Source organism: Lagopus muta, chromosome 26 (genome assembly GCF_023343835.1).
Source record: "Lagopus muta isolate bLagMut1 chromosome 26, bLagMut1 primary, whole genome shotgun sequence".
Taxonomy (NCBI): Eukaryota; Metazoa; Chordata; class Aves; order Galliformes; family Phasianidae; genus Lagopus; species Lagopus muta.
The window spans coordinates 2555437-2622758 of record NC_064458.1 but is presented as its reverse complement, the minus strand read 5'-3'; the positions used below and the strand labels follow the sequence as shown (position 1 = coordinate 2622758).

The window sequence follows — 67322 nt, the reverse complement described above, 5'->3', positions numbered from 1 at the left end:
TGCATGTACGTCCGCTGTGTGCCAGGAGCCAGGTGAGTGCTGGGCGCGGGGCTCCTGCTGGCTGCCCCCTCCCTGCCCTGCCCGACCCGGCGCCGCGCTGTGGGGCTCGGAGGTGCCCTGCAGTGCGGGTGAGCTCAGCTCCTGGAACCTGTTTGGCTTGTGGCTGGAACTGGGAATGGGACTGAACAGGTTGAGGGAGGGAGTTGGGGCGCAGCCGCAGGCTATGGGGACCTCGGCGTCCCCTCCTGGCTTGCTGTCCTCGAGGTGCCCTTCTGATGTCACACTGGTGATGTCACGCTCCGGTTGCGTGCCCAGCGTCTGTGCAAAGCTTCTGTAGAGCCCAGGCGAGCCCCTGGCCCTACGGAGACCACGGGGATGGTCTGCAGACCTCAGCCAGGAACACCCGCAGCCCTGAGGCAAGCTGTGTTTGCGTGGTTCTCTCACTTACTGGGCAAGGTTGATTTTTGCAAAGAGAAGAGCAATAGGATTGGAAGCCAGAAGGGATTTAGGTACAGCTTGCCACAAAGCACCATAGGTCTGTAAGGGAGGAAGAGCTCGATTTGGAATCATTCTGTTGGGAAGGGAGGATGCGGAGTCTGAGGGGCTGTGGGAATGTGTCTGCCCATGGAAAGCAGAGTGAGATGCTTTGCTTGGAGCCTCCAGGAATCCATGGCAGCTTGCTGGGATCTGCTGGGACAGCTGGCGAGGGGCAGTGCGGGGTGTGGGCCGGAGACCCCTGGGTTGGGTGGGTGCTGGGGGGAGCACAGCAGCTGCTCCCTGCGTCAACAGCACGCATGGAGCTGCAGAGCTGCACGTGCACGGACTGTCGGTGCTGTGACGGCGCTGTGCCACCGCTGCCTGCAGGAGGCCCAGATGTGGAGTGGGGCAGAGCAAAGTTTGGGCTTTGCAAAGCCTGCGTCACCCTGCGTGGCCCCACGCAAAGCAGAGCGCTGCGCCTGCAGGTGTACCTGGCACGTCCAGGCTGCCTGGTGGGGATGTCTGCTCCCGTCCTGTCCTGCTGCGTGTCTCCAGAGAGAGGAAACAGCCACAGGATTGCTCTGCCTGCACATCCGCTGCTGGCCTGCTCCCCATCTGCCTGCGGAAGTGGTGAATGACACACAGGCCCAGGAAGGTCCTGTCTCCATCCTGCTGCTGCCTTCCTGCCAGGGACCACTTGATCCCCACGGTGGGGTGGTCCGGTAGCATCCAGCTGCTGGGGCTGAGCTGTGGGCCTGCTTTCCAGGCTCCCTCAGCCTGCTGTCCTCGTGCTTCAGCTCTGCTGAACGTTTCTTGCGCTGTAAAGCCTCGTGTTTTCCCTCTCTGCTCCTGGATGGAGGGGCTGAGTTCCCCCTCACCCCGCTGTAGCACTGTGTTGTCCTCTCTGCTCTCTGATCACCAGGCATTGGGAGCTGAAAGGTGCCGAATCAGAGGCGTCTCCCCCCTTGTGAGGGGTTCAGGGAGGAGTGGGCCGTGCTGCCTCCCCCAGCAGAGGAGAGCTGAGCTTCCATCAGCACGCCGTTCGTGTTAATTTTGATGATGAACATTGTTTTTCCCCTTATGGTGGAAATTTCTTGTGCCTTGTCACTCCCACAATTCACTTCTCTCCCAAGGTCTGGTGTCTTGCCAGACTCAGGAGAGAAAAAAAATCTGCTGTCAGAATTATTACTTAAAATCCCCATCGGGCAAACGGCCCCAAATCGCCAGCTTTTATATTTTATTTTTAACCAAAAATAGACTCAAAAACTCCAACCGAGGCATCGTGCCTCTGGTTTCTGCTGGTAGCAAAGCCCCAGCAGTGAGGAAAGTCAGGGCATCCCCAGGGCTGGGACCATCCCAAGGCCGTTCCTCCGTCCCTTTACGCGCTGCGGTTTCAGCCCCTAAATTAACCCTCCGCACCCATCCGGCGCTGCAGGTACACGGTGCTCTTCTCCCACGGCAACGCAGTGGACCTGGGCCAGATGAGCAGCTTCTACATCGGGCTGGGCACGCGCATCAACTGCAACATCTTCTCCTATGACTACTCGGGCTACGGCGCCAGCACGGGGAAACCCTCCGAGAGGAACCTCTACTCCGACATCGACGCGGCGTGGCAGGCGCTGCGGACGCGGTGAGCTGGGCAGGATGGGGGCTGAGCGCTGTGCTGCTGCTCCTGTGCTGATGGTGGTCTGTCGTCCCCCTCCAGTGGGTGTGGGAGGTGGGATGCTGGCTGTCGTTGCCATACTGCAGTGATGAGCACGGAGGTGGCTGTGGTGTGGGGCTGGGGGGGCTGGGCTGCAGGAAGAACCCGTCAGGACGGAGCTCTGGAAAACAGGAAATGCCCTGAGAGGGGCCTGGGATGCTGGTAATGGGAAGGGGGGGCCGGAAGGCTGTTGTGGGGGGCGGGCCTGGATGCTACGGGGTCTGACCTTGCTCAGTGGTGCTCAGTGTCACGGAGGTGTGGTGCTCCCCACCGCTGGCACCGTGTTCCATCTCACCCGCTGCAGCCCTGTGCCTCACAGAATCACAGCATTGTAAGGGTTGGAAGGGACCTGCAGAGATCATCGAGTCCAACCCCCCTGCCAAAGCAGGTTCCCTACACCTTACCCCTCCTTACCCCTGCAGGCACTCCTGGCTCACACAGGAGCTGTGTGCTGCCCTGCAGGGCTGTGTGTGTCCCCCTCCTCCCCCATAGCCCTGCTCCCGTTGAGGCAGAGCCCTGACGCCCCACGGCTCTTCTGGGAGCCCAGGCTGCTCCCAGAGGCCACGGTGGGGACGGCCCCTCTGTCTCCTAGACGTGCATTCCCCGAGGTCAGCACCGTGTCTGGGAAAACAATGTGCAACTCTTAATTAACGCTAATTGCTACAGTGTTTGCAAGCAGCTGCGGGAGCAGAGCAGCTGCTTCGTGCCCAGCGTGGAAGAGCTGAGGGAAGGCAGAGGGGACGGAGCCCCGTTTGCACTCTGCAGCGTGCTGTGACCAGCGCAGGGTGAGGCCTGGGCTGCAGCTCCTGGCGATGGCAGCGTTGCTGATGCTCGGGCCCTGCCCTGTCCTCCTCCAGGTATGGGATCAGCCCGGAGAACATCATTTTGTATGGACAGAGCATTGGCACAGTGCCCACCGTTGACCTGGCGTCCCGCTATGAGTGCGCTGCCATCGTGCTCCACTCCCCGCTCACCTCCGGCATGAGAGTCGCCTTCCCTGAGACCAAGAAGACCTACTGGTTTGATGCCTTCCCCAAGTGAGTGCCTGAGGAGGAGGGACTGGGGTCAGTCCTGGGTGCCAGCCCTGTCTGTGCAGAGGGGTTATGGGGAAAATCAGTGATGGCCTTCAATTGCCCCCCAGGACCCTCCTGCGTTACACGTGGTCCCCATGCTGGGATGCTGGGACCTGTAACCCCTCCTGAGGGCTCCTGGCATTCCCTGGTGGTGTCACCTCCCAGCCACACTGTGCTTTCATTCCTTCCCACCAGCTACCTCCCTGCCCCCCTGGGTGCCTCCTACCAGTATTTGGGGCATTTTTCCCCCCACCCTGAGGAGGGCAGAGGTGGTGCCTGCAGGCAGGGGTGCAGCGAGCTCTTGCTTTGCCTCTCTCCCCTGCAGCCGGGCCAGCAGGACGGTCCCTGAGCTGCACAGTGTGGCCGGGAGCCGCCAGCCCACGCACTGCATCCCGATGGCCTCACTTGGCCTTTGGGCCCTGGGGACTGGGATGGGAAGGGCCTCGTTGCCAGGTTGATCCCCACACAGGGTCGCAGTGTCCAGGGGCCGTTTCCCTCGGCCCTGCCTGGGTCCCATGGGGCTGCTGTCATTGCTCTCTTGTCCTCAGCTGTTGCTCTGGCGGCGATCTCAGCGCTGGCAGAAGCTCCACGTCCCCGTGCTCGGCTGCAATCAAAGAGCATTTCCTGCTGCCTTTCCCCGGGGGGCTGTGCTTTAGGGCTGCCTCGATCCCTGCACTCACCCCCTTTTGTCATCTCTCCCCTTCCACTTTCTTGGCAGCATTGAGAAGATCTCCAAAATCACCTCTCCTGTCCTCATCATCCATGGCACCGAGGATGAAGTCATCGACTTCTCCCACGGCCTGGCTCTCTTTGAACGCTGTCCCAAAGCCGTGGAGCCACTGTGGGTGGATGGGGCCGGGCACAATGACATTGAACTCTACAGCCAGTACCTCGAGCGCCTTCGGAAATTCATCTCCCAGGAGCTGGCCAGCCAACGCAATTAGCTGGAGGATGGGGCAGGGTGGGGGGCTGTCGCGTGTTCGTCCAGCTCTCCCAGCACTCCCAGTCCCTGCTGCTGGAGGCACGGTGGGTTTCTACAGCCCCAGCCTCGGGAGCCTTGAGCGGACAGTGCGTTTCCTCTGGGGTGCAGCACAGCTCTCCTCCCTCCCTGCGTCACCCGGTGCTGCTGGCATCACAGCTGGGCAGGTTGGAGAGGGCAGCTCGCTCCTCCTTCCCCGCTGGGCAGAGCGGAGCCCCTCCTGATGGTGAATCTTCAGCTTCGGACACGTCCTCATCCCCTCTTCTGAAACAGTGAACTGTTGAATTCCTCCCGGCTGCTCTGCTGCTCCTACTGTAGCAATAAGGCGAGTTGGGCTGGGAGCAGCCGCAGGGTGAGCCTGTCCCTGGTGTCACTGCGTGGCGGAGGAGGGCGCAGCTCCTTCTGTGCTGGTTGCAGCAGATGCCTGCTGCTGCTCCCTGCCTGGGGCAGAGCTGTGGCCCCATAGGGGGGGATTGGGGATGCGTGGAGGAGGTGCCCCCCCACCTCACAGCCCTCTGCTCAGCCCCGCTCTGCCTTCTTGGAACACTCCCCGTGTTCAGGTCCTTTCTGTGACACTCCTTCCCTCTCCGTCCCCTCAGAGCGGGGTGAGGAAACCAGGCACCAAATAAAGAGCTGAGGTTTAGAGTTTTACCCGTGTTGCCCTTCTGCTGGGGGCTGGGGCTCTGATCCCCTGCTCTTGCGGCTGAGCTGTGTGTCTGCTGGGCCCTGAACTCATCCCCAGCTCCAGCCCTGCGGCACCAGCAGGTGATGAAAGGAGCATGTAGGAACAGCCCTAAAATCATCCTGCACCAGCATATGGGGCAGCAAATCCTCGTGTGGGGCTCCCAAGCCATTTCCCCATCCCCTCCTCCCTGCTGTGGGGCTGCGGGCTCATGTGAGGAGCAATAATCTCACTAAGCTGCCCTGGGCCTCACGCTCAGAGCACTGCCGTGTGCCTTTTGTTTAGGGCTCAGGTGGGACCACAGGGGTCCCTGCTCCCACAAACCCCTCTTTTCCCCCCCCCAGAGCCCCCTGTGCCACCCACAAGTGCCAGGCAGTCATTAAGCCACGGTTTCACATGTGCTGGAAGCGCTGTGGTCACTCAGCCCTGCTCCCCATTCCCTGACCCCGAGGAGTGGGGCTGGAGCAGCGCCCTAATCCCCACACAGAGGCGTTGTTGTGTGCCGGGTGTATTTTTATCCTCTTAGTGCTGCCTGTTGAGCTGTGGGTGCTTTGGAGCAGCCCCACATCGCCAGCAGGATGCCTTGGGGGGGTTGGGTTCCTGGGGGGGGGGGAACCTCAGGGCAAATTGTGGCTGTGTTTGTGGTGTCTGGAGTTCAAAAAAGAAGAGGAAAAAAGTTCAGCCCTGCCCCTAAAGTCCAGAGCCAAGTGGGAGGTGTGGGCTGTGTGGAGTCCCATCAGTGGGCTGTGGGGCTGGGCCCGATGCTGCTCACAGTGATGGAAGGAGGGAGGTGTGGGGTCCCCACAATGCAGGAGCCAGACCCACCTGCACAGCATCCCCACAAACAGGGCAATGGGACGCATCCCCAGGTGTGGGGGGGGGGGATGCAGCTCAGGCTGGGCTTGGGGAGCCTGGGGGTCTCAGCCAAGAGGGGTTTAAGTCTTTGGGGCATAAAGGAGCCTTTTGATGGCCAGGGCCTGCGTGCTGTGGTCATGGGACCCTGCTCACAGTCCGAGCTCAGTCATGGGATCCAGGAAACCGAATTAAAGCGTCTTAAGGAGCTTTTTTTCCGAGCTCTGCTCTGTTTTTTTTCCACGTGCTTGTCATATGAACAAAGATGGTATAAAAGGATGGCGGGGACGGGGCCCATAGAGCTCAGGTTGGGAGTGGGGAGGAGGACAGAGGAGGGAGAGCAGGGCGAGGGGCTCAGCACAGCGCCGGATGGGATGGAGATGGAAGGGGAAAGGAGAGGACAAGGATGCTCTGCAGCAGCACCCGGCTCGGCCCCACCAGGTGAGTGAGGCAGCGATGGGGCTGGCAGGGCTGGTTGGGGTGGGGACAGCATCGTGAGCATCCCCGTGCCCATGGCTGCACCCAGAGAGAGGCCTTGGTGGGACGGGGGCACAGCATGGGGATGGGGGTGGCTTTGGGGAGCCCTGTGGGGTCTGCAGGCATGGGGCACCACTCGTGTGCACGCAGGCACGCACCACTGCAGGACGGGCCGGTGAGCTCAGCTGCACAGACTGCACCCACATGGCTGCAGATGCACACATTCCCCCGCGCTGCCCTTCACTGCCCCACTCCCTCTGCTTTGCTTTGCAAACCCAACGCCCGACCCCTCGGAACCCAGCACTGCCCACCCCCACGTCCCAAACCAACCCCTGGGCTGCGGGGTGGCCCTGAGCTCACCTCCTATGGAAGCAGAGCGCTTTGGGGGATCCCCACAGCCCCGCTCCCCTCCCGGCTCACTTCTCTCCTCCCTCTGCAGGAGCGCTCGCTATCCGCGGAGCAGTGCAGCCCCTCGCTCCCGTGAGCTTCCCTTTGTCATCCTATGCCTGAGCGATGCCTGGAGGCTGGGACGGTGAAGGGAGGCTCACGGGCTGCCACGGCCCTGCAGCGATACGTCCGGACAAGGCGCCTGTGGGGCTGGGGGTGCCGGGAGCATCCCTGGGGGCTGGGGGCATCCAAAGGGTTGCAGGGATGCTCGCTGGGGGGACCGGGGCTGGGGAATGGGACACGCAGCCCTGTGCTGAACAGCTCATCCCTGGCCCTGCAGGACGATGTTTTGGCAGCTCTGAGAAATCACCTTTTCCCCAAGCACCGCTCCTCTTCCTTTTTCCCTTTCCCCTTTCACTTTTCTTTTTGTTCCCTCTCCTTTTTCCCTTTCCGTATCCCCCTTTTCTCTTTTCCATTTTTCTTTCCCCCCCCCTTTTCCCTTTCCTCTTCTATTTTCCCTTTCCTTTTTCTTTCCCTCTTCTTTTTCCACTTTCCCTCTTCCATTTCCCTTTTCTCCTTCTTTTCCCTTTTCCTTCTTCCCTTCCCCTTTTCCCTTTCCCTTTCCCCTTTCCTATTCCCTTTTCCCATTCCCATTCTCCTTTTCCCTTTCCCCATTCGCCCTTTCCCTTTTCCTACTTCCATTTCCATTTTCCCTTTCCCTTTTCCCTCTTCCTATTCCCTTTTCCCATTTCCATTTTCCTTTTCCCTTTTCCTTTTTCCCTTTCCAGTTCCATTTTTCCATTTCCATTTTCCCTTTTCTTTCCCCTTTCCCATTTCCCCTTTTCTTTCCCCCTTCCTCTTCCTCCTTTTTCTCTCCTCTCTCCCACTTCCCACCCATTTCCCCCTCTCTTCACAGCCTTACAAACTCTGCTGACACCATTCCTGCGCCCTGGGGTTGTGCTGAGACCACAGGAACATCAAGCAGAGATTTGCAACATGAAAACCTCCCAGTGACCCAAAGACGAGGATTTCCCCTCAATTCTTTATATTTATACACATCTGTGTGCATGGCTTTACTTTATATTCCCTCATCTTCCCCTGAGCTGAGCACGATGGAGGTGGGGATCATAGAGGCACAGAAGCGGCGTTGCTCAGATTGCTGTGTGAGCTGAAGTTGCACTCAATAAACGTTTCTCTCTGACGTAAAAATGGAAATGCTGTCTTTTTTTGGGGGGCTGTGGGCTGCACACATGGAGCAGCCCTGGAGGTGGCTTAGGAAGGATGGGGATGGATGTCGTGTTCTGATGGCAGCTCTTTTTGGGGCTGTTGTTGAGGTGGCATCATTAATAGAGATACGGGGTTCCGTCAGGGTTGTGGTTTAGGATCAGGAGTTCATTTTAGGGGCTATAGTAGTCAGGTTAGGGTTACATCAGGGATATGAGGGCTCTTGATAGGGTCAGGGTTGTTAGGCTGTGGTTAATTGTAGGGGTTCAGTCCGGATTAGGGGCTATGGGGAGGGTTTAGGATGAAGAGATGGGGGGTCAGGGTTAGTGTTTTAGGGTTAGGATTAGGGTTATTGGGTTTCTGGTTATGGTCAGGGTTAGCGTTAGGATTAGGGGTCAGGTTTGGGGAGGTGTTGGGTTTAGAGTTATTGGTTTTGTTAGGGTTAGGGTATGGCTACAGTTAGGGTTAAGCTGTCAGGGTTTGGGGCAGAGTTAGGAATACAGTTATGTGACTCTGTTAGGATCAGGGCTGGGGCTTGGATTTGGGTTACTGCATTAAGGTCAGGGTTATGGCTGGATGTGGGGCTGGGTTAGGATTAGTGTTATAATGGCTTTGGTTTTGGGCAGGGGTTATGGTTTAGGATCATGGTTATGGTTGAGGTTGGTTATGGTTTGGGTTTAGGATCACAGTTATGGTTGAGGTTGGTCATGGTTTGGGTTTAGGATCACAGTTATGCTTGAGGTTGGTCATGGTTAAGGTTTAGGATCATGGTTATGGTTGAGGTTGGTTATGGTTTGGGTTGGTTACAGTTATGCTCCCTGAGCTCCTCCTGAGCAGACCACAACCGCCAGGCTCCATTCTACAAGCTGCTCCCAGCTTCCCATCCCTCACTCTGCACGCATAACTCAACCCCCGTCTGCACGTGGAGCTACACGAGGGCTCAGTGAGACGACGGCCGCCATTTTGCTGCCGTTCCCGCCCTTTTCCCCACCCCGTTCCCGCCCTTTTCCCCACCCCGTTCCCGCCCTTTTCCCCGCTCAGGCAGCGCCGCGGACAGCTCTGTGCGGGCAGCGGCGTCTCCAGGGGTCCTTCCCGCCGCCGGGCCCGGCGCCTCCAAGATGGCGGCGGTGTGAGGCGGAGGCGCCGTCTCCGCTCCCCGCCCCGCGGCCGGCGGGATGCTGCGGTCCACCGGTTACTTCCGCGGTATCGACTGCCCTTTCCTCACCGCTGCGGAGGGTCCGCCGTGCCGTCGGCCCTACTGCCATTTCCGGCATCCTCCGGTCGCGGCGGCGCGGTGCGGAGCTCACGGGGCGGGCGGCGCGCTGGGCCTCGGCGCAGGTACGGGCCGGGCCTCAGGAACCGAACCTTGCCGCCTTCCTTTTCCACGGAGCGGCCCCGTGAGGGGAGGCTGCGGCTCCGGGCGGTTCTCGTTGCGGCGTTTTGGTGTCGTTCGGGTTTCTTGCCGAGGCCTGGAGCGGTGGGGTGAGGGGCGGCGGCTCGGTGCTGGGTAAAGCCATGGGGAAGGAGGGGTGTTTACGTGCTCGGAGCGGTGAGGTTCCGTGCACGGAGGTGGGTGCCCCACAGCGCTGGGAGTGCGTGGGTTCACGGCTTTGGGCTCCTGATCTCTGCCCACTGCACGGGGCTGGGGGGATCTGGGTCCTTCCCGACCCTGGGCATCCTATGGCTGCAGCCATTTTCCTCCTGACACCAAGGAGCAGCTTTGTGAAATAACTGCCGCCTGAGGACAGCCTGTCTGTGTCACAGCTCTGTTCCCGTGCCTTTTCCTGGCCCTCCAGGCGCACAGCTCACACGGCAACTGTCACAGCCCTTCTGCAGTACTGTGGGGCTGCAGCTCTGTCTGGCCTGGTCTGGTGGCTGACAGCCGGTCCTGCCCTGTGACGACCTGTGGGGAGCCCCAAAAGGGCCTCAGTGAGGTGTAGAGCACTGCCAGCTTTCTCAGATGGAGCTTGGCTACAGAACAGATAGCTGTTGTTCTGCTCAGTCCTTCCAGCATCTCTCATTTTCCTTAGTCATTATTCTCTGATCTGCTTGTTTTCTTGCAGAGAGAAGCCTGTGTTCTTCTCCCCAGAGGAATGCTGTTTGCTTTCTTACCTTAAGGCTAGCATGTATGGCCTTAAAGACTTTAAGCCCAAGTTGTCGAAGTTTGGGGTTTTTCATATACTTGGAAGATTAACAATTGCTCTTATCTCCCCATTACTGAATCATCTCACCCTGGCAGTGGTTTAATGTGAAATAAAGCAGCACATCCAGAGCTGTCACAGTCAGACACACACAGTACGATAAAAACGATCTGCAAAGCTCCATTAGAGCTCCTCGGGGGAGGTGCTCCGTGTGCTTGATGCTGTCATTACCTGTTGGCATATTATTTTGGTGCCTTTAAATATCTGCAGACTGTCACTTCTGGAACGAGGTTTTGCTCATTTTGCTCTGCCACCTGGAACAGATGCTGCTGCTGCACTAAATAAATCCAGTGCTGTGGGTTTGGGGATTTTTTTGGTGGATTTTTTTTTTATTATTTTTAATAGTTTCAGGGTTTTTTGCTTATGAAATGGGGAAGCGAAGGTTGGTCTTTAGTTAAAAACCTCCTTGGTGCATCTGGGAAGTTTGCACAGCTTCTTATAGCGAGTAAAAAGCGAATCATAGAATTGCTCAGGATGGAAAAGACCTTAAAGATCATCGAGTCCAACCACAACCTAACTATGCTCCCCTGATAACCCACAGCTAAATCATGGCCTTGAGCACCACATGAGTGGCAATGGGAGAAGTCCTGCTTGTGTTAATACAGGCTTGCATGCATTAGTACCCCAGAAATCAGTGTTTTTGGGGTGGTAGAGAGGTTTATTTGGCGTTTGCAACCACAGCTCTGCAAATTCTGCCTCTGCTCGGGTTGGGTTTCAGCCCTTTTTTTCTGTGCTCATTTAAGCCGAGAGATGGGAAAGAAATGGTGACACTGCTGCCAAGTGTTGGCCTTCTGAAGGGATGTGGGGTGCTGTGGAAGGTGCCTGGTGTCTGTAGAATGTTTGTGGGGTGCTCTTGGTGTGGCTGAGCATCATTTGATGGCTTCAGATGCAGAGATGCTGTCCTTCCCTCCATCTGAAGCCGTGCAGACTGGGAGATGTGTTTAAAATCTACACTAGGGGGTGTTGGAGTTTCACTGGCAACCAGGCAACCATCTTGTGGAGAGCAGGTTGCTCCCAGCCAGCAAAGCTGCTTCTCTTGTTCTGAAGTAGCCCTGCTGCAGTGCATTTTTGACCTATTTAATTACATTGCTCGATGCTTTAAAACCTTTTTCTTTTTGTTAACCAAAGCAGGTGGTTCCTACACCAAGAGCTGCAGTGCAGATCTGTGGGTTGTTTTTTTTTGGGGGGGGGGGAGGGGGGAGAGCCTAGAAAAAAGGATAACATCTAAAGAACCAGCCTGTGAAGCGTATTGATTCCGTGCTGGTGTTTGCTTTGATGTTTGAGGATCACCTTAGGACTGGCAATAACCCCAAAACTCTTGGTAGATCTTGTGTAGCTTTGAAGTAGCTTTTGAAAACGGGAGAAGCGGAGGTGTGATGGAGGCTGGGGATGTGTGCCAGGCAGAGCACAGAGGGCTGGGGAAGGGGGACGTGGGCAGTGCAGTGCTGTCCCCACACCTCCTTGTCACCATTCCGCACTCCTCGAGGTGCGCAGCGCTGTAACAGATGATCTGTGATTCTTCAGCAGGGCTGGGAGGTGGGACCTGAGCCTGTAAAGGGCTGCGAATCCGCAGGCTGAAAGTTCTCATCCTGACTGGGGCTGAAGTGCTTTTTCCAGCTCTGAAGTGACTGAAATCCACCTGCTTCAGAGCAGGATGAAAAGCTTATCGAACGTGTGTGAAGCGCTTTGAAAGCGGGCCGTGTAAGTGGGAGGGAAGGGCTGCCTCCTGTCCTAAAAGCGTCTCTTCAAGCTGCAGAGGAGAAAAATAGGTCTGGCTTTAAAGTCTAGGTCCTGAGTATGCTGAAAGGCATAAAAGAAGCATAATGCAGCACTTCGCAAATACCGTAAGGAAACCCAGCTCTCGGGCACAGCAGATTTGGAAGGAGCTGCCAGGAGATGCTTGAGAAGTGGATGGGATCTGAGCCCGGAGCAGAAAGCTGCAGCCAGGCCTGCAGAGCTGAGCTGCTCTGTGTGCTGATCCCGGTGCTGCTGGGAGGAGCGAGGCCTTTGGCCTTGGAGTGCTGGGCTGGGGGCAGTGCTGGGCTGGGGGCAGTGCTGGGCTGGGGGCAGTGCTGGGCTGGGGGCAGTGCTGGGCTGGGGGCAGTGCTGGGCTGGGGGCAGTGCTGGGCTGGGGGCAGTGCTGGGCTGGGGGCAGTGCTGGGCTGGGGGCAGTGCTGGGCTGGGGGCAGTGCTGGGCTGGGGGCAGCGTGCTGGGCTGGGGGCAGTGCTGGGCTGGGGGCAGCATGCTGGGCTGGGGGCAGTGCTGGGCAGGCTGCTCCTCCGGTCTGAAGCTTTCTTGCAGCACACATTTTCTGTTTGGATGGGCAAAGCTTTACCGATCAGATCTGTTTGAAAGGTGTCTCTGTGTGCTGTCTGGTGACACTCCTTCATCTCACAGCCATTTCTGGTGCCAGGCCCACAGCTCAGCAGCCTTAATGCTGTGTGGCTGCTGTTTGCTTGAGTCAATTGCAGAGTTCTTGGGCTCATCTGCTCCATTCTATTGCTGCCATCACCAGGGCAGCAAGGGCTTGGCAGTGTTCATCTTGGCTGCCTTCAGCCTAAAACCAGTGGCTTGGGGTGGTGCTGGGTGTGAAGCACTACATAAAATGACACTTGTTGAAACCTGAGGTGGCTGTTTAAAACCTGACTTTAATCATGCTCAGCTCGTGCGTCACTGCAGGGCCAGGGATGCTGTTTGCTGTTCATGCCATGTTCCTCCTTAGTTATTGAGGGGCTGCTTGGTAAATCCCAGCTCTATGGGAGCAGCCTCTGAACAGTGGCTGGCCTTCCCTCTGTGTGACATACAGTGCTGGTTTGCACTGTGTAAAGAATGAAAGAGGTCTTTAACAGATGTTATCTCTCCTGTAGCTGCTGTTTGAGGTCAGCTTCTTGTTGGGAAGAGCTGTTACTCTTGCCTTTGCTGCAGGGAGATGAAGGAGCAGAAGTGGGACCTGTGAGCTTGGTGTATCTTCCCGAGTCCCCTCCATGAGCTGTGTGTGGGGCATTGCTGGGGCTGAGATGGTTTTTTTTCTTAATTTGTAGGACAGTAATTACCAAAATGCTGCTGGTGGGTGTTTTTAACGGCGAGTTTTGAAATGAGAAATAGAAAATAGACTTAATGGTGAGATCAGGATCTGTCTTCTCATGTAAATCAGTGTAACATCCTGCCAGCAGTTGGGGGTTTCTTGTCGTGGAACTGGCGGTTGGCTACAGGAGGGCACACAGCTGCTCCTCGTGTCGGGGTTCTGCTGGGGGCTGTGGGGCAGAGTGCTGCCTTGAGGTGTTTCTGCACTGATCTCTCTCCCCATCCCAGGGGAGCAGCAGCATACCAGGAAATGGAGCAGCAGGGAGGATTTGGGATGCTCGAGGCGCTGTGGTCTCCCCGTATCCTTGAGGCGCTGGCTGTGCAGGCTCCCTACGTTCCCTCTGCATGTTGCAGGGATTCCTTTGCTGCTGAAGGATTTCTTGATCCACGTGGAGCATCTTCCCTGACATTGAAACGCTTCCTCTGTAGACAGGGATCTCTTGGAAAGAGTCCAGCGGAGGGCCGTGAAGATGGTGAAGGGCCTGGAGCATCTCTGCTATGAGGAAAGGCTGAGTGAACTGGGTCTGTTCAGCCTTGAGAAAAGGAGACTGAGAGGGGACCTGATCCAGGTCTATCAGTACCTAAGGTGTGGGGGGCAGAATGGCGAGGCCGGACTCTTTTCAGTGGTGAATGGAGACAGGACAAGGGGAAACGGCAGGAAACTGCAGCATAGGAAGTTCTGCACCAGTGTGTGAAGGAATGGCTGTACAGTGAGGTGATGGAGCACTGGAACAGGCTGCAGGGAGGTGGGGGAGTCTCCTGCTCTGGAGATGTTCAAGACCTGCCTGGATGCCGACCTGGTGTAGGAACTGCTTTGGCAGGGGGTTGGACTCGATGATCTCTGGAGCTCCCTTCCAACCCCTACAATTCTGTGATTCTGGTTTTATCCTCGAGCCGGGCGCTGCAGTGCCGCCTTTGTGCCGGAGAAGCAGAAAACAGAATTCACTGATCCAGAGATTCCCAAAGCCTGGGTGCAGGAGCCCCGTGGTGCTCCATCAGCAGCACTGGGAGCAGCCCGCCTGCCCTGAGGAGCCGTGCCATGCCAGCCCCTGCCCTGCAGCCCCGTGTCCTCCTGCTGGGAGGCCTTGGGTGGCCCTGTGGGGCTGCTGCACCACCCAGATTGGGAAACCACCCTGCTGATAAGAGGCGATATGTGCAATGTGCATCGCGGGGACAAGAAGTCCCCCAGGGTGATAGCAGCTAAAAAAGGGAAGAAAGAGTCAGAAAGCCCCCGTGGAAACCAGAGCACGAACCAATCTGACTCTGGAGGAGATGAGGGTGAAGGAAGGCGGGACTTGGGGTTGGGAAGTCCTGCCCTAATGATCACCGCAGCCCAGAGGTGCTGTGTCAGCACACGGTCAGTGCGCTGTGCCCGAAGCCTGTGGAGTGCCAAGCAGATGGTGAGAGCCTCGAGTGCAGCATGAACAAATACCTGCAGTGTTTGTTAACCACGGGGAGCTCAGGTAAATCTTGGAAGTTCTTGAATGCGAAGTGAGCTCGTGGTGTTGTGCGGGCTGCAGGCCGTGGGGAGGCGTGTCCTCCTTCACATGGGCATCATTCATTTAACCTGGGACCTCTCTCCTCTGAGCTGTGCCCGCCTTTAAAATCCTCAGGCTGTGCAAATGATCTGGGGGGGTTGAGCTGCAGAAGGGTTTTCGTGTCTTGGTGTTTTAGGAGAGGAGCCCTGCTGGGCAGCAGGCAGTGCTGGCTGGAGCTGCAGGTGTGTGAGTTGTTTTAATTTAGGCTTCTGCGTGAGCTGAAGCTGGACAGGTTGGAAAACCAGTTTGGATTTTGGCGTTGGTCCTTTGTAGGTCATGGCTGAAGCTTTTCAATGTAATACAGCCAAAAAGGTGCTTTTCTTTTCATCTGTTTGTGCGGCTGGGACTGCGTTCAGGTAGTATTGTTTTGTTATCTTGCTTCTTAAATGGGAGATCTTCACTCCAAGTGGTTCCGGAGATGGGACAGGTGCTGTGAAGATAACTTATCTCAAGCAAGCAGGAGAAAAGCTGCAGAACTGAGGGAGTGAGGGGTCAGGGCTAGGATTACTTGTGGCCACACTGCTCCAGTGCCTTTTTAAGCCAGAACTGAGCAGGGAGAAAGGAAGACGCCCGAGCACTTCAAGCATTCATTTCTTTTTTCCTTCGTCTCTGAAACTCGGCCATGCTGAGGTATTTACACTTTGAAGTCTGCCTTATTTTCATCCAGCGAGGTGGGGATGCTTTCTGCTCCATCTTTTCCCTCAGAAACAGAGCAGTGTGTGCCCTGCAGGGCTGAGCTCCGGTCCCTTCAATGCCCCCAGCCTGCCGTGCTGCCTGCACTGCATCCTGCTTTATCACTGCGACAGATGCTGCTCAGCCTTCAGTTTGCCTTGCTAATAGCAGATTTTTTCTCATTTTTGCTTCTTTTTTTGTTGCCTTTTTTTTTTTTTCTGCTCAAGAAATGATGCTGTTGGTTCAGAACTTTGAAGCCCTGATACCTCAAAGGGAGTGAGACTGCGAGGGGCACAGGGAGCAGCATCTACCCCTCAGTAATACCTCCAGCCCTTGCCCTGCTGGTGCCCCTCCACCAGTACAGAGTTATCTGTGCTCCTATCATTTAACTTTAATCATTACAGTTAGTAATTACGGTGGGCTGTGGTTTCAATGAAGGGAAAGGAGTGTTTCCTTTAGCTCCTCTCACCTGCCCTCCTGGCCTGTTCAATATTTGCAACGTCTCCATGTGAATTATTTCCTAGGGGTTGGATGTTGTGTTAATAGTTGGAGTTTTGCTTTGGCTCCTCACCAATGAGCCCCAAACTGCCCCTGCTTTTGCACTGCTCAGTGCTGAGGGGCAGCAGCAGCTCAACCCACTGGCAAAACCTTTTTGGGTCATTCTGTGCTGTCTTTTCCAAGGAGCTTCGGATGAAAAGCTTGAAATCATTTCCCAACAGCGATAATTTATTGCTAATCTCCAAGCTTGTCCATTTGCTAAGCAGCAACATGAGGAACACAGGCAAGCTGTTAACAAGGCTGTTCTGACAACACCGAAATAAAACAGGCTTTTATTTTCACTCTCCCAAGGTGAAGTTCCACCTTCCCCACCTCTGCTGAACGCACCTCACGTTACCAGCATGGCGTGGTGCTGCTGCTGCCTGCAGTTTGACCACCAAACTCATCCGTTTCGAGATACAAACTGCAATAACTGCAAGTTCCTAATTGCTGCCTCCTTCCTCAGAGCCCCACCTCAGAGCTGAGGCCTCCTTGCCCACAATCAGAAGGACCAGAACCAGGAAAACAACCCGCCTTGGCTTTTTAGGAGAATCTTTTTTGGTCTTGTTGATGCTTCCAGGCGCTCTCTGCCAAAGCAGCTGATCGTAGCGTGGTTGGTTTGGGTGACTTTGAAAGCTGTCTTCTGCTTTAAGTCAATGGTTCCCTGAGGTGCTGTGTAAATCCTTAATAACTCGATTGTTGCAGCGTTGGTGTTAACTTCACCTCCTTGTGTCTCACAGGGACCTTTCCCCGTTTCTGAGGTATTTGTGAAAGTAGTTTGCCTTTTCAGGAGTGCTGGATCACAGCTCAGCTTACAGCCCTGCGAGGAGCTGCCATCTCAGGGCTCTCCAAGGCAGCCTGGAGGCTCCTCTTCACATCCATCCCAAAAGAGGCGTTTTGCTGAGCGATGCCCCTCGTTTTGCTTTAGCATCTGGGAGATCAGAACTTCGTTTTGACCTCGTGGGGGTGAAAGTTTTGACCTCTTCATGTGGAGGTGGAAAGCAGTGTAAGGTGATGGCTCTGCTGCTCTGTGCAGCCAGGTTTAGGAAGGGGTGTTTGTGTGTGTGCAGCGTTGTCCCTGTGGCACAACATCCTCTCCTCCCCTGGCTTCCCAGCAGTGAAACCAAGCACCTGAAGAGGCAGCCTGATTTCAGGCAACGTATCTCATTTCTCCACATGCATAAAATCCCCTTCTGCATGTGTTTCCATGCTAGGGACCAGAACTGCGTCCCTGCTAAAGGCTTCTGTGAGCGTATCTCAAAGCCTGCTGGCGTTCTCAGAGTTTGTTGTGTGTTCTTATGCTTCCACTGGAAGAAATGTGTGGAGGTGAGCAGAGCATCAGTTTCTATGGAGAACCTGACCCTGAGATACAGCTGGGTACATGAGGAGAGCAATTGCAGCTAACTCCTTCTGTTGGTATGGGTTCTGTTTATTCTCCTTTATGTCCAGAGCTATTCTGCTGGCACGTTTCCTAATAGGACACCAGAGCCTGTGCTTGTCTTGTAGTTCCTCTCTGTTTTGATGTAGTTAATGCAGCGTTTCTTGGGCAAAGTGTTGTTTTGGTGTAGTTTTGCCTTTTTATGTGTGCAAGTCTTCAGATCCAGACCTCGCCTTTGTTTGTAGGCCGCCCAATGCTGACCTCCAAACAGACTCCCAGGCCTTCAGTTGTCCCTCTAACAACTCTTGTGCTGAATTTTAGGTCTCCCTCTTGGGTGAGGATAAAAGCTGCCACCTCCAGACTTCAGTACAGCTCTTCTTACCTCTGATGTTTCATGAGGTGGAGAGAAATCAGGGCTGCTTTGTGCCCTACAGTGAAGCACGTGGCGATGGATGGAAATACAAGCACAGCACCTTGCTCCTTTCTCCCTCCTGCCTTCTCCTGAGCTCAGCTTGGGCTGGCAGTTGGAAGATGTGATGCTGTGTTTGCCCAGAGCCCCTGCTCAGTCAGGAGCTGGTTTGCTAACAGCCTTTCAGACCCGAGAGGGTAGCAAGTTTGTTTTTTATGAAACCACTGCCTTTCTTTTAACCCAGTGCCTACCATCCTATTTGCTTGGAGGTCTGTTCTGCCACCTGCTACACAGATGTGGATCTCACAGCCAAAGGGAGATGAGCATTCGTGGTCACAGAATACAGAATCCTGGAATACCCTGGGTTGGAAGGGACCCATAAGGATCCTTAAGTCCAGCTGCTGGTCCTCTTGTTGGAAGTAACCCTCTGTCTTATGAGAACTGCAGACCCAATTCTTGTCTCTTATCACTCTGCTTATTATTTAGTTCTTTTGCAGTGTTGCTGTTGTCCTTCCAGCGAGGAAAAAGGTTTCTCTGAAGTAGTAGCATCCAAGTGCTGCGATAGTGAGCACTGAAACCTGCTCCAAGTTGGAAGGCAGCAAATAATTTACCTGGGGCTTCTGATCCCTTGCTGAATGGCCTCTTCTTCACTTCTTTTTTTCTTTTAAAATACGCTTTGCTTTCATTATAAAGTATCAGACACTTCAGATGACTGCTTCTCCTTGTGATACAGAGCCTGTATTTACTTCTTAGAAGCTCATCTGCATAAGCAGCTTGCCCTGTATTCCTGAATCAAGTGGTAATTGGGAATTCCTATGAGCCTGTGTTCATGCCGCTGTAATACCCCCCAGTAGCTGCTCGCTGATCACCTAATTGCTATGGAAATACGTGCCCTGGGTGCAGTGCTGGTCCCAGCTGTCAGCTTGGCTGTCTTGTGAGGCGTGGGGCACGGAGTGGAGTCTGCTTTGTCTCCTGGTTATCCAGCTGCACGCCTGGGGGAGGAGGGTGGGCAGAGGGGGAAAGGGGAGGTGAATGACAAGCAGTGAGCGCAGAGAAGTGCAGTTTGCTCTCCTCATCCGTTGCTCTGATGAAGCCACGCAGAGAGTTCCTGATCTGCTGGGTTCTGCTGCGCTCCTTCAATAACCAGGTTTGCAAGAGCTGCTGGTGGAGGCTGGGTCCCTTCTCAGCAGCTTCTCCATACCTCAGCAGAAGACAACAGGGGCATTGCAGGCATGTGGTGATTGCTGTGTCTGTGTTCTGGTGTTCTGCTGCTTTTGAGTCCTCCCACACATTGCATGGGAGGTGGAACATGTGTCTCTCAGGGTGGTTCTTTGCAATTGAGCTCTGCTGTCACCTTTGGACCTGCAGCGCTTTGTGGGTTCAACCTAAGATTCGTTTTCCTCCTGCTGCTGTGGGAAATACTGAGCTTTCAATGGGCTTTGGGCATTGGCATCAATAAATGAGAGCCTAATCCCTGGTTCTCGTGCTGGAATCCTCTGTCCTTTCTCGTGCACTTCATTGAATTAAGCAGATAATTCTGTGCGTGCCCAGCTCCTCTTAGTCCTAATGCAGTGATTATCCTTCAATGCCCCAAAGAATATTTCACTTACAGAGCTATTCCAGGAGTAAGAAAAGCACTTTGTTAACAGTTCTGTAGTCCTTAAGGCCCAGGAATACTTTGGAAGCTCTAGTCTAGCCGCCACTGCCCAGAGAATGTCACTAGTGGCTTTTGGTACAGCGTGTGCATTCTGAAGGGATAAATCTAAAGAAAATGTTACCTGACCTACTGACAGTAAATGGTGTTTTTCCTTTGCAGAGCGGGGCTATGATCCCTACAACCCTGAGCTGCCAAAGCCCTCGCTGGAGGCAGAGGATGGGGCCCTGGCTGATCTTACAGACATGACACCTGGCATTCTGGAGCTCGAGCTGGTCAACAAAGCCATCGAGGCAGTCAAAAATGAAGTTGAGAGAGAGCAGAAAAAGTATGAGGAGCTGTTGGAAACCACAAAGGAGCTCAGGGCCTCTGATGCCTCGCTTATTTCAGAAGCACCTGTGTCAGCTGCCATGACACAAAGTGATTTGTTTACCTCCTTAGAATATAATCCAGGTAGCTACAACTTCAGTAATAACTCCGACTACAACCCCACTCCTTTTGCTGCTGCTGGCCAGTCGAGTAAATACACCTTGGATTCGCTGCGATCTAAAGGTAACTCGCTGGAATACGTTCCCAAGGCTGTAGCACAGTCTAAAAGATACAGCAGCACTGTCACTAACAATAAATACGTCATCGACGACTCCAAGCCTTCGACCGACTTGGAGTACGACCCGCTTTCAAATTACTCAGCCAGGCTTTTGAACAAAGCTGCAACGAAGGAGCTGAAGGGGTCTAAAAGGGGAAGGGTCCCTAGTTATGAGGATTGCTATTCTCCTTCACGAAAGAAGCTCTGTGAAGCACCCGACGAGTACGAAGTGTGTGCCAGGTTCTCCTCCTCTGAAGATGAGGCTGATGCAGAATACAAATCGACCTCTGTTAGCTCTCCATCAAAAGCTGGTTCAGAAAGTGAATCAGATGATGGATTGTCCAGCAAAGAGCGGAGCGCTGCGTCGGGTGACTTCACTTCTCAGGGTAGCAAAGAAACTGCAGCGAAATACGGCGTGGAGGATCTGCCTGGTTCACAGAAAATCCCTCCGAAAAATCTATTGGAGAAGAATGCCAAAGCAGCAAAGTTGTATTCTGGTAAGAATGACCAGGAGACTGAAAGTAAAAACAAAGATTATAAAGATAAAACCAAGAGGAAGAAATCGGATGTGAGTAAAACGCCCGGCCTCGGTGAGGTTGGTAAGAAAGAGAAAAGTAAAAATGCAGAGAAAGACAAAGTAGGCAAGAAAGAAGAAAAACTGAAAACAAAGAATGAAGAGAAAAACTGCAGAGACAAAAGTGTTAAAGTGAAAACCGATGGGAATTTAAAGAAAGCTGATAAATACAAGTCAGAGAGAGTGGATGAGCTGAAGAAAGAGAAATCCAAGGGTTCCAGCAGTAGTACAGGGAAAAGCAAGAGTGAGGATGTCACCAAGGGCTCTGGCACAGAGAAGCTGGGTGGCAGCAAGAAAGAGTCTAAGCTAAAGACAGCTGATGTGAAGAATGGTAAGGAATCCTTGAGCAGTAAAAACAAAGACAAAGGGACCAAGAGCTCAGCAGTGGAGCAAAAGAAGGAAAAGGTCAACGTTGCAGGAAAAGGAGATCCAAAGAAAGGGCAAAAACAGCAGAGCCTGAGTCATGTTGACCTGTTTGGAGATGAGAGTGGGGATGAGGATGACAGGGGCAAACCTGTGCCGTCCACGTTACCTGATGTGAGCTCAGACTCGGATGCTGACAGCAGCGGTTCGGATTCTCAGAGTGAAAATGGAAAGGCAAAGAAAGCAAAGCGTTCTAAGTTGTCCAAGTCATCGTCATCTTCCTCAACATCTGATGACATTGATTATTCCAGCCTGGAGAAGGACTTGGACTTCGAGACAGACCCCATGGAGGAGTGCCTCAGGATTTTCAATGAATCCACTGATGTGAAAACGGAAGACAAGGGGAGGCTGGGGAAGCAGGTAACGCCTGTCTGAGTTGGTTCTCTCAAACCTAAGTGTGAAATGACACCGGTTTGGTTTAGTGGGGCTGAGTATTTCAAGTTGCTGAAGAGCACTGTGGAAGGAGGCTGTATGTTGGATGAATCTTATCCCTGTTGCAGCTGTTGTGACGAGCTTGCACCTGAGTGTAGCTGTTGGAGGAGAGCTCATCTTGTCAGCAGAAAAGCTGGGAGTTTTAAAGCTTTCTGCCAAACTCTCTGTTGCAATAACAGCAGTGATCCATGCTGATAGAGCTCTGCCTTGCTGACAGCTGAGGGCCTTTCCAACCCTGGTGTAAGGCAGGTCTGTGTGTAATCTATTAAGCATGGCTTGATTTTGCTTGTTTAGGATCAGCTGTTCTCTCTTTGGTGTAATTCTCAGCTAGGAAAGGCAGCTTTATTTTTGGCCCTGTTGCCCAGTTTAAGCTCCTTTCAGAGCTTTCCAAATAAGACTCAAAATGGGCCAAATTCAGAAAGCACCAACCCAGGGGCTCTGCTGCTATCGCAGGTGTGCAGTGACAGTGATCAGCTGCCCCTGTGTCCCACTGCACCTGGCCTTTGCACACCCGTTACCTCATATTCCTCAGATTAAAGTGTAATTCTGCCCTGTTCTGGAAAGCACCACAGTGCAGAGGTGCTTTGAGAGAGAGCTGCTTGGCAGCAACCTGCTTCCCTGGAGCTTTTCAGCAGGATGGCATTGCTCACTGGGGGTTTAGGTTTGTTTAGGGGATAACTTTTGTAGCTGGAGCCCCTGTGGCCTGAGCTCAGCTCTGCTTGGAGGGAAGGTTGATGTGAGCAGTGTGCTGCTTTTCCACTTGGAAGGAGAACTGAGAGTTTACTAGGGGTGCAACCAACTGCATGAATGGGCTGAGCGAGTTCCTTCAGAGTGCTGTGATGTGAAGTGCTCCTGCAGGGCACCCCGAGATGGGCACAGCTCTGCTGGAATGGAGCTCATCCCAGCTCTGCCTCCGGCCCGGACCTGAAAGCTGTCAGTCCTGGCTCTGCTCACAGCACTGCTGGGGGCTGCAGGCAGTGCTGAGTGCAGATCAGCTAGAAAATCTTAGAATCGTCTGAGATGGAAGGGATTTCTAAAGGCCATCCAGTCCAACTCGCCTGCAGTGAGCCTGGGCACCCACAGCTCCATCGGGTGCTCAGAGCCTGGTCCAGCCTGAGTCATAGGAATGAACCTGTGTAAAGGATCAGCTAAGTTGAACACAGGAGCAGGTCTGAGCTGTTAGTTTCAGCTCCTCGTGCAGGAGCTCTGGGTTTCTTGCTGTTCAGAAACATCCCCCAGGATTTGGTCCCTGCAGCCCTTCTGTGGGCAGGGCAGTAGATGCAGGGCCGTTTCCCTGTGTGTGCCATGGCAGCCGTGCGGTTTGGTGCTGGGCACGCGTTCAGGACCTGCTCTGGAAATGTGTCATACCAGCAGAAAATGAGTCAGCTCTTAGCAAGAAACCCAACCAAACAACCAAACATCCTGAGTTTTCAGCATGCCGTGAGAAGTGGGTGGCTGGAGGTGAAGGCATTCCCATCTCTGTGTCAGGTAGGGGTGGGCAGAACGGTGCTGAAGCTGTGTGCTGTGCAGCCCTGGTCACCCCAGTGGGAGCAGTCGTGGCTTTGCTGGTGGCTCTGGGGGTCAGAGTGGGTCTCATTTAACAGCTCACAGGTGTTGTTTCCACCTGCAAGGACCCTCTGTTCACCCCAAAGGAGGTTTGTCTGATCTTCTGGGGAGGGATCCTTGCCTGGTCAGTCTTGGAAGTTTGTTCTTTTTGTCTTACAGCCATCGAAGGAAGAAGGAAATAAAGAAAAGACAGAAGAGAATTTAACCACCTTATTTCCCGGCCAAAAACGAAGGATCTCTCATCTTGTCAAACAAGGAAATGTAAGTGCAGCTCTCAGGAGGCATCTAAAGTGACTCTTTTCTGTCCTGGGACATCGGGGCGCAGTGTGGTCCCCTGTTCAGGCAGCAGCATATGAACTGTTCACTGGAATACTTTGATATCACTCTTTTTTCCTTCCCCTTTCTGATTTCCTAAAAATGTGGTCAGGCATCTGTTACAAAAAGCAGCCACACACCAAGAAACAATGCTAGAACCAAGGGTAAGCTGTGGAGGAGGGAGTGGATTCGGCACCTTGTTGCTGGGGGGGCTGCCTGGTGTGCCCTGCTGCTGCAGGACGGCTTCTGTCAGTCACTGCATTAAGAACAAGGTCAGGCTGTGCCCACTGGTGCTTCCACACGGTAAGGAGAGCTAAAAGACAGCTGGAGGAATCTTGTCAGATGTTAAAAACCTTTGCTACATTTATATATGCCCCGATTCAACGCAGGTACTGCCAGTACCTTGTTTGATATTGTTCTTGTGTGACTGTGGGAATACTTGAAGTACGGAGGAGAATTAAAAAAGAAAAAGCAAGGAAGACACGCTGATCTTTTTATTTCTTTCTCACTGGGATTTTAATTCTGTTTTCTCTGAGGGTTTAATGCGTTTCCCTCCAGGTGCTGAGTGCAGATTAGTCAGTTTTATGTTCTGTAGCAGGATAAGAGTGGCGGCTGAAGCGCTGATTTGAGCCGGGAAGCCCAAATTAATTGTTCTTCCTTTCTGCTCTGCTTAGGAAAGGTTTCTTTGCTTTTAATAATTTGAAGCCCCGAGGTCAATACAATGCTGTTTATTTAACTACATATCTTCAGCCAGTTCATGTGTTTTGATAAGGCCCCTTTCTTCCAAAGTGAAGAGATAAGAGACCGAAACAAATGGGTTGGAAATTCATTAACTCAAATATTTATTGCAAATAGGTGCCTTTTAGACGGGTACAAATCCCCAAATACATTTTCTTAATGTGACAGCTGATCCCCAAATGCTTTCCAAAGCCCTGAGCCCCAGCACAGCCATCATGTGGGCAAACAGAGCCAGCCTGGTGCTCTCAGCCCTGGACGTGCCTGCCTGGGGCTGGCAGCTCCGTGCTGCTGCCAGGTGTGTTCAGGAGGTGCTGTTAGACCTGAACTGCTGCTTTTGCCTGCACGGTTACTCGTGCTTTGCCACGTCCCTCCAGGTCGAATATTTGCTCAGCCTCGCTCGTGATTTATAACTCAAACACTGAGCAGGCTGAAGGGGAGGGAGCTGAGTTCTCAGCTGAGTTTCTGAGGGGGAATGGCGGGCCAAAGGAATTGGAGGTGAGGCAGCAAATGAGTGGCCTGTCCTGCCAGGAGGGCTGTAATTATCCCTTAATGGTTGGCTGCGCTCGGTTTGGTTTCCAGAAGCCGCTGTCGGCTCACAGGGCAGGAATGCAGGAGGTGCCAGCTCACCCCAGCTGCAGGTCTCTGAAGCTGTGTTACACACAGGGGCTGTTGGAGCTGATTTCTCACATTTCCGTGGTTATGAAGTAATGTGGCAAAGTTTGTACTGCTTCTCTTGTTCTTCTGCTCCGAGAGAACTTCTCCATGCCAGCGTCATTTTGGGCACCTTTCCCACAACCTACATTTGGACATAAAGATGATGCATATATAACATGGTTGTGTCAGTAACGGCCGGAGCAGTGCAACACTTCCCCGAGCAGCAGGGCAGAGCTCAGAGCTGCTTTGTGTAATTATCTGATCCCATAAATACTTACGTGTACGTGTGACTTGTAACTCGTTTGTAAGGAACCAGAGCGCTGAAACAAAGCTGCTGGGAGGTGGGGAGCTGCTGGGGAAGATGGTGCTGGTAATTTGGGATGGGAAAGACAGCAAAGGAGGGAAGGAATGAGCTGAGGCAATCGTGCAGCAAAGGGGAAGGGGGAATAGTTTCCATTTCATTAGAAGCTGAAGCACGCAGTGGTGGTTGGGGGTGTGGGGCCAGATTTGTTTTCTAATGCAAGATGTGGAGCTGGGTGTTGATGGAGCCCAGAAGCGGGCTCAGCACTGGTGATGGACAGCAGGCACCCTGGCCATTAAACAAGCATTTGAATCCCAGCTCAGGGAAACCCCAGAGGGCTGAGGGGTCTCCCCAGAGGGCGAGTTGCGGGCGCTGCGCTTCGTGGTGGGTGACTGAGCTGTGCATTCTGGAATACGGTTGGGATCTTCCCTCCAAAACCAGGATGTGCTGAGGTTTGGATGGGTCAGGGAAGAGAAAAAAACCTTTTTTGGGTGGATGAGAACCGAAGGGTGGGGATTGCTGGCTCTAGAAACCTTTTTGTCTGTGCAGGCAGAGGTCCCGAACAGACCCGTAGTCCGGCCGTACCGCCCGCCCACAGCACAGGAGGTGTGCTACCAGAGGATCCAGCTGGCCCAGCAGCAGGCAGCACAGCTGGCCGTGGCTGTGCAAAAGGCCTCCCTGTCTCTGCCAGGAGAAAAGAGGAGGATTGCTCACGTGCCAAATGTAGCCCTTACTGCAGCAGTCAAGCAAAGTAAGCCGGCAGCGTTACTTGTCGTCATCGCTATCTTGTCCTCTGTGCTGTTGGAAGGATGCTCACTGTGCTGAAATTTCTCTCAGGCTGAAAATGGGAAACTGTCAGGAGGGCCACGATTGGAATCTTTGCTTGTAGGCACTGATGGAAGGTCTTTCCCCTGAGAAGTGCCACTGGTTTCCAAAAAGCGACAGGCTAAATGTACAGCTCTTTCCTGTTTGTTCTTTGGAGACTGTTTGCTCTTCTTCCTCTTTGAGGAGGTGGCTGAGCAGGAGGGAAGTGCTAATTTGTGCTCATCAGTATGTGTCCCACTGTGGTTGGAAGGGCTCAGAGCTGACCTGATGAGCAGGTGGTGCATTGTGGCTGGCAGGGTTAACTCTCTAAACTCGACTGACTCAATTACCTCAAAGCAACAACAGCAAGAAAAACAAAACCAAAAACAAGGCATGGTTCCTAGCAGAAGGCTCCTTCATCCTTGCCTGGAAGGTGGTAAAATTACTTAATTTTTCTCCCTTGGGAGGCTTCTGTTTGGAAAAAATGCAGTTTGTAGCACAGCAAGCCCATTTTGACAGCTCAAAGCCCCGCGGTAGCTTTTCTCCTGAAGCGTGTTGTCTGTTTCTTGCAGGCCTGGTGGGTGGCAAGAAGGCTGCTGCTGGCAAGAGTATCACACCTGCCAATGACTCCGAAGCTCCCACCCCTCCTCTGAAGGCCTGCACCTTAGCTGGGATGGCTTCCAAGACCACCAGCACCACCGTGCAGAAGAGGATAGCCCACGTTCCGTCCTTGCAGGTAAAAGAGATGCAATGCCTTGTTTTGCAGCTCCGTTTCAGGTCATCCCTCGTTGAGGGTGCTGTGGTGAACTGTTGCTGTTCCAAACTTAGCTCTCAGAGAAGTGCTGTTTTGATTAGGGTGATTAAATGGGTTTCTTTCTTGCTGTGGTTTTCCTCGATAGGCGTTGTATAAAAAATTAAACACTTGAGGAGCAAGGAAGGCTAGAAATACTTAAGTGCTATGCTGCTCTCTTTGAATATTGATCTCTCATTTTCAGTTCGAGTCTTTTGTTGGGCTGTCTGGCTGGGTCTGTAGCTGCTTGTGTCAGGGACTTGAGGTCTCTCCTGTGTGAATGGATTGGTGACCTTCCAGCCTTTGTGGGCCAGACTGAGGAAGGCATTTATGAGTAACATCCCACAGCAACCTGTCTGGTTAAAATGTGATGATTTAAACTTCGTGCTGCAGTTTATATCTGGGGGAAAAGCTTTTTTTTTCTCCCTTTTTTTTGATACCTGCCCAGCCTTTGTGTACTTTTGATAGCAAAGTGTAACCCGAAGCTAAATAAAAGCTGAGAGCATAAAATGCTTGCCATTGTTAGAGAGGTTGTGTGAGAGGCTGAGAAAACAGACACGTGTAATGAAAAGGACCAACCCCCCTGCAGCAGGTTTAAACAAGATCCAGGAATAGGAAGAGGTGGATCAGAGTGGAAGTCTCATGAGGAAAAGATGCTCCCTTCCCACTCAGGTCCCTCGTCCTCCTTGGGTCTGTGTTTGCTGCAGATGGGTTTGGTAATGGATGTCTCTTGGGTAGGATAGAGGAGGATCAAAGCAATTGGGTGCTCTGGAGGTGTGCAGTTTCTTCTCCAAAGAAGGAGGCAGCCTGTGTGATCTGGGAGATGAATGGGCAGCAGTAGGTTGTAGCTCAGTGCAACAAGCAGTTCTTATGCACAAAGAACATATTGCTCAATTTCAGGGGGGAAAATCCTTGCAGGAGCACGAGCAGCATTAGAAAGGAAACCAAAGCAATGCAGGGAGGTGACAGGAACCCCAGGGAAGCAGGGTGGCTTAGCTGGCTGCCAGAAGCGAGCCTCCCTCCCTCCTTCCAGCTTCAGCACTTACAAGAAAGAACAAACCTTACCTGGTGTCATGCCTTCAGCTCGAATTGCAGCGCTTGGTGCTGTGCTGATCTCAACTCCCTTAATGTCAGTATCATCGTTTTCGTGGTCTGGGATGCTTGTCTATGCAAATGCAGGGCTGTGAATAATGCTGCTGTGCAGCTGGAGGAGTTGTGTAACGAAACCTTCTTGAAGCAGCTCAAATACTGAAAGGACACAGAAGCTTCAAGCAGTGTTTTTAGAACCAGAAGTGATTTGTGTTACTTTTAGCTCTGGACAGATTCTCAGAAAGGAAGTGAATAATGCAACAGAAAACGGGAGTCTCGAGGTGATGTGTTTGTTAAACCCCAAATAGCCTCTTTCTCTCTCTCTGTCTCATCTCTAGAGCGCCAGCTTACAGAGGCCTGTTATTCCCACAGAATTTGGTGCTAAAGTCCCAACAAACATTCGTCAAAGATATCTCAATCTCTTCATTGATGAGTGCCTGAAGTTCTGCTCCTCCTCCCAGGAAGCCTTTGATAAGGTCTGTACTGGTGCTTGCTTCATGTGAGTGATGTCTGTAGTTCCATATGGAGCCCTGTGCTTTGGCTGAGACCTTCTGAAATGGCAGCAAAACCAGGATATTCTCCTACCTGTGTGTCTCTATAGAGAAGGTGAATGTCAAATAATTCCAAACAGGGCAACAGAAAATAGAATTCCACTGGGGGTTTCCAATAGGAAAACCCATCCTCATTAGGAGAGCACACAGCGTTTTCATTATGCCCAGAAGAGGGGCTTAAGGGTGCATTGAGGCTGAGCTGGACAAAAAGAAACCCTTTGCAGTGATACAAACATCCTGCAGTCTGAGCATTCAGTGGAAGCAGGATGGATGTAACTGGCAGAGCTTCCTGCCTGTGAATGGTGCAGAATGTGAGGAGCCTTCTGCCAGCATGGAATATTACAGTAAGATTTCCAAAAGCAGAATTGAGAATCTCATGTATTTCACTGGAAAACTTTGGCTTTGCTATTAGCTGGGCCAGCACAGGGCACTGTGGTGTGTTCTGTAACCAAAACAGACGAGGACATTTATATTTTTGGTAACGTTTTGCCTTTGCAGCTCCTTGGGGAAAACATTCCTATCGCACTCAAGGAATGGCTGCTGTCCAAACTTCTCTTTTTTTTGTTGTCCAGTTCAGAGCTTTGTCTTTCCCTTGTGCTGCCCTTGAAGTGAGGAAAGCAGCCCTTCCCAAGCAGTTCCTCAGTGCCCTGTTAACCTAAGGGAGGGCTTTATACAAAAATGCTTCTGGAGCATCATTTGAAATACGTTTTTTCTTGGCAGCCCCAAGATCCAGTGTATATCAGTGCTGAGACACAATTATGTTTTGGAGTCTGGTACTTGGATTCTGCATTTTGAGATGCAACTATTTCTTTGCTTTCCCCCATTTGCCCAAAGCAGCAGTGGGAACAGAGCACATGGTAACGAATTGCACTGTTTGCAGGCTCTGGCAGAAGAGAAGGTGGCTTATGAACGCAGCACCAGTCGCAACATCTACCTGAACGTGGCAGTGAACACCTTGAAGAAGCTCAGGAGCCTCGTGCCCAATTCCCCCTCCAGTACAAACAGTACGTACCACGTTTGTGGTTTAATAAGGAGCCCTGCTTGGATTAGAAGCCACGGAGAGAAACTTGTTGAAAAGACAGACCCATTTCTCAGAAGCATTATGCTGAAAGGCAAACAACTCCAGTTAGCTTTTTATAGTCTGGCAAGCTTTAATGGGCCTTCAAGAGGCGAGTCCTGCAATGCTTTGTTGGCTGTCTGAGCCTAAATGGAGATAATGCCACATGGATTATTTTATTTTTTTTTTTAGCACAAGTTCTTTAAAATGAAAAGCCCTGCTAATGGAGTAACTTTCACATGATACCTTCAAAGTGATAGACTCGTCCATCACCGCAGAAATCTGTTACACACATTAAGCTTCAAGAGAGAAACGAAGAGGGTTAAGACATTTCATTATTGGCTCTCGAGAGGGTACATTAAACAATCAATTTGTGCTGGTCTTGTGAATTTTTTTTTCCCCAGTCTCTTCCCTTTTCTCCCCTCTGTCTTCATTACCTTCTTAGCCATTAGTCAGAGCGGCTGGACTTGGGAGGCTGGCCTTTAGGAGAGGGCTGCCAGTTAATGATTACTAAAAAGCACCTATCTGCCATTATCTGATGTGCTGAGCACACTCCACAGCTCCGAAGGCCTTTCTGAAGGAAGGTGAAAGATGCGGTGTGGGAGTCTGGCCTGTGGGCACCCAACAAAGCTGCTCACTGCAGATGGGTCGAGTTGTGTCAGTGCTCAGCCCCTCTCTGTGCTCTCACTCAGGATGGCAGCTTGGTGCATGCAGTCAGCAGGTAGAGCTTCCAGAGCCTCCTGGGGAGCTGTAAAAAATGTCCTCCTCTGCCCTTAAAAAGTTGCAGCGGGCTGAGAGTGCAAGCAGAAATCTCCCTGTAGTGCTGCAGTAAGGAACACTGCACCACTGCACACAGACTGATTTCTGGAGCAGGGAATGTGAGAAGATAAATGCAATCCTCTGTTTGCCTGTGTGCTGTGCCCAAAACTGGAGGGCTGAAATCACTCACTCTTCCAGAGTTGCATCTGAGTATTTCATCTCTGTCCTGTTCTGCTTCTTCCCTCTTGTCGCTGCAGAAACAAGTAACAAGAAGGTGGTGTCCCACGAAGCTGTGCTGGGAGGGAAGCTTGCTGCTAAGACCAGCTTCACCCTAAACCGATCAGGGAGCTTGAAAGCAGAGGATTTAACAGGTAAGACCCTGCTCCTGCAAAGCTGTCAGCTGGAAATTCTAGCTGGAGGTACAGCACGCTGAGTGGGAAGAGCAGGACCTTGCTGATGCATGAAGAGCTTTGATTTACCTGGGGGGGCTGAGTTGTGAGGTATGAGGTGCTGGTTAGCACCTTTCTTGCTTCCCTGCTCTGGGCTGTGGGTTTGCTGATGTTGGCCGTGTGGCTTTGATGTAGTGTTGGTTGCTGTTCAGAACTGCCTCTTGTGTTTTGGGTATTACTGACCCGTGGCTTTTTTTTCTATCTCGATTTTACTTTAACTTTCCTCCCCTGAAGGATTACTTTGTCTTGTGCCCCTCAGATGAAAGGCAAACGCACTGATATCTCCATCTGCTCTGCAGGGCTCATTTTCACATTTAGGAATGTCACAGTAAGGTCACATAGTAGCCAAAGGATTGTGCCACAAGCATTGTTCCCTTTGGGTCAAATTGTTTATGGGTATTCAGGCTGCCAAGAGATATGGGCAAATTGCTGAGGAGATCAGAGAAGAGGCAGGGATGCCACGGAGCAGAAGGAATTGACGTGAGGAAAGCTTGAAAGGGCCCTATAGCTCATCTAAGCTACATCAAAGGGTGCACAGCAATATTGGAGGGGTTTAACAGCACTGAAAGAAGAGCTATCGAGCAGAGAAGTTACAGCTGCTCTGTGGAGTGAAACAGTCATAAATCAACAGCAGGAAAAAGCTTCTGATAAGGAGTTTTTTAGCTAGCTGTGGGCAGCCTTATAGGAGTCCGGACTTGCAGACGTGGGATCAGGGAAGCCAAGGCGCAGGCAGAACTGAACTTGGCAAGGGACGTGAAAAACAATAAGAAAACCTTCTACAGGTACATTGCCCAGAAGAGACAGGCCAAAACGGGCGTACCTACTTTGGTAAATTTAAAAGGAGAACTGGCTTCAACAGATGAAGAGAAAGCCGAGGTGCTGAATGAGTTCTTCACCTCGGTCTTCACTGGTGGCCAGGATTCTAGTCTTTTTCACGTCCCTGAACCCTGCATCCCCAAACCTCTATGTGGGGACCGAGGAGATAAATCCCTCCCCACTGTAAGGGCAGAGCAAGTCCGAGAGTGCCTCCTTAGACTGAATGAATACAAGTCTATGGGGCCGGATGGCGTGCATCCCAGGGTCCTGAAGGAGCTGGCTGAGGTGGTTGCCGAGCCGCTCTCCATCATATTTGAGAAGTCGTGGCTGTCAGGTGAGGTCCCGGACGACTGGAGGAAGGGTCACGTCACTCCCATATACAAGAAGGGGAGCAGGGAGGACCCGGGGAACTACAGGCCGGTGAGTCTCACCTCCGTGCCTGGGAAGATCATGGAACAGATCCTCCTGGACAACATGCTCGGTCACATAAAGAATGAGCATGTGATCCGAGACAGCCAGCACGGCTTCACCAAAGGAAGGTCATGCCTAACTAATCTTGTGGCCTTCTATGATGGAGTGACGGCATTGGTGGACGAAGGGAAGGCGACCGATGTCATTTACCTGGACCTGAGCAAGGCCTTTGACATGGTCCCCCACCACATCCTCATCTCTAAATTGGAGGGAAGTGGATTTGATGGGTGGACGACCCGATGGATAAGCAATTGGTTGAAAGGCCGCAGACAGAGGGTGGTGGTCAATGGCTCTATGTCCAGGTGGAGGCCGGTAACAAGTGGTGTCCCCCAAGGGTCTGTCTTGGGACCGGTGCTCTTTAACATCTTTATTAATGACATCGATGAGGGAATTGAGTGCACCCTCAGCAAGTTTGCTGACGACACCAAGCTGAGTGGTGTGGTTGATACGGTGGAAGGAAGGGATGCCATTCAGAGGGACCTCGACAGGCTGGAGGGCTGGGCTTGGGTGAACCTGATGAGGTTCAACATGGCAAAGTGCAAGGTTTTGCATTTGGGCCGGAAGAACCCCAGGCACCTGTACAGGCTGGGAGGAGCGGTCCTTGAGAGCAGCTCGGCAGAGAAGGACCTGGGGGTCCTGATGGACGAGAGACTGAATATGAGCCAGCAGTGCGCTCTGGCAGCTCAAAAGGCAAATGGGATCCTGGGCTCCATCAGGAGAGGGGTGGCCAGCAGGGACAGGGAGGTGATTGTCCCTCTCTACACGGCTCTTGTGAGGCCCCATCTGGAGTCCTGTGTCCAGGTGTGGAGCCCTCAGTACAAGAAAGACATTGAGATTTTGGAAAGGGTCCAGAGGAGGGCGACTAAGATGATCAAGGGGCTGGAGCACCTCCCCTATGAGGACAGGCTGAGGGAGTTGGGCTTGTTCAGCCTGGAGAAGAGAAGGCTGCGGGGTGACCTCATTGCAGCCTATCAATACCTGAAGGGAACCTACACCCAGGAGGGGAGTAAACTCTTCAAAAGGGCTGACAACAGCAGGACGAGGGGAAATGGTTTTAAGTTGAAGGAGGGAAGATTTAGGTTAGATGTTAGGGGGAAGTTCTTTACTAGGAGAGTGGTTAGGCCCTGGAACGGGCTGCCCAGGGAGGTTGTGGATGCCCCGTCCTTGGACGTGTTTAAGGCCAGGTTGGACGGGGTCCTGGGCAACCTGATCTGAATGTGGATGTTGGTGGCCCTGCCAGGCAGGGGGGTTGGAACTGCATGATCCTTGGGGTCCCTTCCAACCCGGGTGATTCTGTGATTCTGTGTGATTCTGTGTGTGAGTATTCTGTGGGCTGTGTTACAAACAATCAGTTAAAGCACGGGGAACATTACAGGCATGAGGCTTCCCCTGTTCCCTTGTGCCTGAAGATGGGGCCCTTGGGAGGGATTTCAGTCCTGCTTTCCAGATAGCCCAACCTAGTGCTGGTTGTTGGGAGAGGTGGCAGTCAGCTTGTGCCACTGTCAATACTGAACAAGGGCAGTTGAAAGTAAAGTGTGAATCGGGGGAGTTCCTACCAGGTGTGTTGGTGAGGCAGAAAAACTGAAGAGAAAACTGCACCTGCTTCTGTGGTCTGGCTTCATGGCTGTGTTTGATGCCTGCAGGAGCTGCCCTGTACCGTCGGCTGAAGGAGTATCTCATGACTGAGGAGCAGCTGAAGGAAAATGGTTACCCCATGCCTCACCCGGAGAAGCCAGGCCGTGCCGTCCTCTTCACAGCAGAAGAGAAGAAGAGCACTGACTGTAAGCTGGGCTGCTTCATTCTGCACTCTCTGCTGCCTGTGTCTCAGGTGCAGGGAGGCGCCTGTCCTACGTGCAGCACGTCTCTTTGTGTAGAGATGTTCTGCTCTCAGCATGGAGCTGCCTTTGCTCGTGTTGCCACGTGTTGTGCAGCTGTTCAGCCAGGGATTCTTAGGATTTTTCACTTAGACTCCAGCCCTGTTATGGTGGTGGGGAGGAGAAGCTCCTGGTCAGCACCTGGTGATGCTCTCCTCTTCCTGGGCAATGATTTTTTTGGGTCTCTGCACACAGCTTGCTGTGATGGTGCCACAGAGCAGCACCAGTCTGGGTCGTGCTGTGCTGCTTTGGCTGCACGGTTTTGGTCTGGTTGTTGGGCAGTGCTGGGCAAAGTGGTTTCCAAGAGCCCTTTTGGCAACCAGACAAAGCATTTGCCAGGCTTCCCCTGGGCAGGGTGGGATCCTCTGTCTGAATTTTCTGATATCCTGCAGCAGGACTGATGCTTCTCAAAAGCTGAATGGGGCAGACCGTGATGCAGGAGGGATAAAATACATACATAGGGTGCATTGTGAGGTGCCTTGTCAGGCTCCTCTGAGCATCTCTTTGGAGAGACACTGCTGAAGTGTGTTAAGTGCTCATCCCTGTTAACACCTTGTGTCTACATTTGTCCTGTGGTTGCTGAAGCAACCTTTATGAAAGCTCTCTTACATTAACACTGTTAAGTACTGCATTTGTGTGAGCCCTTCTCTTCAGCCACAACTGTGTACAGCAGCTGACAGGCTGAGATCATATTGCTGGTTCTGCTTCTCTGATTTCCTACAGATATTTTAGGATTTTTGAGTTTTTTCTTCTTTCTAACCAGTCTGTTAATGCTGTGACCACGGTCAGCAGGTGGGGATGGACCAGACAGGCGTTGTGCAAAGCAGCAGTGTGCTGCAACTCGGGGAATTGCTGGGAAAGCAGGTGCACGACAGACACCTCCTTGTCCGGGCTGTTTTGCATTTCCCTTCTTTGAATTGTGGGCACTACTGAGAGTGCAGGTGGCAGGAGGGAGAAGTCCCCACTTGGAGGGCTGCACTGTGCTGTGTGTTGTAGGGAATCCTAGCAGAGGAGCTGTACCCACTGAACATCACTTGGCAGTGTCACAGCCCCCTGGAAACCAGGCCTCACGAGCTCCAGTGTCCAGACTTACTTATTTATCCTGGTTCTTGAAATAACTGTGTTGGAGCACAGCGTGGTTTGCTGGGGATGGAGAAGCAACACAGCAAGTGTGAGCTGTTAGAGCAAATGTTACATGTCAAAGCCAACAGGCAGTTTTACTTTTGGCTCTGAGAAGTGGTTTGGGGTGAATTGTGCTGGGCTGCATTTTAGAGGAATCGCTGTGCCTTCGTGGGAGTTTGAGAATCCATCTTTGGCATCCTTTTAGTCAGCAGTATTCACCTCTTCCAGTGAGCTGTGGGGCTTTGAGGAGCGGGATGGATCCACTGGTGCTTTGGCCACGTTGAGCAGGTACAGGATTTGCAGCAACCTGACTGAGTTCTCTCTTCCCTTGAAGCCTCCTGCAGGATTTGCTGTCGCTGTGGCACTGAGTACATGGTCTCAGCCTCTGGAAGCTGCATCCGCAAGGAGGAGTGCGTCCATCACTGGGGGAGGCTGCGCAAGCAGAGAGGTACATCTGTCAGGGAGGGCTCAGCTGCGTGCTGGATGTGCTCTACATCCCCAAATGTCTGGGGCTGGAGTTGCTGTGCAGCGTTTTGTGGCTCTGGAGCTCCTCACTCGCAGGTCGTGGCAGTTCCTGGTTTTGTCACTGGGTGGCACAGGCTTGCAAAGAGCTGCTGAGGAGCAGTGGAAGAGTCCCTGAGATGTGACAGTGGGGCTGGGACAGAGGTGGTTATTTCAGCTTTAAAAAAAAAGAAAAAGATGAAGGGAACAACAAACTGCCTGTGTCTTTTGAGAAATAAGTCTGCTAGGAGACCTGAGAGCTCAAGGCCTCATTGCCTGATGGGGCTCACTGGTCTGGGATCAACTCCTTTGCAGCAAGATGCTAGCCTAGTTTGAGTGAGCTCTGTAGTTTTCTGCCAAAGCATCCATGGTCAGTGGATCTTAAGCCCCTTATGTTGCTGACCATGAATCCATACTTAATTTTCCCCTTCTGCTTGATAAATTATTGTTTCTGTGCTCATCCAAGACACCTCTGCACTGGGGAGCTAAAGTTTAGGTCTTGCTGAGGGGACTCTTTGACTCTTAGCTCTTGCTCTTTCAGTGCCAGGTGGATGGGAAACTCATTACAGCTGCTGCTCAGGAGCTGTGGGTTCAGCAGGCTGCCAGGTTGCTAAGGTGAGTTGTTGAGCAACACCTTTTGATTCTCAGTGACATTTGTCCTCTGCATACAGTGGTGGTGGATTCCCTTGGGGGTGTGGAGGGGCAGCAAGCACCTCTTAAATGTCTTTTGCTTCACAAAGGTAGGAAAATTAAATGTTTGGCAGGAGGGAGGATCGCAGCTGTGTGCAGCTGAGGTGGTTTCCATTTTACAAATGTGATTCTTTTAGCACTTTTCCAAGCAAAATGTAAACATGTTTTGAATCTCCCAGCAAAAGCTTGGATCCAGCCTTCTTCAGGGAAACAAGGAAAAAGTGAGAAATGAGGAAATTCCTTTTAAGGACTCGCTCAGTTTCAGAGTGCCAAAACCTTTTTCCCTTTATTCCTCCCATCCCTGTGCCCTGTAACCACCTGCTGCAGGCCAAATCCTCTCCCAGTTTTCCATATGCCACATGTCCTTTGTTGTGTCGAGGGGAGGAACTTTCCCAAGCAGTCTGTGGTATCCCAGGCACTGCTTCCCTTCAGGAAGGTGGGGAAAAGATCACAGCCTTAGAAAGCAGAGTGGAAATCCTGCTCAGGACCGGAGTTTTGGCCCTTTGATGGAGCTGAGTGGTGGCTGGGACACCTTTACACAGTGCCTTTCATTAGACACCAGCCTGGCACCTTTGCATTTTGCTGTGCTGTGGTTTGGAAGTCCCTGGGCGGTACAGGGCCAGCAAAGTGGCCTGCAGGTTGTGGAGAGCTGTGTGCCCTCATTGCTGTGCCAGGAGCTGGGGCTGGGAAGGGAGCTGTAGGGTGAAATTCCAGGCTTATCAGAATAGAAAGAACAGTCAGCACACGGCTCTAAATGCCTGCCCTGCCCAGCCTGAAGCATGGAGGGGATCACACACGCTGCCACTTCTTTTCCATTTGGAATTAGGATCTCTTTTTAATCAGCATTCACAAATACCCAGCAGGGAAGTCGAGAGGAATTGATGAGGCTATAAAACATGACTTCTCTGCATGTTTTTACGTGGCTGTTGTAGCCCATAAAACCTCATGGCCTTTTAAGAAACGTACAATCTCTCTAATAGCCTCTGACTCAATGAAGCATGCCACCAGTGCTCCGGGGTGCAGCCATCCTCTCACATCTGCCTCCTTGTTGTTGTGCTGCCACAGCCTGCTGCATTCTGCCTTTCTTGGCTTTCTCATCCAAATTGAATCCTTCAGGAAACTGAAAGTCCGAGTCCCCAGCCTGCTCAGGATGGGAATATGCAATGAGATTTTGGGATGTTGGGGCTCCCAGGGAGCACAGCATCATTCAGCTTTGGAGGAGGGGCATTGAAAAAGCAATTGATTACAGTGAGAACCTGCTCTGAGTTCCTGGATGCACACAGCTGGCCATAGAAGAGCGTTGTGTTTGAGAATGACTCCCTGCTTGGTTGGGTCGTGCTGCAGTTAGGGAGCGTGGCAGGAGGTGGCAGGAGGGAGCTGTGCACCGAGCAGCTGAGCTGGGAGCTGCTGCCTGCTGCTCTTTGTTGCACCAAGTCTGCTTCCTTCTCAGGTCTGAAGAACAGAAACAACTTTTCTCCCTTCTTCTCAGTGGTGAAGAACTGGGCAGTTATAGAACATCAACTGTTGTAGAAAAACACCTAATTTTGTGATTTTGTGATTTTTTTCTTTCACTGCTTGGTTACAGTGCAGAGAGAGGGAAGAGGTGAAGCTGGAGGGGAAGTAAATGGTTACTATTTGTTGGCCTGGTGGTGTGCTCTACTCATTTGTTCATCGAAACAATCAGATTCGTGGGCACAGATGCAGAATTGCTGAGTGTGGCTTCTTGCTCCTGCAGCCTCTGAGCATTGCTGGCTTTGGGTGCAGGCAGAGATCAGCTCAACATGGTCCAGCTGCCTCCTTGGCTTCCAGTGATGCAGTTCTCTGGACTCTGGGGGTGCTCACAGTAATAACCAGTGCAAAAATGAGGCACGTCCCCACTTTTGGTTACCGCTCTGCCAGCAGGTTTCAGCTCTGCTGCCCCAGTTTGTCCTCTGCAGCCTTCATCCTCAGGCATTGCCAAGTGTGGTTTGCTTCCTTGCAGGGTGAGGTGAGCGAGAAGCAGGAAGGGGGAGGCTGAGCACACGCTGTGATTACACACCATGGCGTTGAGATCTGGGCATAAACAAAACCTGCAGAACAATCAGGCTGCTGGGGAGTGAAGCAGAGGGCACAGCACTGCAGGGTGTGGTGCAGCAATTCCACCTGACCTGAAACCACCTAAGTGGGCAAAAGGGCAGCAACGGCCTCTGCCCTGCGCTCTGCTGAGTGTTCCTGCTTCCTTGCAGTGCAGCAGGACACCAGCAGGCCGTCAGCAGCAGCAGGACAGGCTGAGTGTGATGTGTGACCTGTGGCTGTGCACGGAGCAGGAGCAGCTCTTGAGGCAGCAGCTCAGCCCTGCAGAGGCTCAGGCCATTGGTGAAAGCGCTGCCTGAGTTTTCCTGGTAGCACAGGGATCTTTCCCAGGCTGAAGCATACTGACCTGAGAGCTCTAGCAGGGATGCTTACAAGTGGTTGGAAACGCTCCTTGTTGGTTGCACTGAGCACTGCTTGACAGTAGCTCCGTTCTCTGTGAGCTGCCTGCTTTTGGAATACAGTGGCTTTTATTTGTAGGCACGCATTGATGTCTTCTGCCATTTTGTTATCCTGGTTTCTCCTGCCATCTGTGGGCTGTGCTTGGACAGGGATGTTTGATGGGAGAATCCTGCAGCTGGGCATGCCTCAGCCACGAGCTGAGCCAGGAGCCAGCAGTTAGAGCAGATCCCTGCAGTAACACAGTGTGAGCCTTCCCCAGCCATGCTGCCCTGAACTGAAAGCTGCTGCCATCTCCTCGTGCTTAGGCACTTGATGCAGTGCTGCTATGTGAGCTGTCTGTGGGATGCCTCTAGCTCTGATCTCACTTAGGAACCAGGTTTGCACCTGGTCACACTGCTTTTAGGGGGAACTTCTCAGACCCACTGCTAGGCAGCCCTTAATCCTCATTAACCTTCAGAAATCACTTGTAAAAAATAGTTTTCTTCAAGCAGATGGCTCTTCTGAAAATGAGTTTTTGGTTTCTTGCCCCTTCCTTCCTTCAACACGCTTCTCCTTTGTTTTTCCTTCAAGCAACATGTCCACGATGGGCGGAAAGAGAGCCTTGATGGCTTTGTGAAGACATTTGAGAAGTTGCCTACGACTGATGGTTACCCCGGGATCTTCGCGTTAGACTGTGAGATGGTGAGTCCCCAATCAGCAGCACAGGCACAAAATGAGGCTTTTGGATGAAAGCTGTGTTAGAAGGAAAGCTCTTCTCCTCTGCCACCTTCTCTCCTTTCTGTGGACTCTAAATCACAGAGGTTTATGTTAAATTTATGTTGAAATTAGCTCTTAGTAGTTTTGGCATTGTCTGCTTCCTTTGAGGACCACGTGTACCCTTGAGAAGTGGTAGCCAGTTGGTTTACATCGAGCATGGGCTGCTGGCTGGCCTCGGTGTGCTGAAGCAGCTGTGTTTTGGGAGCTGCAGCACTTCAGCAGCACTGTGAGCCCCGTGCTGAGGTCGGCACACGTTTATTTTCATGTCTGCTTTCTTGCTTGCAGTGCTACACTAAGCAGGGACTGGAGCTGACGAGAGTAACGGTGATCAACTCTGACCTGAAAGTGGTGTATGACACCTTTGTCAAACCAGACACCAAGGTGGTGGACTACAACACCAGGTGAGGACAGCTTTCTGGGGGTCAGCACCAGTAACCTGGGGGGAATTCCTCTGAGCACTTGGCTGAAAATCCCATGACCTCCACTTCCTGATGGCTGGAACCATTTGGGTCCTTCAGTGAGGGAAGCCCTCCTCTCTGTTTTTGCACTGCAGGTTCTCAGGTGTGACAGAGGAGGACCTGGAGAACACTAGCATCACCCTGCGGGATGTCCAAGCCGTCCTGCTGAACATGTTCAGTGCAGACACCATATTGATAGGGCACAGCTTGGAGAGCGATTTATTTGCACTAAAGGTAATCTGCATGTTTTTAGTCTCCCTCTGGTTCTTCCCCACCTTAGTGACTGCTGTGACTGCTGCTAGGAGATGTTCATCTCCAAGCTGGAGGACTCAGGGGTCTGTCTTGTCTGTGAGCTGGTGGGAAGATGGAGGAGTGGAGGATTTGTCATGTGTGTCACTTGTGACCTCAGCACAGCTCCAGTGACCGTCCCCAGGAGGACAGACATCCGTTGGAGAGGTGAACAGAGCAGGGCTGGCTGGAAGGACGGAGCTTCAATCTTCTGTCATTCAGCCACATCTGTTTAGCCAAGACTCCTCTGTTGGTGTCAGCACCCTTTGCCTGACGTTGTGCTCAGCTGGGATCTGGGCAGGCTCAGGGGTCTGCTGTGCCCTCTGGGTGTCCACAGCAACTGTTGTAGAAGCAGTTCAGGTCTCTATTGCCTTTGCACTTGATTTTAAAACACCCATGAAGTTCTCTGCCTTGTTTGCTGGGATTTGTGGTGTTCTTTGATCAAGCTGCTTTGACCTTTCAGCTCTCTTGTTTCCTGCCTGGCCTGCGTCAGTCTAGTCCACACATCTCTGCTGTCCTGGAGGGAGGGCTGCGTTCAGAGCACAGATCGTAGGGGGCTTGGCTGGGGTCACTGAGGCAATCGTGCAGCAGCAGGAACCAACATGCAGTCAGTGCTCGTGGGCCTTCATCCAGCCATCCTTTATCACACAGCTCTGGTGGCCAAGCTGTGACCGCCAGCCCACAGCGCTGATTCGGAAGCAGGAGGTTTTAATGGATGCAAAGTGCTTTACCTCTCAGTGGCACCCTTTACCCCAGCCTCTCAGAGGGTTCATCACCATCGTAAAAAGAAATTATTTACAGTTCTATCAGCACGAGGTGACTGCGTTGGCCTTACAGAAGCGTGGCTTTCTCCCAGCACGGAGGGCTCTGCCAAGAGGACGAAGCTGTGAGCGATGCAGCAGTGTGACAGGCAGTGCCACGTCGAGTCGTAATGGCTGAAGGCTGTGGCAGTAAAGTCGACATCTCACTAATGGCCGTGGCAAGCTCCAAATGGTGATAGCATTTCAATTCTTATTTCAAGCTGCATTATCCTGCTTCCTTGGTCTTCCTGATCTACATAAGTAATTATCGTTGCACGCCTGGGTGGGTGCCAAACTTGACTGCAGTCTGAGGGAGATTATCCATAATGTTGGCAGTTTTACACTCTGAAGAGCCGTAGCAGGTTGTTTCTGTTAAGCTGCAGGTTGTTTCTGTTAAGCTGCAGGTTGTTTCTGTTAAGCTGCAGCTGTTTGCAGGCACTGGCAGAGCTGGGCAATGGAACTGTTACTGAGGGGGTCAGGAACTGTCATGCTGTGCTGGGAAGAGTCGAGGGAAAGGAAGAGGTTGTCTGAGCCACGTGTTGAGGATGGCAGAGCTCGGGTCAGGTGTGCAGATTTCCCTCTTGCACCTCAGGGCTCTGCTGGCTTCTCCAGGCTGTGGCAGCGAGGATAAACCTGTCCTGGATTTGAGCTGTGCGATCCGAAGCAGCACTGTGCTGCTCGGTGTGCAGGCAGGCAGGGCTGTGAGGGCGTGAGTGTGCTGGCTGGCACAGCTGTGGGAGTTGATAGGCAGTGAGGGGTTTGCTTCATTCAGAGCCTCCTGCAGGACTGGTTGGGCCGGAGCTCCGCACCAGAGCTGCGTGGAGCTGAAAGGTTGACCGGAAGATTGCGTTCATGTGGTTAATCCTAAGGAGTGCCCGTCCCTGGGGGAGAAGGAAAATAAACAAGGTTCTTTCCTGCTCCCTCCCTGCAGCTTATCCATGGCACAGTGGTGGACACTGCGATCGTCTTTCCCCACCGCCTGGGCCTGCCTTACAAACGGGCTCTGCGGACGCTGATGGCCGACTACCTCAAGCGCATCATCCAGGACAACGGTGAGAGCGAGGGGGGCTGAGAGCACGGCCCTGTGTCCCACCCCACCTGGCTGCTGTTCCTCCTGCCTCCTGCCCTGCTCCCCCCAGGCCCTGTCCCCACTGTTTTGTCTGCATGGCAGCTGTGAACAGGCCACCTGTGCCAGAGTTTCATTCTGAGCCCTTGCTGCTTCCCTCTGTGCACTACGTGGGAGGCAGAGGAGTGGTGTGACGAGGCCAGAGGCGGCTCTCAGGGCTGTGTCACATCTTCCTTGCTCTCCCAGCAAACTGACATTGACCTGTCTGTCTTCCTTGAGTTCAGTGTAGGTGCAGTGCTGGGCAGGAGCCCTGCGGCCTACAGACAAGCAGTGCTTCAGCCCTGCTTTGAGCCAGGCACAAGTCCTGCACTCGCATGTTGTTCATTGGAAGCTCTTCCAAATCCATGGCTGTGGTTCAGTGTGATCACAGCTGGGCTTGCACTGCTGTGTGGAGGGCAGTGGGGAGGTGGTGTGGGGAAACAGGGACCAGGCTGCCCTGTGCAGCACAGGCTGTAACTGCTCTCCTTGTCTCTGTCCCCAGTGGAAGGACACGACTCCAGCGAGGACGCCAGGGCTTGCATGGAGCTGATGATCTGGAAGATCAAAGAAGACTCGAAAGTGAAACGATGACCTGCGCTTTCTCTCCCTCCTGTTCCTCCTCCACCTCTTTGAAGCAGTGCAATAAATGCTCAGAGTAACACTGTCCACCCGTACGCAGCAGCATGCTACCCCAGGCTCCCCGTGCACTCACAGGTATCTCATGGGCTGCTGGTGGTGCAGCTGAGGGCACCAGCTGGCTGCCTGCAGGTCCCTGTGTCCACATAGCAGCTCTCGGACCCTCTTTTCTCTGCCTGAGGGGTACTCTGTGCTCCAGCAGTTGCCCCATAGGCATGGCAAGGTGGTTCTGAGCAGCACAGCTAGAGGGAACTCCGTGGTTCCTCGAGAAGCTCGTAGAGGTAGGTTGGATACGTGCAGAAGGATCTTTCTGGTTCCGTTCAAGGTAGATTGTTACTGTTATTTTTTTCCCAAACGTAACTTAAATTGCTTTTCTAGTCCAAAGCAGGTTCTCTTCCTGCGGTGTTGGGAGAGGGGTGGGAAGTGGAGTAGAGCTGGGCAGGAGGCTGTAAAGTGGATTCTGTAGCTGATGTGTGAGCAGGGAGTGGCGAGAGCAGATGGAGCCGTCCTGTGTGATCCAGGGCCGATCCACTGTGCTGCACAGCCAGGGCTGCAGCGAGGTGGGCCAGGGAGCTCCCTGCTGAGTGCTGGGCAGCTGCTGAGTGCTGGCAGCCTGGCACTGCAGGCCGGGCTGGGTGTCAGGCATTGCCTGGACCTCAGAGAGACGGGGCTGCGATGGGTTGGGATGGGCCACGAAGGGATGTGAGGGGGCTGCAGGGCAGGAGCTGCACTGAGGAGGGCAGCAGTGAATGCAGGCACTGCCGCAGGTCGGGATGGGCCGTCCTTCCCCTCAGCCAGGCTTCGCTTTGGGCTGTTTGGGAGCAAGGTTTTGGGGAGGACCTGGGTGCAGAAGGGTCCCGAATGGTCCGTGCACATGTGCAGAACTCCCCCCTGCTCCATCCCTGATGGCAGGGACCCGATACGCACCAGAGCAAAAGCAATAGATGGAAAATGCTCCTATTTTTTTTTTCTTTTCTTTTTTTTTCTAACTAGTTTACATGTTGGGAGCTTTCAGAAAAGCAGAAGCCTCCCTTGTTGTTGTGTCAGGCGCCCCGGGACGAAAGCAGTGTTGTGCACAGCAGTGGATTCCCCTGGCTGCTCGCTCTGCATTCCATCCGCTGGCAGTGGGGGGGGGTCCCAGCCTCTTTTCCCCCCACTGGAGCCGTGCAGCTCCTGCTGCTCCCCGATGCTCACAGGGCACAACACCACCCTGCCCTGGCAGCATTGCAGCCGTGGGGTTTCCACCTGCAGCCTCTGTGGGTGTTTTCCTCCCAGCCTTCTCCCATCCCTGCAGGGAGCAGCGCTGGCCACCCAGACCCAGGGAAACACAGTTCAGAGCTTCACCAGGGAGGGAAGCTTTCTCTCCTGCTTTGCCTTTCTGTGGTTTATCCCGTTTGTTTTCACTCCTGGTGGCAGCAGCGCCCTCCTGCAGCAGCTTTCCCCCATCGCATTGGGGTTGTGCCCTGCTGGGGGCCGCACAGCATCTCTGCAGTGCAATCAGAGCCCGGAGGGAGGGCTGTGGGTCCTTCCCTGTTCGTCGGGAAGGAGATGGGCACAACTGGTGTGGCTGAGAGTTGGAGCCACGTGTTGTCATTGCTGCCCCATAGCGAGAGGCTCCGGGTGCTGAGCAGCCCCTGAGCCCACAGCCCTTGGGGGAGGATGCTGTAAAGCAGAGGTTTGTGGCCGCACGGAGGCGTTGGGTTGTGTATAAATGTTGTAACCTGTCACTTTTTGTAATTGTTTTTAATAAAAGGGTGTTGACTAGAAGCACGCTGCCCGTCTGCCTCTGCTTTACCTCCACGTGGGGCCTGGTGGTGCATCCCAGAGCATCCCTCGAATTGCTGCCTCCCTGATTGCCTCCGTGGGGGGCGAGGAGGTGATGCTGTGGGCACATCCCAGCTCGTGCCCCTGCCCCCCTTGCAGTGCCTGGAGGAGCCCCATCCATCTCCCACGCGGGGCAGGAACTTCAGGTGCTGAGCAGAGCTGATTCAGCACGGAGGAAAAGAGGTGAAGGTAAAAAGTTCAAATCAAAAACGAATCTGCCGTTAGGTGACCTCAGTGGCAATGTGTTTTATCCTATGTGCTGCCCGTGGATGGGGCTGGGATGTCAGAACAGCCCAAGCTTGCAGCTCTGCCATCCCCATCACCCCACAACTGCCCTCCCCCTCACCCCACACCGCTCCCCTGCCCCACAGTGCTGCAGTGGGGCTGGAAGGACGCAGCGCCCATCGGTTTGGGTGCCAACCTCGGCGTGGGGATGCGTTGTTCAGGAGCTCCCGCGTTCGCTGAGTGCTTTATGGACTGCCAGCCCAGCACTTGCTTAATCGCCTCCGGGTTTCTGCGGTTAATTGCGGTGAGCAATTAATCTAACGACGGCGGGACCGGAGCGGTGGGGACTTGTGCTGGGACGGAGCTCTCAGCGCTGCGGTGCGGCTCTGGGGGTTGCTGGTCCTGACAACAAAGCTTTGGTGAGCAAAGAGATGATTTGTATCTTCTCTCCTATGGGGCCGAAACCTGAGAGCCCCCCCCGGCTCAGTGGGGTTGCGCCCATCCCCACTCCTTCCCGCGGCGCTGGTGCCAAACGGGGGGAGCTCAGCCCCGTGCCCGACGCCTGAGGCTTCCATCTCCCCTGGGAGCTGATGTAGGGCTGTGCCGTGCTTCCCTGGTGCCGGGGGGATGCGGTGCCCCATGGGGAGCAGCCAGGAGGGCCGGATCGGTGCCGGGGGTGTGGCGGGGGCTGTCCCACAAACCCGCGTGGGCAGGGCGCAGGCAGCGGGGCCACGGCCGGGATCGGCGCAGGTATTGCGGCCGCTTTTCCCCTCTTCCTTTTTGCCCTTCTTTCCACCCGCACCGGGGCACCAGTGGGTGCGGGGGGCTGTGCTGGGGGCTGCGTCTGTCTGTGTTGCCTTGGAGGGCGTTTGGACACCGCTTCGGTCCTTGCCTGGCCGGGATTGGGTTCATGGGGATGGGATGGGGATGGGGATGGCATTGGGAATGGGAGTGGAGATGGGGATTGGGGATGGGGATGGGGATGCTGTGTTTTCCTGTGGGGTCGGATCAAAGCAGCATCATCCAGGTGCAGTTACAGGGTGAGCAGCAGGAGGGAAATTCACGGCCCCACGTGTTCCCTGGGCAGGAGCTGCCGGGATGCGCGGGCGTTTCCGCTCCGATCCACACCCGGTGCTCATCACAGGGCAGCTCCGCCTCGCTCTGACCCTAATTAACCAGGATCACGCCTCAAGTGGCTGCATTTTAACCCCTGACTGGAAGCCCTGCGTGTGGGGCACTCTCCTGCTCTGCCATCGGGGTGCTGCGGGGTCCCGTGCTGCGGGGTCGGGATCTCTGTGCTCTGTGCAGGCGCTGATTCCCAGCTCGCTGTGCTCCTCGGAGAGCCCCGTGTCTGCAGGTGCTTAATGAGCAGTGAGCTCGTTTGGCATCGCCTGGGAGCAGAGCACAGGGGGTGACAGCAGTCAGGGTTTGGGATTTGGAAGCGCTGTGGACGTGGGGGGGTTGTGGATGTCACAGCCACGTCCTGGAGCAGAGCAAAGCAGCAGCATCCCACCTCTCTGCAGCATCCTCCTCTTCCTCAGGACACGGATGTGCCGAGCTGGTGGGGTCACTTAGGATGCAGGGACAAAAGCAGAGCCTTTGGTGGTGGATAAAAGCTTTGGGTTTTGGTCCGAGCTCTTGGACAAAGCCGGGTTGCTGCCCTTTTGGGGTCACCTTGGTGTGGGGTGAGGTGGGCTCTGCAGTGAGCGTGGGGCTGTGGGGCTCCCAGCATCAGCCTGTGTCATTGGGAGTGATGGGAGGAGATCCTTCTGTGGAAGAATGGGAAAAAAGAGATCAGAGGAATGAGGTGAGAAACAGCAGGGATGGACTCCTGGGGGGGGGGAGGTTATTAAATGATGGGGTAATGGATGCTTTACGCCTTGCCGGCTTCTGACGTGTCGGGATCACGAAGAGCTGCACAAACATTAATTAATCTGCCCTAATGACCCCGTGGGGAGGTCAGTGAGTGGAGGGGAATCTCGTCATCAGTGAGGGCGGTGCTCCTTCGGCACGATGGGTGCGATGGCGATGTGAGGAGAGGCTCTCCTTCAATGATTTCCTGTGTCTTCGTTAGAGAGGAATCTTTGAGTGGTCAGAGCGCAGAATGAGGCTGAAAGGGAGCCGCAGTCCAAACCTGAGGGCACGGGGGGCCCAGCCCCACACCAATACCTTGGAGTAAACCCATAAAGGCAGCATGTGTGATGGACCTTCCAAAGGAAATGCCATTGTGTCACCACTTCTGTGACGTTCAAACGTTAAGAATGCCACTGCACTTTCTCTGTCCTGCCCCATAGGGGTGAAGCTCAGCTGCAGGGCATCCCAGTGGGTCCCGCTGTGGTTCAGCATTGCGGGTATTCTGTGTCCTTGTCCCCAGGTCCTGGTAGAGGTGGCAGCATGGACGGGCAGGACCCAGCCCTGGGCTGTGAGCGTGAGCAGAAGGGGCAGCCAGGTTGGTGCGCAATGAGCGCGGGCTGGGATTTTCCTTTCTTTGGGCAGTAGAACGGAGGACTGGAATAAAGGTGGTCCATCAGATGGGTGCAGGAGTTGGGGTCGTGGCTGGGATGTCCCAGCTTGGTGGTGCCCACACTGGGGTAGCAGGAAGAGCATCAGAAGGGGAACAAGCATCCTTAATAATAGCGCCATGGAAGCGCGTCTCCCCAGCTCACCATGAGCACCACAACGGGTCCCAGTGTCCCCAGAGGGCAGGGGGTGGTGGCTGAGCACAGCCACTGGGTGACCACGAGCTCCTCCAGCTTTCACCTGGGAAGTGCAGGCCAACAACAGAGCCCACCACGAGCAGCTCAGGAAGAAATCTGCCTTCTGCGTGAGCAAGAAGAAATACGCGGTGAGTCAGGCGGCGCCAACCGAGGGCCGTTTCTGGTGCTGGGCCCCCGCTGTGGCTTTAAGCTGCCATTATTTTGGCAGGGCAATGCCATTAAGACGGCCAAGTACAACGTCCTCACCTTCCTCCCGCTGAACCTCTACGAGCAGTTCCACCGCATGGCCAACGTCTACTTTGTCTTCGTCATCCTCCTGCAGGTGAGATGGATGCGAGGGAGAAGCACGAGCGTGAGGGACTGTTACCAAAGCAGGGCTGTCTGGTGCTCGGAGCAGGGCGGCCATCTGTAGGGACATTGTGTTCCCACCTCTGACCTTTGAAAGGATGGGATCTGGAGCTGACGTGGGTTCCCCTTTTGTGCCTATGCTGTAAGATGGCGGCAGGGGCATCGATCTGCAGTAGCATTCGTCGGATTTCAGGACCTCTGAGTGGCTGAAGCTGAGATAAAATATGATTCCTTTAAATCAGTTGGGTTTGGATATAAAATAAGATCATACAGAAAACTACCAGACAAAAATCCTACCGTCCCCAAATCTTAGCTTGGTTCCTGCCTTTTTTGGGCCCTTCTAAGGAGGAGAGCTGGGACCCGAGGTGTCCCATGGCGGGACGGGAGTTTGGTCATTGAGGTGCCCTTTTCTTTCCCCAGACCTTTCCTGAGATCTCCACGCTGCCCTGGTACACTCTGCTCTTCCCCCTGAGCTGCCTTCTCACCATCCGTGCCCTACGGGACCTGATGGATGACATTGTGAGCGTGGGTACTGAGGGGTGGTCAGCAGAACGGGCTCCTTTGCTGTGGAAAGTTTGGGAGATGCCATCATTCAATGTACCTGAGACACCATCAGCTCTACAACATCCAAATCACTTCGTATTTTCCCTTTGAAAGGATGTGGCCTGATGGTCTCCTTCCTTTAGGAGTGATATCTGTAATATCCCAATCCACGTCTGTAGTCACAGTTTGGCCCCTAGGGCCATCTTGGGGGCACTTCTGCCCCTTCATTCATCAGAATGCATCTCCAGGGTGCTTCAATGAGCAGATCCTGTCCTGGGGCTGAGGAACCCAAAGAGGTTATGGCGTTCAGAGGGTTGCTTTCATGGGACAAGAACGCCTGGCATGGCCCATCCAATTCTTTTTCTCTCTTCTGCGCAGGGCCGACACCAAAGTGACAGAAACATCAACAGCAGGCCCTGTGAGATCCTGTCTGGGGAGAGGTAAGGGGCTCTGGGGAAGAAGGGCTCGTGCTTTCCTTGCAGTGAAGCAGTGATGGAGCATCCAGAGTGCTGAGCACCCCTGAGTTCAGTGTTTTGGTGGCACCAGGCCTTGCAAGCTTGCATCGCCCCCCAGATTTGGTGCAGCTCCAGGAGTTTCTTTGGAAGGATGTTTGTATCCCAACAGGTCCAAGAAGCGCTGGTCTGCCTGTAGGCATGGGGGTATGGATGTGACAAAGCAGTCCTGTGCCACTCGTGGTGCCCTGATGGCCACAGAGGAACCAGCAACGCCCTGCAGACCCCAAGAAGCCAGGAGAGCCATAGGCTGCTGCAGAGGATGGATGCAGCGTTAACCCTGCCGTGCAATATTCTAACCCTGCTGTGACTGCAATATTCACGTGTTCTGAATTCCCCTTCAGCTTCCGCTGGCAGAAGTGGCGCGATGTCTGCGTTGGGGACGTCGTCCGCCTGCACAAGGACAGCCTCGTCCCAGTGAGCAGCACCCTGTGGCTGGTGGCTGGTGTGCCAAGGGGGGGCTCAGCAAGGGGAGACCCAACCAGGTGCTTTCCCTTTGCTCCTGCAGGCCGACATGCTCCTGCTGTGCAGCTCAGAGCCCAGCAGCCTCTGCTACGTGGAGACCTGTGACATCGATGGGTGAGCAGTGCTGGATGTCCCGGCTGTGGGCTGAGTTCTCCAGCCTTGGGCACCACCAGAAATGGGGGTCAGTGCTAGGGAGGCTGGCAGTCCTGCAGAAACCACGAAATCTGGGGGGTCCTCCAACAGCCAACCTCACAGACACTGCAGAAATGGAAGGAGCCTTTCATTTGGCCCCACGGATTTTGAAAATTGGAAGGCCAAGAAAATTTTCAGGCTACGCTTTTGGGGAAAACCCAGCACCCTGCAGAGCAGCTCGTGACCTCAGGTCTATCTCCTCATCTCCATTCCCTTCCAGCTCCTCATCCCTCCCGCTCATCTGCTGGATGATTTAATGACAGGGTCTCTGGGGCCGGGGCTTTTTTCCTGCTTGATGTCTGCCACGATAGCTCCCTATCTTGCTTTTCATCACCATTGCTCATGTAATCACCCAACAATTAATGTCAACTTCTGTCCCATGGGCCCGATAGCAGAATTAACAGTGCTTTTGCCCTGTAGGGTTGTTTCATTCTTCCCTCGCTGACTCTTTTTCGCAGAGAAACAAACCTGAAGTTCAGACAAGCCCTCCTGGTCACCCACCAGGAGCTGACAAGTGAGGAGAGCTTGGCTGCCTTTGATGGTGAGAAACCCAGATGGGTGAGGATGTGGCCTCCACCCCATGGTCACAACAGGGCAGCCTCCAGAGGTCTCCCATCGGCCTCACTCTGTCCCCAGAGGCACCAAATGCCATCACTCAGCACCTTCAGAGCTGGAGGGTGGTCCCTACTAAAGGGTCTGCATGGAGACCCTTCCCCAGTGGCATAGTTAGGGTTGGGTTAGGATGGGGGTTAGGATAGGGACTACTGGATTAGGATGGGGGCCACTGGGTTGGGATGAGGGCTGTTGGGTAGGATGGGGGCCATCGGGTTTGCGCATGGCTCAATGTCTGTTTTCCTACCAGAATCAAACTCTGAGCATCCAGACTTGAGCTCAGAACCTGGATTTTTCCCCCCCTTTGGTCCTGCATAGGATGCTGTGTCAACAGCAGCTGGAATTAAGGATTTGGTGCTTTATCCCATGTGGTTCCTCGACTGGGCACAGCAGGCTGATGCTCCAGCTCAGCCTTAACCCGAGTCTCCCATCCTGCAGCTCGAAGACACACAGGAGAAATCTGATTTTTCCCTTGAGAAATCCTCTTCTCTGGAGGAAACGGAGGACCTCGCGTTTCCCCCACAGCCAACGCCTGCTCTGTGTGCTCTGCTCCAGGGAGAGTGAGCTGCGAGGAGCCCAACAGCCGCATGCACAGCTTCACTGGTGTGCTGCAGTGGAGAGGCGAGACGCACGCGCTCGATGGCGACAGGATTCTGCTGAGGGGCTGCAAACTCCGCAACACCGACACGTGTTACGGCTTGGTTCTCTATGCAGGTGAGCACCAGCTCCAGGATTCTGTATTTCTCTGCGTCGCGTCCTGGATCCACGTCCCTTCGCGTCCTCTTGGTGCGTCGGCTGTGGGTAGAGGAGGGCTGAGGGCGGTGGAAGGAGCATTTTTTGCATTTTCACTTACAAAACGGTTTCTTGCCCAGGATCTGATTCTAAAATTATGAGGAACTGTGGAAAGATCAAGAGGAAGAAAACCAAGCTGGACCGCATGATGGACCGCCTGGTGGTCATGGTAAGAGCTGTGCAAACGCCTCCTGGGGGTGCTTAGAAGCTTCCTCGTGAGGCACTGCTTCCTTGGGCGATGCTGATTTTGTTAAGCTTGAAGTATTTTGCTCAGTTCTTGGTGCAGTTCCTGGTGGCTCTGTTGTCATCTCTTCTCCAACTGGCTGCTGGCATTCCTCTTGGGTAGGGTTTGGGTTGGGGTCAGTAGGGTTTGGGTTGGGGTCAGGAAGGTGGGGAAGTTGGGTTTCACTCTGTTTGTTGTGGATGTGTTCAGCTGAATTCTATGCCACGATCTTTCGTCTCAGCCCAGGATAGCCTTCAACTTCTGTGTGGTCTCAAAGCAGCTTCACAACCAGGGGATGCAGTGAGAAGGGCTGGAAGGGACAATGGTTGGTCTGGTAGGCTCTGATGGATGCGCCATTCTCAACCTGCCTCCCCCCATCAGATCTTTCTGGTGCTGCTGGTCACATCGCTGTGCCTCGCCATTGCCTCAGGGTTCTGGGCCAAGATGTTCCAAGAGAAACACAGCTACCTCGCTGCTCTCTATAAGCACACGACTCCTGCCAAGCAGGCTTTCTTCAGCTTCTGGGGCTTCACCATTCTCCTGAGCGTCATCCTACCCATGTCCATGTATATCACGTAAGAACGATGCAGATTGCACACACAGCTGGCACTCAGTGCCCCCCTCCCTCCCCTTGCCCATCATCTGGCACCTTGGCTTGCAGCCACAGAGTGGGGCTGCCACAAAAGGGGCTCAGCACCCGAGCAAGGTGTCATGGTGATGCAAAGACGCGCGCACCAACGTTGGAAATGGTGGACAGGCTGAGGACGACCAACCGACGAAGGCGATAACTCCTTTCTCGCATTCCCACTCTAGGTTTGAATTCATTTACCTGGTAAACAGCTTTTTCATCAACTGGGATTTGGAGATGTATTATGCTGCCAAGGACATCCCAGCCAAAGCCAGGAGCACCAGCCTCAACGACCAGCTTGGCCAGGTGGAGTACATCTTCTCGGACAAGACGGGCACCTTGACGCAGAACATCATGAGCTTCAAGAAGTGCTGCGTCAACGGGAGCATCTACGGTAACTTGTGGTGGTGGCAGGTTGGTAGGGATTGCAGAGTTGGGTTGAGGCCAGGCTTTGGCTGGAGGTCATTGTGGTTCTTTTGTCTTCTCTGGCTTGCTGGGAAGCTTGGGGTACGTGGGTTGGTCTTGGTGGTGGTGGAGGAGGTGAAGGAGGAGGAGGTGAAGGAGGAGGAGGTGAAGGAGGAGGAGGTGAAGGAGGAGGAGGTGAAGGAGGAGGAGGTGAAGGAGGAGGAGGTGAAGAAGTCGTCCTTCCCTTTATGATTTATTCTTATGGAGGGTGCATGTGATGCTCTTTGCTTTCTTTAATGATTCAGATTACTTTTTTTCCCCTCAGAAACCCCAGAACTGCCAATTCCTTCCTTCTCTCATTGCTACATTTACTCGAGCTCTTGGCTGGCTTTTGGTGCTTAATTAGTGACATTTAGAGAGCAGCGAGGGGCAGAGCTTTAGCACAGAGCTCCTTTTTCCTGAGATCCTTATCAAACACCTGAGACAAACAGGGACAAAAGGAAAGAGGAGAAAAAAAAAACCATTTGGCAAAGTTTCTAAGCAGGAATAAACCCAATCCTCCTCTTCCTGTGTATCACATTGCACCTCCGATAGCAGCACTGCCACCATCCTTTCTGCCTTCTGACAACTGGAAATGCAGGTGAAAGCCAGACCTGCACTGTCAACATGAAAAACATAGAAAGTCTGAGCTCTTCAAGAATGAAATCAGCCAAACCTGAATGCCCCAATGGCTCACAATGGACAGACACTGGGCCAGCACTGGAAATTCCCTCCTTGCCAGTCTTCTGGCCAGCAAAAGAATCCCAGCAATCCCTCCTAGCAAAAAAGCTGCTTGGAGCTCTTGCCAAGCGATGCTCCCAGCTCTTCAGTAACTGAGCTGTCTCTTATTTTGGCAGGTTTGGACACGGGCCATGAGAACAAACAGCCACCGGTGCGTAATTTCCCCTCTCCTGCATAGCATGGGGCCAAATATGACCACGGCAGAGCATCATAGGGTGGCCCCGTTGTTGGTGTCTCGGGTTCCTACAGCCTGCCCGTGCCTCTTGCAGGGGTTGGTGCTGACCCAGAGCTGCCATGGGGAGAAGATGTTGGATCCCAACAACGTGGGGCTCCGGGAAGCAGTGCAACAAAACAAGGATCCGGTGCTGCGGGAGTTCCTGCGGCTGCTGGCCCTCTGCCACACCGTCATGGTGGAGGAGAGGGGAGGTGGGTTGGGGTCCCCTATGAGGGGGCTCCCTTCGAGGCACAGGGGCCGTGATATCCTTGATATGAACTGCCTAGGCTGGGGTTTTCTGTTGGATAGGGATAGGGACTGGGAATGGCATTGGGATCCCATTGGGAACAGGGGTGGGATCCCACTGGGGTCGGTGTGGGGATCCTATGGGGAGTGTTGTTGGGATCCTGTTGGGAACAGGGGTGCTGGGGTCCCATGGGGAGAGGTGGTCCTTGCTTAATGAGGACGAAGGACACACTGTACTCACACAGCTGTTATTCTCTCATTAACTCAACAGAAGTTAAAAAAATACGTATTTTTAAATTTCCAGATTTGGTGGATTTAAATCATCTTCAGCAAAATTGTGTATGACTGTAAACCAAGCACGGCTCCTGAAATGGGATGGATTGGGTGGGTCAGTTGTGCTGAATGCATGTTTTTTAACCTTTATCCTTTGGAACATGTTTAGAAAAATGATTCTAAGGAGCTGAAGGAGTTGGACTGGATGATCCTCACGGGTCCCTTCCAACTCGAGGTGTTCTGTGTTCCTACAGCTCTGTTCTATGACTTTCCCTAGCTTGGTAGCTCAGACTTCAAGGTCTCCATCAGTAACGTCGGTGCAAGGCTGAGGCGTTCCAGGTGTTTGAGGGATGCTCCTCTCGGCGTCTCCTCACCCAATCCTTGCTTCTCTTCCGCAGACCAACTGGTTTACCAGGCGGCTTCTCCAGATGAGGAAGCACTGGTGCTGGCAGCCAGGAGCTTGGGTTACGTCTTCCTGTCCCGAACGCAGGACACCATCACCATCAGTGAGATGGGGGTGAAGAGGACGTTCCAAGTGCTGGCCATGCTGGACTTCAACAGCGATCGCAAGAGGATGTCGGTGTTGGGTGAGCTGAGGTGGCTGCAGGGTGGTGCCTTGCAAGGGGATGGCGAAGAGCAGCTCTGTCCTTTCTGCCTCCCAGTGAGGGACCCACAGGGCACCATCCGGCTCTACACCAAAGGGGCTGACACTGTGATCCTGGAGAGGCTGCGGGGTCGGGGACCCAACCAGGACTTCACCGAGAGGGCTCTGGACGTGAGTCCCACAGCAGCTGGGTCATGAGGGGTTGGTTGGGTGCCCCGCTGCTTCTCTGTCCCCACTCTGGCTTTAGGATTTAGCTCTGTCTTTCCCCCTTCCGCTCTGAGCCTCAAATGCACCTGGAACAGGGGCTGAGGGCACCAAATCCCCTCTTGGTGTTCTGCATCGCTCTCAGACGTAGGGTCTGATATTTGGGTCCTGCGAGGAGCCAGGAGTTGGACCTGATGATCCTGATGGGTCCCTTCCAGCAGGGGATATTCTGTGGTTCTATGATCACTCCTGGGGTGGGGGGCAGACAGAGCCCAGAGGAGACCTCAGACCCCATGTGAGCACAGAGTTGAGGTGAGGAGGACACGATGTCTCATCTTGGCAGCACTTTGCAGAGGAGACCCTGAGGACGTTATGCCTGGCCAGCAAGGAGCTGAGCGAGGCGGAGTACGACGAGTGGAGCAGGAGGCACCGCATGGCCAGCATCCTGCTGCAGGGCCGGGCGTGTGAGCTGGACAGGCTGTACGAGGAGATGGAGCAGGACCTGGAGGTGGGATGGGGCCAGGGGTGGGGAGGAACGCCTTGCCCTGCTCCCTGCTGGCCCCACAGAGGGTAGGAGCATGGAGGAGTTCAGCTCTTTTGGGATGGAGGGGGAAGAGTCCAACCCGACACCAATCCTCTGGGTGGCAGGGCAGGTGGAGGTAGCCCTTGGGTGGTTTTGCAACATGTCCACCCATGGGAAGGGGATGGAGCTTGCAGGAGACCCCTGGTTGGAGCCAGGGTTAACCTTCAGCTTGCCCTGACCCCGTGCCCCATGTCATGGCACCTTCCCTCCAGCTGCTTGGGGTCACAGCCATTGAGGACAAGTTGCAAGAAGGGGTCCCTGAGACCATCCAGCTGCTGAAACTGGGCAACATCAAAGTGTGGGTGCTGACGGGAGACAAACAAGGTCAGTGGAGCCAACCCCAGACCCCACCAACACATTTCAGTTTCTTCCCCAACCAGGACCAGAGATCAGATGAGACCCTGGGAGGAAGCAGCAGTGGGGCTCTGCTGTTCCATTCATACAGAACAATAGCACGACCCACAGATCACGTTACCTGTGGGGAAACTGAGGCAGGGGAAGCTGTCTGCAGGATGGCATAGGGTGCAGAACAGTCCCAGCACCTGTTGGCCTCCAGGGCTGGGGGATGTCCTGGGATGGTAGGGGGGCACGAGAGCCCACTGATGTCCCTGTATTGCAGAAACAGCAATGAATGTTGGCTATGCATGCAAGCTGCTCACGGATGACATGGAGATCCTGGAGGAGAAGGAAGTGAGGTGAGGAATCCTGACCTTCTGGGTCGTGACATCAGGGGGTTCCTGGAATCACAGAGGTGTGGCACTCAGGGATGTGGTTATTGGGCAGTATTGGTGGTAGGTGGACAGTTGCACTGGATGACCTTAGAGATCTTTTCCAGCCTTAATGATTGTGTGATTCTACGACACCCAAGGGCATAGGAATCCATGCAGGGCGAGCATGGAGGGCTGGAGATGCTTCTCCTTCCCCATCCCAGCCTGGATGTCCATTCCCATCTTCACCCACTGACACCTTTCCAGTCTTCCCCATTCATTTCTGCACCTACATTTGGCTGCAAAGTGCTCAGCTTGCAGCAGGCCAGCTTCTCTGGCCTCCGAACCACATGCACCAGGGCTGATTTCTCATCTCATGAGCCCTCTCAGCCCCTCTTTGCCCCTCCTGCTCCCACCATTGGGTACCAGCTCTGTCTTGGATCCAGCTTTGAGATGGCAAATGCCAACCAACGAGTCATGGCCAAAGCTGACCAACACTCCCCATGTGCCCTCCTTGCACAGTGAGATGCTCGAGGCTTACTGGGCGAGAAACAACAACGTCAGTGGCAGTGACTGTGCCTCACAGCAGCACCCTGAGCCTCTGTGCCACAAGAAGAGAGCTCTTGTCATCAGCGGGGACTTTGTGGTAAGGAGATAAGTGGGGCTGGTTCTGCCCCAAGGCAATGGATGGCACCAGGAGGTACCCCAAAATGGGTGGCAAAAGCCACAGGAACCCTGTTTTGGGATGGGGAATGAATGTTAGAGGAGGAGGTGACCTCACGCTGATCACTTAGTGATGGGGGCTTCACCCACACTGGCCCAGGCTGGGGGCTCATGTGCCCTTCCTCAAGAAAGGTGCAGATGTGGTACTGAGAGGTGTGGGTCAGTGGGCAATATTGGTGGTAGGTGGGTAGCTGGACTGGCTGATCTTAGAGGTCTTTTCCAACCTTCATCGCTCTATGATTCTGGTCATACTGGGACAAATTGCTCCCAAACTGTACCTACTGCATGACAAACCCAGATAAAACTTTTTTTATGTTGCACCAGAGAGATTTGAGAGCATCATAGATTCCACTGTGACATCCCTGCCGGTCTCTATAAAACCCAAATTTGAAATGTTGTTATCCTCCCTTCATGCCCGTATTTGTTTCCCTATGCTAAAAGAGCTCAGACCAGCCCCATCCTCCCTGCTTGTAGCCCCCATCCCTCTTGACCAGCCCTGGTGTGAGGTTCTAACCATGTGTGCTCTCCCCTAAGGACACAATCCTGCAGACAGGAGAGGTGCTACAGAAGAAGGGACAGCTGTGGCAGCACCTGGCTTGCCATGGGACGACGGACCCCCAGGAGCAGGGCAGTGTGGTGGAGAAGGCCTTTGTGGACCTGGCCACCAGCTGCCAGGCTGTCATCTGCTGCAGGGTCACCCCCAAGCAGAAAGCTCTCATCGTGCAGCTGGTGAAGAAGCACAAGAAAGCCACCACGCTGGCCATTGGGGATGGGGCCAACGATGTCAACATGATCAAAAGTGAGGCTGGGGGATGTGCTGGTGGGTTTTGGCTAGAGCATCCAACTAGAGTGGGAGTGGTGGTACCCCACCTTCCATCTCCACTGTGTCACTTCTCCTTTGAGGTGAAGAGCTGGGAGAGGAACTCTCAACTCAACTTCCAACCCAATTCCCAGCACAACCCCTGGCTCATTTTCCAACCTAATTCCCAATCCAGTTTGCAATGCGGTTGTGCTGGGAAGGGAGTGAAAAGCACAAGACCATGGAAAGGGGCAGGGTGGACAGCTTGCTTGGGCAACGGGGATGTCTTGAAGACTCCCCTGCTTCCCCAGCAGCCCCCAGCACAGGGCTGTGCCCTTTGCACACCCAGCTGTGCCTGCTGTCACACTCTATAGCACACAATGGACGTGCAGGAGGGCTTTTCCCCTTTACCCGTCAGCCCTGGCCGCAATCTGCTGGGCAACCAAACGCTACAGATAAAGGGCTCTGCTAACCCCTCACTGCCCCCATCTCACACCCTCTGCAGCTGCTGACATCGGGGTGGGCATCAGCGGGCTGGAGGGCGTGCAAGCCGTGCAGTGCAGCGACTTCGCCCTGGCGCAGTTCTGCTACCTGCAGCGCCTGCTGCTCGTCCACGGCCGCTGGGCTTACCTCCGCATCTGCAAGTTCCTCCGCTACTTCTTCTACAAGACCTTTGCTGGCCTCATGACCCAAATCTGGTTTGCTTTTCACAGTGGATTCACAGCCCAGGTGAGCGGTGGCTGCGGAACGCGGCCCTCCTGTGGGTTTTTGTATCTCCAGCGCGGTTTCCTTCCTCCCTCCCTGATTTTTGGGGGCTCCCTGGTTGAGATGCAGCTGGTTACTTGCACTTGGGCCATGGGACTGGGAGAAGTGCCCTCAGAGGCACCGGCAGCTCTTGTGAGAAGCAGCTCAGCCTCACAAATGCGCGGGGAAATGGACCACAAGGTTCTCCCAAAAATGGGAGCTCCTACCTAAGGGACAAAGGTTATCAGTGCAGCGTGTGGCTCCAGCCCCACCTCTGCAGCACGCTCCCAAAGACCCACAGAGTGCTGCAGACAACCCAGTGCTGATGCAGATCTCAGAACAAGTCCAGAGGGATTTCCATGGGATTTGAGGCAGGACTTGGCCTCACCCCAGCGCCTGGGCATCCTTTCCGAGTCTTCCCAAAGCACCACCGAGCTCACAGCCACTTCGTTCTCCCCATAGCCTCTCTATGAAGGCTGGTTCCTTGCTCTCTACAACGTTTTCTACACTGCCTACCCCGTGCTTTCTGTGGGTCTTCTGGAGCAGGTATGGGACCATCAGGCTGCACCCAGCCCCTATGCCTGGAGGGCAAACCTGCCAAGGGTGGGAAGATGATGCTTGAGCCCCTCTGTGTTCCAGCAGGACGTGAGTGCCAAGAAGAGCCTGCGGTTCCCTGAGCTCTACACCATTGGGCAGCAGGACAAGCTCTTCAATTATCGTATTTTCAGCGTGACGCTCCTGCATGGTGTCAGCACATCGCTCACCAGCTTCTACATCGCGCTCTGGGCCTTTGAGGACCACGTTGGCAGCAGGACTGTGGGGGACTACGAGTCCTTCTCCGTCACGGTGGCCACCTCAGCTTTGCTGTCAGTCCTCGTGGAGGTGAGCACCCCTCCCTGTGTTGGGGATGAACTGGAGGCTGTTGGCATGGATGAGGGGCTGGAGGGAACCGGTCCAAACAGAACACGGGTGAAGGGACCCCAGGCATGCTGTGATGTTGCCCAGTGCAGCTGAGGATGGTCTCCCTTGAGGCAGAGACAAGTGGCCAAATGGAAGTACATCCTCCAGCCTTCACCAGGAGTTGTATGTCTGTGCAGATCATCCTGGACACCAAGTTCTGGACTGCCTTGTCTTTCCTGATGGTCACAGCCAGCTTGCTGCTCTTCTGCCTCTTCTCCTTCCTGACCCAGAGCATCGATGCCTTCAGGATCGCCCCCGCTGTCTTCTGTTTTCCAGGTCAGGTGCCCCAAATCCCTGCAGTCCATTCCTCCCAGAGCCAGGCCAGCCCACTGTGGGCTCCATACCAGGAGCTGTTTTCCCAGTGGATCATGGCTTCGCTTGGTTGTATCACATCCCTTGGTCTGATCCTCTTGCTATATGGTCCTGGGTGACAGGTTGACCATTTCATGATCTTGCAGTCTTGCTTTTTGATCCTGGTTGAGATCCCTTAGCAGCTTTGTGAGTGTGGCGCTGTCCCCTCACCATTGCTCTCTCTCCTCTCCACCTCTGCTGCTTGAACATTGCCCACAGATGCCACCCAGAACGCTCTGACCGACCCTTACATCCTGCTGGTGGTCCTGCTGTCCCTGGTGGTGAACACCATCCCCTCGCTCACCATCCGCTCGTACAACGCCATCACAGGCAACACCAGCATCCAGCAGGTGAGGATCTGCCTCAAGGACCAGCGTCTGGAACCAGTAAGGGTGTTGCTGGTGGTGGGATGGATGCGATTCCCCAGGGGAGGGTCACCAGGCCCCTGTTTCCTTGCAGAAGATCTGCTGGAAGGCCAGAAGGGAGCCGGAGCCCTCGGTGGAGCTGCGCACCCACGTCCCCCGTGGCTCCTTCCACCGCCGTTCCACCTATGCCTTCTCCCATCAGGAGGGCTACGCTGGCCTCATCACCCGAGGGGAGAGCCTGCGCACCAAGGGCACCCACAGCACCACCAAGGGCACCCAAGGCACCCACAGCACCACCAAGGGCACCCAAGGCACCCACAGCACCACCAAGGGCACCCAAGGCACCCACAGCACCACCAAGGGCACCCAAGGCACCCACAACACCACCAAGGGCACCCAAGGCACCCACAGCACCACCAAGGGCACCCACAGCACCCACATCACCACCAAGGGCACCCAAGGCACCCACAGCACCCACAGCACCACCAAGGGCACCCACAGCACCCACATCACCACCAAGGGCACCCAAGGCACCCACAGCACCCACAGCACCACCAAGGGCACCCACACCATCACTGACACCCATACCACCAATGACACCTGTGCCACCACAGCGCTCCATCGCCAAGGGACAAACCCCAGCTTGGCTCTCCCCCCATAGCTGACCTGGCCACGTCCCGCTGAGGCCAAAGGGGTTTCCTCCTCTTGAGGTCATCTGAATCCAATTTGGGTGTTTTTGCTCCACGATCTCCGCACTGTGGTCCCCAAACCCGTGGCAGTGCTGTGTGCCATGCCCCCATCCCCACCTCCCACCATTCTCTGGGGACGTGCACAGCCCATGGGATGCTGCGGAGCCACAGCTTGGGGAGGACAGAGCATGCAAACAACCACCTGGTGGCCGGGTCACCATTTTTTATCCTCGTTTTTGTAATTAAAAGCCCCCTGGGACACACACACAGACACGGGGGTGAATGACTAGAAAATAATTTATTGAAGAAACAGAAAGCTGCAGAAATACAACACAGTCATGACCAGTAGAGGATGAACAAATAGAGATTTTCTTTTTTTTTTTCTTTTTTTTTTCTCTTTTAAAACCTGTTGGAGTTAAGTTTCCTGGTAATTTCCCCTGCGTGAGTCATTGCAAAGAACAAGGAACGAACTCCAGAGCACACAGCACAGTTTGGATAAAGTGCCTGACACATAAGACTCTTTTTTTTTTTTTTTTTTTTAATTATTGTCTTTTTTTCTTTTTTTCTTTTTTTTTTTAGCATTTGTAAATAGCTTAAACAAATATAATTGCAAGACACAGAGGAGTAACAATTGCATTTCGCTGTAGAGTAAAACCTATCCCGTGAGATTAACAACGAAGCGGCAGCAAAAGGAAAAATAATAAAGATAATAATTAGAAAACAAAACAATTCAGTCAGAAGGAAAAAAAGCATTGGGCAACGGAGGGACGTGGCCCCCAAAGGAGGTGGGATGGGTGCCTATTGCTATGCAGAGAAATGAGCAGTGGGGTGGTGGGTGAACCCAGTGCTGTGGGCTCCTCCTGGGCAGGGTGAATGCTGCCTGACTTCTTGTTCTCCTTTAGAAATGTACGGGGGAGAAGGATGGGAAAGGAGAAACAAAAAAGAAAACAAAACAAAGCCACAAATGGATTTGTTTGTCTTTGCGTTGTTAATTCCCTTTCTTTAAAAAACCCTGAATGAAGAAATAAGACAAAAGGATCCGAAGCGTCCATACGCACAGCCCCAGCCCCGGCTCTGCAGCTCCTCTTCTGCTCTGAGATGAGGGAAAAGCAAGAAACGTCCCCCCTGCCCCCTTGAAGCGACCCATGGATGAACCTTGGGTTCTGATTCTGCTCACAAGAGAGGTGTTGTATGAAGGACCTTGTCCTGACGTTCCTGGGCTTGGCACCAGGCCCAGTGCTGGTATCCCATCATTGGAGACCTTAGAGCTGGGAAAGCTCAGCTCGTGGCTGGGCTATCATGGGATGTCAGTGCCTGCAGCTCGACTTTGAGGTTCCATGAGCCTTCTGCTCCTCCTCTCCCAGTGGGGATGGAGATGCTGCTGCCCCACTGCAAATTCTATATATTTTTTGCACCTAAATGGAGAACCAGCCTGAGGCTTCACAAGTAACGGGATGACCCAAATCCCTGAAAACTTCCACAACAGAAACAGGACACAATGACCAGGCTGAACTGCGGGATTTGGTGGGGCTGGAGGTTCCAGGCACCCTCCTCTTCCTCGTCCTTCATCAGCACAAAGCCCTGGGATCTTTGCTCCCCACCAGGCAGGAGCTGCTCTTGTTGTTTTTCAAGGTGCCCCATTGCGCTCCAGTTCTGCTCCTGCTCCCCACAGCACAACAATGCCTTTTTGGGGCAACCCTGGTCAAGAGAATTGTCTTTAGGACAGAGCTTGGATTGTCATTACCTGCAGGGAAAATAAAATATCTTTGGTATCGTTGCAAGTTGCTCCTCAAGGCATTTTGGTAGGTGTGGGCAGCAGGCGAGGCCAGATTCGGCATAGGGCAAAGCGCCTTTGGTTCAGTGGGTGCTGGTGGGTGAAGGATAAGGACAGCACTCAGTGCTCAGCTTCTTTGGGATGTCCCAAATCATTGGGTTCTTGTCCCGAGGTGGGAACCAGTCGGGCTCTGTAGATTCCTAGGACTGATGGCTGTGGGTTGGGTCTAAGCTTGGTGACACCTTCGTGTGGTTGGAAGCGAGGTCTGAGCATCCAACACTGAGATGGAGAACCAAACAGCAACAGATCCCCAGAGGGACGCCAGGAGCTTTTGGATGGACAGCCATGAAGAAGACGAAGGCTGCAGGATGCTGCATTGAAGAAGATGCAGGTTAAAACCCTGTTATGCTTTTGGGGACCACGTTGGTGGAGCACAATGGAGTTGAGATCTCGTTCCTTGCAGTCGTTTGAGATTTGGGGCCACATCTAGTGAGAGAGGTGAAGGATGGAGAATGAAGAGGAAGAAGAAGAGTCAAGAATCAGCATTTTAAAGTAAAGGCAAGGATGGAGGCAGGTCTTCAAGGCCACCCCAAGGAAAAGCAACTCGGGGCCATCGTACAATCACAGAATGGTTTGGACTGGGGAGAGACCCTTGAAGATCACCAGTCCCACAGGCTGCCATGGGCAGAGATGTCCTTCACCAGATGAGGCTGCTCAAAGCCTCGTTGAGCCCAATCTCAAACACTTCCAGCAACAGGACATCGATGGGGGCATCCACAGCTTTGGGCAGCCCTGCTCAGTGTCACCATCCTCAGCGCGACGAGCTTCCATTGCCAACGGTGACAGCGTGGGGTGGAGGGCGGCGATGGGGCATCGGGGCCATTTCCCTCATCTCAGAGCAAATGAGGAGCCCAGAGCTTTGCAGACTCAGGTGATGGCGGCTGATTGTCTCTGTTTCTCTTCCGCATGAAGACACTTTGACACACAGATGTGGATAAAGCACAAAGAAATCCCCAAACCTGAGAGGTGCGGGGCCTGGCGGGGTTGGTTTGGCATGGGTGGGCACACAGGGGTCCCGTGCCCCAGACACCAGTACCTGGATTGCTGGGCATGGGGGTCGTGTGCCCCCACAACCCCCTGCAGCCCCTACACCGTCCCCCATCGGGGTAAAACAGCGTGCAGAGAAAGGAAAGGGGGAAAAGAAGCCAACAAACCAACAGAGGGGGGTAAAGGATGGCTCTCCTTGGAGAAAAGGATTGAGAAAAGGAAATCGACGCGGTGATCCATGCAGAAAATTCTTAATCAACCCAGAAGTCATGGACAAAAAAAGCACAGTTTGTCCCCTCCCGCTCCCACCCCACCATCCCTCCCCGAATAATTATTACATTACTTCAAGAAAGAGTATATTTTTTTTTTTCATGCATAAATCAAATTCTCATCTCGTCTTTTTTTTTTTGTCCTTTTTTTTCTTTTCGTCTCCTTTAAATTACATTTGAACACAGAACACGTATAATAAATACTCTCGTACGACATGACTCAGAGAAAAGAAACACATCGGAACGCAAAAGGTATCGTCGTCGTTATTCGTTTTTCTTTTTTTTTTTCTTTTCTTTTTTTAAAAGGACTGGTTTAAATATGAAATCTGTAAACTCCGAGGGTCCTTTTTAAACCTTTCTCTCTCTCTTTCTCGCTCTCTTTCTCTCTCATCATTTTTGTTTTTCATCGTGAAACTACCCAGCTTTCGTTTCCTTAACATTCAATATGTCTCCCATTGAACGCGTCAAAGAAATAAGAACATGCCGTCTTCTGCAAAATTATAATTTAACAGTATAAAGCTTCAAGTCACAAATTCCAAAAACTAGCTAAGTCTTTTTTTTTTTTCTTTTTTTTTCTTTTTTTTTTTTAAATCACATAAACTATACATTAAATATTTTGAGGTATTTCAGAGAACATTGTCAAAGGCTTGTAAGGTCTGTGCTGGGTGGAAAAGAAGGCTTTCTCCTGCATAGAGAACGTCTTTGGTATCACGAGCCATTGTGGGTGTTGGGGAGGAGGGGGGTTTGGGCAGGATCTGGCCAAGGCAATTGTGTGGAGGCGATGGGGACGGGGGGGGCGAGCAGTGGGGTGCTCTGAGCTGCTCTCAGTGGGGCTGCAGAGGGGTCCTGGCGTCCCCACGGCGAAGCTCCCGGTTGGGTTTGAGACTTTGGCCAAGTTTGGTCCAACCTAAAGGAGCCATTTCAGATGGAGCCCGCTGGGGTGGTGCAGCCTGGAAGGCTTCAGCCAAGAAAGAAGGGGAAACCAACGCAAAGAGCCAAGCAGCTGCAATTGGACCCCAGATTTCCCTAAGCTGGAGGAGATTTCTGCAGAAGAGCATCTTCTCCTGAGGGTCCTCCCACCGCCTCTTCCTAAAGCAGAGCCGCTCCTGTCCCACCCAACAGTGAAAAGCACCTCTGCTGGAACCTGGAAACCTTCCCTGCTGGAGCGCTGAGCTCCGAAAGGTTTGGAGGCAGTCAGCAACGAGAAACAACGCGCATCCTCTCTGTGCTACCAAGAAGGGAAACAGGAGCTCCAGTCTGGGCCGAACCGCAACGAAACATCCATGGTGGAATCCATTTGTGGTGGAATCCACGTCTCCAAGGTCCCCACCAACCCAAGCTGTTCTACAGTTGGGTTCTGCACAGTTCAGAGCAGAGCTGCCCACAGGACAAACAGGGACACTGGGGGCACCGGGGACATCTGAAGGGAAACCACAGCCAGAGGGAAGGGCGATGCTTTCTCTTCCAACAGGACAAAGGTTTGGCTTTCTGTTTCCTCCACCCCAACACCCAAAGGCTACAAGAGTTGCCAGAATCCGTTCGGAGAGCTGAGGTAACAGTGAATCTTCGGGACAAAACAAAGCAAAATGTTAAAACAAAAAAGAAGAAGAAGAAGAAAAGCAAAAGGAAAAGAAGCGGAGGAGCAAAGAAATGGCCACACACCTTTGGTACAAGAAAAAGGCACTCATCGACCACGCCGCCATCCCGGGGATGCTCGCTCGCCTTCTCTCGCTCTCGGGGGGACTCAAAGGGCGCAGGGAAAGCGGCGCTGCCAGCACAGACCAGACAAGGCAACAAAATCTTTGGTATCAGACGTGATTTTCAAATCACGAAAATTGAAAACTCAAGTGAGGTAGCCTTGATTCTCGGGTTCTCACTAGAAATGTCTTTGCATCCTTGAGGGCCTGTGGCATTCACTTTTTTTTTTTCTTTTTTTTTTTTTTTTCCTTTTTTTTTTTCCTTTTTTTTTTTTTTTTTGGTACCTTTTACTTTCTTTGTTTTCCTTTTTTTTTTTAATTTTTTCCCTTTATTTTTCTTAATTTTGTTTTGTTTTGTTTCATTTTGTTTTTTCACTTCCCAAACCAAGGCCCCCCTTCCTGGCTTTTCAGCCCTTGAATGCTACCCGATGGGGTTCAGGAATTGCCACCACCCCCCCCCTCCCCATCGTCACCACGTCACGACAAGACAAGAAGAAACAACGTCGGGGGGGGTTGGGAAACGCCGGCGGTGGGCAGCGGATCGCAGGGGGCTGAGCTTCACTCCGCCGTTCTTTTCGGGTTCTGCTTGGCACCGGCCCCTTCCCGCCCCTCTTCCTCCCTCTCGTCCATCCGCTCCCCCCGCCGATGCCTGGGGTCGCTGTGTGAGGCCATGCCCTCGCCGGCCCCCATTTCCCACCACCCCATCGGCTCTTTGGTCAATCTGTCCCACAGTTCATTCCCAAACCCTGCGCTGGGTCAGGGCTTTTTCCTTGTAGGGTTTTTTCCTTTCTCTCTTTCATTCTTTTGTTCTTCCTTTCCTTTTTTTTTGGTTTTTTTTTTGGGTGCTTCTCTTTGTTTTCTTTTTTTCCCTTTTTTTTTTGGTGTACACAGACACTTTTTTTTTTGTTTTTTTTTTTTCCTTTCCGTTTTTCCTTCTTTTCAACAAGGTGCCTTCCTGTTACACAACAGATCGCTCTCAAAGTAAAGTGAATCGAAGAAACCGTAGCGCTAGAACACAGATGGTACTATTTTACCCGCATAAATTCAACAGTGTCCCATTATTATTATTAATTATTATTATTATTATTTTGCTTTTTTGGGGGGGTTGGCTTTGGAGGATTTTTCTTTCTCCCCAAGCGATGGGGCTGGCAAGGGGCACCTGGCCTTCGCCTCCATCCCCAAGCCTCCCTCAGCCCTTCCCAGTCCCTGCGGCTCCTCCGGTCCCCAAGGACAGCATGGAGCCTTCAGGGCCGGAGCGACGGCCGAATGCAAAGGGTTTGACCTCATGATTGCTTTTCATATGGCACAAGTCACCATCGAGAGCTCGGAGGGGGACGATCGTTTTGAAGCTAGTACCAACTGCTCCGGAATTGCGCGGTTAAGGCAGGTTGTTAATTGGCACAAAAAAAAAAAATAATAATTAAAAAAAAAAATTATCTTGTCATTTGGTTTTTTTTTCTTTCGGTAAATTTGCCGGTCTTGGCGTCGAGTTTGCTCGGTTGTGGTTTCTGCTGTCGTCCCATCGGGGTTTGGTTGTTGGTGTCGTTGTCTTTTTTTCCCTTTCCAGCTCATCAGAGTTTTCCCCTTCTCACACACGCAGCATTTCGCAACCAGATCCGTGTGATTTTCCTTCTCCGCTGCCTCCCGGGAGGGAATCGGTTTGGTTTTTGGTTTTGCAATTTCTTTGGTAACAGAGACGAAGACAAGTAAGGGCAAGAGTGCGTGTGGAGGGGAGGACGGGGCGAGACGCAAAGCCAACAAAACTGCTTTGTCTGAGTTCATTCCTCAACCCGAAAGCGAACCAGGAAATCCAGTGGCGAACGCTGGAGCCAACCCGGCCCCAAGCCGGCTGCCGGGAAAGACGCGATCCTTCGCTCCGAGTCTCTCCTCCCATCTCCTCTCAAACAATTCATATTGTTAAATACCCGATTTCTGTAGCTAAAATGTGCTTCTTGACCTGCGTGGGCGCAAGGTGGAGCGGCCGCCGTGCCGCTGGGGATGCTCGGACGCATGGAGCCACTTTGGGGGATGGGGGGGACCCAGGGATGGGTCGGGGTGTGCAGGGGGTCTGGTGGGGTGGGTGCTCCTGGGGGGGTGCCTGGGGGGCGAGGAGGGTCTGAGGGCCCATGGAGGGAGGTTGTGGGGCTGCCCTTGGCTGAGTTTTCAACAGCTTCAAGGGAGAGGAGCGCCCGCGTTTCAATGGAGAAGAGGGTCTGACTGCTTTGGGAAAACCTGCTGTGCCTCAGGGGAGCAAAAAGCTTCAGCAAGCAGAGACCTGGGGTCACCTCCAGGCACCCAGAGAGTGTTTTCCCTGCTTACTCCCCTTTAAATAATGGGGATTTCGGCCTTGGAAAGTTGGGGTTGTACCGGAGACCAGCCCCACAACTTCGCCTCCTGCATTTC

General features: G+C 53.4%; 3 protein-coding genes across 3 annotated transcripts in view; all 3 read left to right on the top strand.

Annotated features, from left to right (window-relative positions):
- ABHD17A (abhydrolase domain containing 17A, depalmitoylase) overlaps positions 1 to 4882 on the top strand; it is a 6626-nt gene extending 1744 nt beyond the window's left edge. Inside the window, exons 2-5 of the mRNA XM_048927685.1 lie at positions 1 to 32; positions 1913 to 2107; positions 3037 to 3216; positions 3971 to 4882. The exon at positions 1 to 32 is cut by the window's left edge and continues 424 nt beyond it. Coding sequence (XP_048783642.1) covers positions 1 to 32; positions 1913 to 2107; positions 3037 to 3216; positions 3971 to 4196 — 633 coding nt within the window. The 3' untranslated portion in view covers positions 4197 to 4882. The remainder of the gene's footprint in view (positions 33 to 1912; positions 2108 to 3036; positions 3217 to 3970) is intronic.
- Positions 4883 to 8921: 4039 nt separating this feature from the next.
- On the top strand, positions 8922 to 44164 carry REXO1 (RNA exonuclease 1 homolog). The gene is made up of 16 exons (XM_048927590.1): positions 8922 to 9191; positions 19490 to 21270; positions 23068 to 23169; positions 25466 to 25667; positions 26293 to 26456; positions 27938 to 28075; positions 29031 to 29154; positions 30224 to 30337; positions 33346 to 33483; positions 35033 to 35146; positions 35741 to 35814; positions 38932 to 39042; positions 39403 to 39518; positions 39671 to 39809; positions 41595 to 41715; positions 42271 to 44164. Exons 1-16 carry the CDS (start codon positions 9029 to 9031, stop codon positions 42357 to 42359), a joined length of 3690 nt encoding a protein of 1229 aa, XP_048783547.1. The 5' UTR covers positions 8922 to 9028; the 3' UTR covers positions 42360 to 44164.
- A 1511-nt stretch (positions 44165 to 45675) lies between these two features.
- Positions 45676 to 60127, top strand: ATP8B3 (ATPase phospholipid transporting 8B3). The gene is made up of 28 exons (XM_048927233.1): positions 45676 to 45810; positions 46828 to 46902; positions 47207 to 47298; positions 47379 to 47492; positions 47939 to 48037; positions 48440 to 48501; positions 48918 to 48990; positions 49082 to 49152; positions 49689 to 49771; positions 50398 to 50556; positions 50715 to 50803; positions 51239 to 51432; positions 51671 to 51952; positions 52960 to 53096; positions 53802 to 53990; positions 54066 to 54178; positions 54555 to 54719; positions 55007 to 55118; positions 55414 to 55489; positions 56024 to 56147; positions 56759 to 57023; positions 57529 to 57752; positions 58230 to 58313; positions 58410 to 58649; positions 58865 to 59003; positions 59298 to 59428; positions 59538 to 59904; positions 60105 to 60127. Exons 2-28 carry the CDS (start codon positions 46848 to 46850, stop codon positions 60125 to 60127), a joined length of 3762 nt encoding a protein of 1253 aa, XP_048783190.1. The 5' UTR covers positions 45676 to 45810; positions 46828 to 46847.
- The last annotated feature ends 7195 nt before the right edge of the window (positions 60128 to 67322 follow it).

Excerpts from the sequence above, each read along its gene's own strand:
- REXO1 (XM_048927590.1), top strand. The coding sequence starts at position 9,029 with ATGCTGCGGTCCACCGGTTACTTCCGCGGTATCGACTGCCCTTTCCTC. Across the intron at positions 26,457-27,937 it reads CCCACGTTCCGTCCTTGCAG|AGCGCCAGCTTACAGAGGCC; the intron begins GTAAAAGAGATG and ends TCTCATCTCTAG. Across the intron at positions 39,810-41,594 it reads GCGATTTATTTGCACTAAAG|CTTATCCATGGCACAGTGGT; the intron begins GTAATCTGCATG and ends CCCTCCCTGCAG.
- ATP8B3 (XM_048927233.1), top strand. The coding sequence starts at position 46,848 with ATGGACGGGCAGGACCCAGCCCTGGGCTGTGAGCGTGAGCAGAAGGGG. Across the intron at positions 46,903-47,206 it reads TGAGCAGAAGGGGCAGCCAG|CTTTCACCTGGGAAGTGCAG; the intron begins GTTGGTGCGCAA and ends GAGCTCCTCCAG. Across the intron at positions 49,772-50,397 it reads GAGCTTGGCTGCCTTTGATG|GGAGAGTGAGCTGCGAGGAG; the intron begins GTGAGAAACCCA and ends GCTCTGCTCCAG.